This window comes from Salvia splendens, chromosome 12 (genome assembly GCF_004379255.2).
Source record: "Salvia splendens isolate huo1 chromosome 12, SspV2, whole genome shotgun sequence".
Taxonomy (NCBI): Eukaryota; Viridiplantae; Streptophyta; class Magnoliopsida; order Lamiales; family Lamiaceae; genus Salvia; species Salvia splendens.
This window is the reverse complement of record NC_056043.1, coordinates 10,296,000-10,367,475: the sequence shown is the minus strand read 5'-3', so window position 1 is coordinate 10,367,475 and position 71,476 is coordinate 10,296,000. Positions and strand designations below refer to the sequence as shown.

The 71,476-nt window shown below is 41.3% G+C and overlaps 4 protein-coding genes and 2 pseudogenes across 5 annotated transcripts; 3 read left to right on the top strand and 3 right to left on the bottom strand.

Annotated features, from left to right (window-relative positions):
• Positions 1–36,074: 36,074 nt before the first annotated feature.
• LOC121757516 (cytochrome P450 CYP749A22-like) lies at positions 36,075–43,615 on the bottom strand. The gene is made up of 5 exons (XM_042153044.1): positions 43,345–43,615; positions 43,169–43,216; positions 37,877–38,073; positions 37,722–37,805; positions 36,075–36,458 (listed from the first exon to the last, which is right to left on the bottom strand). The coding sequence occupies exons 1-5, from the start codon at positions 43,613–43,615 to the stop codon at positions 36,117–36,119; spliced, it is 942 nt and encodes a 313-aa protein (XP_042008978.1). The 3' UTR covers positions 36,075–36,116.
• Positions 43,616–45,826: 2,211 nt separating this feature from the next.
• Positions 45,827–48,168, bottom strand: LOC121759549 (cytochrome P450 CYP749A22-like). Of its 2 annotated transcripts, none has more exons than XM_042155180.1 (5): positions 47,768–48,168; positions 47,455–47,678; positions 47,137–47,369; positions 46,642–47,017; positions 45,827–46,557 (listed from the first exon to the last, which is right to left on the bottom strand). In XM_042155180.1, the coding sequence occupies exons 1-5, from the start codon at positions 48,033–48,035 to the stop codon at positions 46,129–46,131; spliced, it is 1,530 nt and encodes a 509-aa protein (XP_042011114.1). In that variant the 5' UTR covers positions 48,036–48,168; the 3' UTR covers positions 45,827–46,128. The 2 variants fall into 2 exon arrangements, with proteins under 2 accessions (XP_042011114.1, XP_042011113.1); XM_042155179.1 differs by having other exon boundaries at positions 46,642–47,020; positions 47,768–48,165.
• A 5,054-nt stretch (positions 48,169–53,222) lies between these two features.
• On the top strand, positions 53,223–61,052 carry LOC121758507 (annotated as a pseudogene).
• Positions 61,053–61,271: 219 nt separating this feature from the next.
• LOC121757372 (cytochrome P450 CYP749A22-like) lies at positions 61,272–63,342 on the top strand. Its single transcript, XM_042152926.1, has 5 exons — positions 61,272–61,638; positions 61,721–61,944; positions 62,015–62,247; positions 62,344–62,725; positions 62,803–63,342. The coding sequence occupies exons 1-5, from the start codon at positions 61,368–61,370 to the stop codon at positions 63,229–63,231; spliced, it is 1,539 nt and encodes a 512-aa protein (XP_042008860.1). The 5' UTR covers positions 61,272–61,367; the 3' UTR covers positions 63,232–63,342.
• A 595-nt stretch (positions 63,343–63,937) lies between these two features.
• On the top strand, positions 63,938–65,975 carry LOC121758156 (cytochrome P450 CYP749A22-like). The gene is made up of 5 exons (XM_042153591.1): positions 63,938–64,282; positions 64,371–64,594; positions 64,670–64,902; positions 64,978–65,338; positions 65,408–65,975. The coding sequence occupies exons 1-5, from the start codon at positions 63,997–63,999 to the stop codon at positions 65,834–65,836; spliced, it is 1,533 nt and encodes a 510-aa protein (XP_042009525.1). The 5' UTR covers positions 63,938–63,996; the 3' UTR covers positions 65,837–65,975.
• A 144-nt stretch (positions 65,976–66,119) lies between these two features.
• Positions 66,120–70,733, bottom strand: LOC121757515 (annotated as a pseudogene).
• Positions 70,734–71,476: the final 743 nt, after the last annotated feature.

The window sequence follows — 71,476 nt, the reverse complement described above, 5'->3', positions numbered from 1 at the left end:
TAAAGAGTGAAATATGAATGTAAAAGTAAATGAGATAAAAATATTATTATATCAAAACAAACTAACTAGGAGTATAATCATAATCAGAGTTACAAAATTAGTAGAGAGGTATTGATATTTTTGTATCATCTAAACAGTGTTTCTTTTAGATTTGATTTAATAGATTTGATCAAGGTTCTTATTTTTCGGGCGTAATTATGTATTCATATATTTCGTTCTGATTCTCCTAAAGCCTCCTGTATACATGTCGTAGGCTAGGATGACCTTTGTAAATTGGTTACTCGTAAAGAATATTCCTACTATTTGGTACTCCTTTCTGAGAAAATATTTAGTGATCTATCTATACCAAAGTGGATTAATATGTAGTGTGTCCAACTAATAAATATTTGACAAATGGAACCACATCCAACTAGACATGAAATTTAATGCAGTTATTTTTAGGAGATATTCATTAAACTAATTCTATGGAAATTGCATGATCATTAAATAGATATAATATTTATTTTCATATTAACTTACTAAGGGTATATAATCGTTTACATGCATGTGAAAAAAGAAGATAGAAAAATGAAATATTGGCGCTACGCTTTTTATTTTTGTAGATTTTTCATATATAAATTTATACGCATAAGTACATAAGAAAAAAAATTATAGCATTAAAATGTTAGTTGCCCCCTGTATACTATAATATACCGTATAATAATAATAATAATAATAATAATAATAATCTTTTTATTTGCCGCAAAAATTTTAACCATACACTTTGTTAGTATTGTTTAAAATTTTATGGCGATAATTATATATATATTTGAAAACTCTACACAATTAATCATATAATATAAAATAATTTGATACTAATTTTTAAAATCTATGGGGATAAGTACATACTCCATATAATTGAAAATTCTGCACAAATAAAAGCATGACAATAATTTCATCTTTTCATCTTCTTTATTGTTAAAGCATATAAACGATTATACATGTAGTCAGTAGCTTAATACTAAAATTTAATTTTTATTTAAAAGTATGTACATTGAAATAAGAGGTAAAAAAATATTGATTTTCCATATTTAAAGATTAAGTAGTTTTTATTGAAAATAGTCTATGAATATATTCTAAAAATAACTTTACAAGTGTGCATGTCTAGTGGAGGTGGACCCTATTATACTTCCATTTGTCAAAGATTCATTAGTTAGTAACACCACCTGATTTTGCCACTTTGGTATGGATGTATCACTGAATATGTTATCACTCCTTTCATTCCACACTAATAAACTCGTATTCTTTTTTGGGACGTTCTAACATAATAGAGTCATTACTATATTTGGCAAAAATAATACTTTATCCGTCCCTTAAATTTTTTCACATTTTTCTATTTCCACCCGTCCCATAAAATTTGTCACATTTCACTTTTTACCATTTTTGGTAGTGGACCCCATATTTTACCAACTCATTCCAACTCACATTTTATTATAAAACTAATGTATAAAAATAAGACCCACTCCACTAACTTTTTCAACTCACTTTCCATTATATTTTTAAAAACCCGTGCTCGGTCAAAGTGTGGCAAAATTTAAGGGATAGAGGGAGTACTTGGAATCATGATTGGTCAAAGGATTTTGACCAATAATAAATATGACGAGACATTTAATTTTGTGAAATTAAATGCAATAGCGTAGATCTACTTTTATTTTTTTTTATTTTTAATTGACGACGCATGACCTTTAACTAAAATGCGTGATTATCATGCATCTCTATTTTAAACAAAACGGGAGAACAAAGGCAGAAGCTCTCAGTCTGCGTGTAGAGAGAACAGAAGAAAGGGCAGCGCATACAAGAGGCGATTTCTTCCAATTTCCGGCAAGTTTTCTTCAATCTTCCAACATTCAGGTAAGTTTTCTTCAATCTGTCAACATTCCTCTCTTATTTCTTGTTTATTGCATAATATTAGGGTTTATAATAACATTGTTTCAAATTTACTAAATTAGGGTCTATAGAAAAACATTGTATCTAATTGTTGTTATTATTTTTTATGCCGGAATCATGCAAGTATTATGTGTGATGGGGGCTGCTGCACGATGGAGTTCCTATCAACTCCCCCACCCTCGAAAATTGCCTTGTCCTCAAGGCGGAGATTAGGAAAATGCTGTTGGAATGTATCCGCCGCTTTTACAGGCTTCACATGATTTACAACTGATAATGAGATATTGGTCGAGCTGTCGGATCCTTCCGTATGTTAAACTCTTTCAATAAATTCGAAATGCAATATTAGAGAATTATGGGCAGTTGTAGACTTGAAGCTGATCAAATGGGAGCTATTCACTTCCATCGGCTTATCGTCTCTATTGATTGTCTTAAAGATGGTAATCGAGAGAGGTATAGCAGAATTGGTAAGACATAGTTTATGTAGAGAGTAGAGAGAAAAAAGTTTATATTTCTTGTGTATATGAAATGCTCATCTCCCTAGTATTTATAGGGAGATTTGAGTCTCTTTGAGTACACCAATAAATGAGTATTGGAACTACACCACAACTAGGAACTCTACACTAATAAATAAGTTCTAGGAACTCCACTGTAATGAATGAGGGGCGGCTAATTTATGATTCCTTTTTCCAACACTCTCCCTCAAGTTGAGCAACGGTATCTTCGATACTCAACTTGCCCAGAAATTCTTTGAAGACTTTAGGACTCAATACCTTGGTTAGTATGTCTGCAAGTTGTTCCTCAGATCGGACGAATGGAAATTCGATGATGCCGCTTTCAAGTTTCTCTTTGATAAAGTGATGATCGACCTCAACATATTTGGTCCTGTCATGCCGTATGGGATTTTCTGAAATGTTAATTGCAGCTTTATTGTCACAGAAAAGCTGACTCTTCCGAGTGGGTGGAAAGCCAATTTCTGTTAACAATCTCTTAAGCCAAAGTATCTCCATCATGCCACTTCTAATTCCTCAAAATTCGGCTTCTGCACTTGATAGAGCTATAACTTTTTGCTTCTTGCTTCTCCAAGTGACAAGGTTGCCCCCAACAATGGTAAAATATCCTCCGGTAGATTTTCTATCCACCGGATTGCTTGTCCAATCAGCATCAGTGTATCCATCAATCTCCAAATCTTTCTTCTTTTCTAAGAATACCCCATAGCTGGCTGTTCCCTTTAAGTATCTCACAATTCTCATGACAACATCCATATGATCTTCCTGAGGCTGATGCATGAATTGACTGACAACTCCAACTGCATATGTGATGTCGGGCCTAGTATGAGAAAGATAGATAAGTTTACCTACTAACCGTTGATATCTTTCACGGTCTGTAGGCTTAGCTCCATCCACAATCTTCAATCCATGGTTGGGTACCATTGGCGTTTCAGCAGGCTTGCAGTCCAGTAAGCCCGTTTCTGCTAACATGGCAATAACATACTTCTTCTGCCTTAGGAGTATTCCGTGCTTGGATCTCAACACTTCAATTCCTAGGAAGTACTTTAAAGCTCCCAAGTCCTTCATTTCAAACTCCTTGAAAAGATCCTCCTTTAGATTTTGGATCTCTTCGGCATCATCTCATGTTATGATCATGTCGTCAACATAGATTATTAGACATGTCATTTTGCCGTTCCTCTTCTTTAGGAATAGTGTGTGATCTGAATGGCTCTGTTTGCTGCCATATTTGAACATTGCCTGGCAAAATCTTCCAAACCTCACTGTGGGGGATTGCTTTAACCCATAAAGAGTCTTCCTCAGTCTGCACACTTGTCCTTTTCCAAATTCTTCACAAAAACCTGGGGGATCTCCATGTAGACTTCTTTGTCTTTCTCAAGTTCTCCATGAAAGAAGGCATTTGTAACATCAAACTGGTATAATGGCCATTCCTTACATGCAGCTACAGATAGAAGTGCTCTTACTGTATTCAGTTTGGCCACAGGGGAAAAAGTTTCTTCGTAGTCTACTCCATACACCTGAGTATATCCCTTAGCAACCAATCTTTCCTTGTATCTCTCCATTGAACCATCTGCACGCCTTTTTATGGTGAAGATCCACTGACATCCTACTGGTTTCTTTCCCGGAGGTAGAGTACACTTGTCCCATGTTTCATTTTTTATCAAGGCATCAATTTCCTTCTTCATGGCTTCCCTTCAGTGCTTGTGTTTCATTGCCTCTTCGAAGGACTGTGGAATCTCTTCTTCTTCATAAAGTGCAGCTTCGAATGCCATAGCCATTTCGGTAAGGTGTCCCTAGGTGAGATTGGCAATACTGTATCAAGATTTCTGCCCTTTCGTAAATCTCCGAGGAGGAATGCCCCTTGTACTTCTTTGGGGCTATCTGCCGTGCCCTGTCTCTTGTTCCATCGGTGGCTCAATTGTATCACTTCTGTTTTCCCTGTCACTGTTAGTGGTTTTAGGTAGGGTACCAATATTGGGATCAGAAGTGTTTACCTCAAGAATCAAAGATTGGTCAGATAGCTCGGTGGGATCCTGAAGCGACACATCATGTTCTTGGGGATTTGACTGCCCGATGGTACTGCTAACTTCCTCCGTTGGACCAACTTCTTTGATAGGATTTTGGTCTGACTTATTTGTTTGGTTGTTCTCTCCTTCCCCCTGAATGGTTTCTCCCCAAAGAGGTAGCCAATTTAGTGCGTCACTACTCGAGTTTTCTAACTTACTCTTCCCCTGACCGTTAGATTGGCTATAGAAATATTCGCTTTCAACAAAGTCGCAGTTCATAGTTGTGTACATACGATCTGTCGAAGGGTCATAGCATCAGTAACCTTTTTTATTTTTCCCATAACCCAAGAAGACACATATGACTGCACACGGTGAGAATTTGTCACGGTCATGTTTGGGGATGTGGACAAACACGGTACAACCAAAAATTTTGGGGTCGAGATGGAGGGACGATGGTACCGAGTTTTGGGAAGAGAAGACCTCTAGAGGAGTTTTGAAGTTAAGGATCCCTGTGGGAAGACGATTTAAGAGACAGACAGAAGTTGCGATGGCTTCTGGCTAGAAGGATTTTGGGATGTTTGATTCAATGAGGAGGGCACGGGTGATTTCTAAGATATATCAATTTTTCCGCTCGGCTACCCCATTTTATTCTGGTGTATAGGCACATGAAGTTTGGTGGACAAGGCCATTTTCAGTGAAGAAAGATGTCATCTTAGAGTTCACGTATTCCCTCCCATTATCAGATCTAAGGATTTGAATTCTAGAGTTATATTGGGTTTGGACAAGACGATAGAACTCAGTAAATTTCTTGAAAACTTCTGATTTTGTTTTCAAAAAATAAATCCAAGTCATACGCGAAAAATCATCAATAAACAACAAAAAATATCGAAAACCTTGTCCTCCAATAACCGGAGCAGGGCCCCACACATCAGAGTGAACCAAAGCCAAAAGTTAATTTTTCTCTAGTGTTGTTTAATTTGAAGAAATGTCTGTGACTTTTTGCTAAAACACACGTTTCACAATTCAAAACATGCGTAGAAGAAACTAACTCAGGAAAGAGTAGGCGAAGATAACTTATGGATGGGTGCCCTAACCGGCGATGCAAGAGCCAAATCTGTCTATCAGTTAGTCCGTGAGTTAGCATCGCGGTACTCTGTTGGGCTATCTCATCCACATAGTACAATCCATGTCGCTCAGTGCCACACCCAACTATCGTCCACGTCTTGATATCTTGTACTATACAAAAATGAGGCTGCATTAGCAATTTGCAGTTGAGATCTCTTGTTACATGACTAACAGACAAAAGTTTGTAGGACAATGAAGGAACATAAAGACAGTTCGAGAGGCGAAGGGTTGGTGAGATAGTGACAGTTTCCGCCCCCATTACTTGTGCTAACTCCCCACTAGCTGTTTGGACAAAATTTTTTGTGGATTGGGAAATATCGAGGAAGTCAGATGCATCAAAAGACATGGTATCAGTTGCCCCACAGTCAAAAATCCAATGGTAGTCTTTAGGTCTTATGTTTGAGGAAGATGAGTACGCTAAAGCTTGGAATGTGTTTTTACAAGTAATGGAAGGCTGAAATTCAAAATGTCGGGGTGTATTTTCAGAAATTCGGACAAAAGAGGGTTTTTTGTGTAATTTTTCGGTCAACAGAGGTGGGTTTAGTAATATCAGAATTGACTGGGGGAAAATTTGGGAGGAATTTTTGTGGTGGGGTTCATTTTGGGATTTATCCAAACTTTATGGGCTTATTTGCAAAATGGTGGGGTTTATTTTAGAAAACCCCATTTTCGGCCAAATATCCTCAGCCGTCTCCCCCTTTGCAATTTCCTTCACTTCTTCCCCGTTTCCCATCGCAAAGCCGCCGCCGCCGTCGATGCTCTTTTCGAAGATATCCAATGGATAGGCGCTGTCCGTCGGTGCGTTGGCCCGATGCCTCCTCCGCTTCTTCCTCCTTCCCAACCACACAACCTCCGCTGCCGACGCTCCTTCATCCTCCGCCGGCGACGCTGAACATGTCTGCATCTGTTGGTTGCTTTCCGGCACCGCGAATTCCATGATTTCTACAATCTCCGGTACTTTAGCAATCGTGTTCCATCCGTCGACGGTTGGGCCACGGGAAGCGACGAATATAGGTTGTGCAGCGGCCAAAAGTCCATGACTTTCTACACTTCGATTATGGCTGTGTGTGGCTGACTCGGTGGCAGATTCGCCGCTGGAGTCGGTGGCAGATTCGTAATCGTCGCTGGTCTTCTTCGGAGCGGTGGCAGATTCGCCGATAGGAGAAGGGATTTGATTGAGATATGGGGATTTCTTAGGATGGCAAGGGCTCGTGGCTGATGCTGCAGTAGGATTGGACTCCACACCGAGGTTCTTCGGCTGGTAGCATTTTTGGTTTTGATTCGTGTTGGTTTTGTACAAATCAATTAGATTTGAGATTGTCTTGATCAATAGCTCGAGAGTATGTATTTGGTTGACCTCCATTTGAGGTTTTTTGTTGATTTCCTGCTCTGATACCATCTTAAAGATGGTAATCGAGAGAGGTATAGCAGGATTGGTAAGACATAGTTTATGTAGAGAGTAGAGAGAAAAAAGTTTATATTTCTTGTGTATATGAAATGCTCATCTCCCTAGTATTTATAGGGAGATTTGAGTCTCTTTGAGTACACCAATAAATGAGTATAGGAACTACACCACAACTAGGAACTCTACACTAATAAATATGTTCTAGGAACTCCACTGTAATGAATGAGGGGCGGCTAATTTATGATTCTCTTTTCCAACATATTGAACAACAGGTGTAGAGTTGCAGTTGTGGAGCTGAATCTGGTGAACAACAGGTGCATTTGCAACCAAATCTCCATTATTCCTACAAAATATGTCGCACCCACCAGAAGCAACGACATCTGAATCCACTGCACTAGCCTCGAACTTGGGAATATTTCCCACACGCTTAGGGTGTCCACTATAAGGCAGACACGCCCAATAGCCCCGCCCCAGTTTTTGTCCATAGCCCCAATTTTGTTGTCCATAGCCCCAAAATTCTATTTCCGCCACTATAGTGGACAACTCCAATAGCCCCCAAATTTTATAATCAATTTTCATTTTTAAATATTTTTTAGTTTCAATTAAGTGTAATTTAAATAATCGCAGTATAAATAACTAGAATACGAGGTAATTAGGCCCGAATATTCGTTGTATTGCAAACCGGTAAAATTATACAACGAATAATTAAAATAAAATACAACTACAAAACTCCGGCACCGTCTACTCGGTGTCGGAGTCAGCTTCCTCGTCTTCCTCTTCTTCTTCTTCTTCTTCTTCTTCTTCTTCTTCTCCTCCTCCTCCTCTCTCGCTGCTGCCGGCCTCGGTATCCCCAGGCGCATTATCAACCAACCCCAGTCGACTCTCAAGCCGATTGATGAGCCTCTTGTAGACGTTCCTGACGTACGGGTCAGTTTCACCTGCGTATGACCTGCATACGTCTTGCAGTTGTTGCATCAACGTTACGTCTATGCTATTGGCCAATACCTCGTGGGGTTGCACCGTGGGCTGTGGGATTGGGGCAGACTGGGGGATGCGCGATCCGGACGCGGCCGCCGTTTGGCGTGAGGCACTTCTACCCCCTCTGGCTTTGCGGATAGCGGCCTGTTGTCCCATGGGCCGTCGTCGCCTAATGTGAGTCGCGGCTGGCTCTTCGACTTGCTCATCGGACTGCTCGAACTCGTGCGAGCCGCTCCCACTGCTGTATTCCCGGGCAAGGTTGTGCCTTGTGCGCTTCGGGCCAGGAGCTGTTTCCACCTCGTTCGCCACGATCGACCTGAATTTCGGACAATCCGCGAGGACAAGATACTCCTCCCACAAGGTGAACTTCGGCTGGCCCGTCTTGTGGTATTGGCCCTCCGACAGGGTCTTAACATCTGCTACGCTTCGGCCACTCTCGGCGTGGCGAAGGTTGTTCTCGTATATGGACGCGAACAGCTTGGTAGCCCGCAGTATCCTACCGAACTTTTTTCGGATCTGTTCTGGGTCGCGCTTCTCGGCACCGTCGGGCTTCAATTCCTCGTATGCCAACATGACGTGCCTCCAAAAACTCCCCGACTCCTGATCGGTACCTACCACGGGGTCCGAAGTGATAGAATCCCACGCCTTCGCCACGGCAATGCTCTCGTCTTTGCTGTATGGCTTGCCGCGGCTGGACCGCTCGGGCTGATCACCGCTACCGCCGGCGCCACTGCCCTCGCTACTCGCAATGCCGGGGCAGCTGCCCGAGTGTCCACCGACGTTGCCGGTGCCACGACTGCCGCCTCCGCCCCTAGGGCCTCTGCCCCTACCGCCACCAGAGCCCCGACTGCCGCTACCTCCTCGGGTCGGAACGGGTGTTTCCACCCGCGCTTCCGGCGTATCTGGGATGCCGGAACTGAGCAGACCCAGCATAGTATCAAATGCGTATTGATCTGCTTCGGTGATCGGAGATTGGCTGGCTTGGAAAGGGGAACCCGGCCGCGGCAGGTGAAGCGCGTCTAGGTTGGGTCGGTAATCTCCAAAAGCGGAACGACTCAGATTCCGATGTAAAGCGGGCGGCGCTGGTGAGGATCTCCACGACTGAGATGGAGGAAGGAGTGGACTCGATGCCCACGGTGGTGGAGATTGATTCCAACTCCAAGGCTGTGACGGAGCCGCATATCCGCCAAATCCCGACGGCTGAGAAGCATATCCGCCAATACCCGATGGCGGCGAATGATGGGCAGACGGCTGAGATGGATTGCTGTCATATCCCGATTCCTCAGTGTCGGGTGATTCGTCGTCTCCTCGGTGCATTTTGTAGAGAGTGTTTTTGTAGAAAGTGGGTGTATGGATTTTGTGAAAATGAGAGTGGGGGAAGAGGGGGAGTGGTATTTATAGATGAAAAAACGAAATAAATAAAAAATTCAAAAAATGCGGCTATAGCCGCTGCGGATATCCGCCACTATAATAGCCGCGGCTATAGCCGCGCCTATACACCCACCGCCGCGTCCTCGCCCCACTCGCGGCGAAGCCTCGTCCGCCGCCACCCCCCACCAGCCGTGTCCACCCTCGCGGCGGACACCCCCTCCACTATAATAGCCGCGCCTACCGCCCCGCTTCCGCCCCGCTCGCGGCTATAGCCGCGTCCACCTTATAGTGGACGCTCTTAGATACCATTACCAAACACCGAGCAGCTGCCCCTGCCTCATCAAGCTCAAAGACAATCCAATGAAAAACACTCCCACTCGTGAATGAGGGAATCATAATGCACTTAATTATAGATTTTTTCATCTGCATCGGGCAAAATTACTCCAAGCTAAACACGCTTTCACCAGATTCAAAAACACCAAAAGTGACTTGGATGACCTCAACCCCATCGAAAGCTCCTGGGTCAAATATGCGATCTTCTTTGTCCGAACTGATTAAAGCAATTTCACGCTGCCATTCTTCCAACTTATTTGATATGGTCTGCCCCCCTTTTGTTTCTCATACATTCTCAAAATTCATATTTTAGCAATTCGAGTTGTCGTTTTCTCTTATCAACTACTGCGCTTTCCTTTCTATGCTTAATTATGTGAAACCTTTTATTATAACTCATCCCAAGGTCTGCAACTTCTTTGGATTCTGGAACATAAGCTTTCACATCTTGCATTGCCTCCATGGTCTTGGAATCTATCAAATCCAAGATATTGGTCAGCCTTTTCGCCTCAATATTTAGCCGAGGTGACGACGGAATCAACCATGTGTCAATCTGCTTCCCCAACTCATCGATAACTAATACCTTTTTAATTGTTTTCACGACTCTGTCCAACTAACGATAAGTAGTTGTTCATCAGTGTTGAACACAAATGCGTATTGGACAACCCTATCAACTTCAGCTTCGGAGACCAATGAAACGATGGAATGACAACAATGTGGAGACCAAAAGATGTGTAACATTATAATTGGTTGATCCCATATTCATGTTCATACTTCCATCACAGACAATTGACTTTGAACTACTCATAATAGCAAAAATATTGCTAGAATATGCATTCAAAGGGTGAGCACCAAATTGATTGACATCACTTACTTGTGTGACCTTCTCTTTTCGTTACAATAGCTGATGATCGGGCTCCCGATTCGCGACTGGGCACGCCATTGTGCAGTAGGGCTTCCGCTGGTCTCGGTCGGTCCATCCCGTCCCCATATATAGCCCAGGTGAGGTGGTCGCCGCGTAGGGTTCGTAAAATTTGGGATCGAACCGCTGCTCTACGGGTGCTAGTTCCTTTGTTTGTGCAGTAGTAGTAGTACAACAAGAAATCATTGCAACTCTTACCTTTGTTAGTTGCCTCCCAATATTCCCTCTAATCTGATGTTGGGTGATCGAATAATTATTTTGCAAGATAAAGACGATCATCTAGCGGTGTTTAGTGGTGGTTATAGTACTCTTGGATCTTATGAATCCAATATGGGGCATTCTCTCCTTCGAAACGTGGTGGCTTGAGGTGAAGGCGTGGTACGGTCCAGGGTTTGATACCCAGTGGTGCGTTTGTGACCGACAGCAGAAGAGACCAGCCACGCTGAGGTGTCACGACCGGCTGTTGGTCCGACGGCTCCTTCGGTCTCGCGACGGTAATGACAGCCATGAGCTTGGTAAAGGTTTCCTCGATGTTCTTGTGAATCTGGATGGAATATTCATCCAACGGTGGTGGGCTGTTGTTAGCTATTGTTTCCATGGCCATCGAACAAGTGGGGGCTGGGAAAAAACTTGAAGAAGAATTGGCGTGATTTCTCATGTCATTTGAATTTGTGTTTAGCTAATGTGGCAGCTGCTCATTTAGGGTTTCATGTTATGTTCTAGGTCCTTCTATGTGTTGTATATATAGTGATCTTCTTTGTAAAATGCAGTCAGTTCAACATATCATATCAATGAAAAATATTGTCTTCTTGCTATAAACAGCAATGACTAACAACCTTACTGCATATTTCATTTATTGCTGCCATTCTTTCATGGTATTAGAGCCTAGGCTCTGATCCTAGGCATCTTTCTTCTTGTTTCTTTTTTATCCTTTCTTTTTTTGTTATCATGTCTTACGATTCAAATGATGGCTCAAGTGAGCATGGAGATCAAAATTCTCAGTTTAGTTAGAAATTTTCAAACAACTTTCGTCAAAATACCCTAGAGTGTCCATTAAGATTTCTGAGTGTTGGACGATACCGAAGATCATGCCTATGATTTGTGATGATTTGTAACTGATTTATTGCATAAGACAGATTAGAATCCCGATAATCTAGGTTTACCATATAGATACAATCCTAAGCCTATAAAAGATGTATCAACCGTGTATTTCATCAATCAAGTAAATAAACAATAATCTTTTCTCCCAATATTCTTCATGGCATCAGAGCAGACGAAGATCTGGCTCAGAAAAGCTTCATCATAGCCGAAGCAACCCAATACCAATCCTGGTCAAGAGGTTGAGAACCAATCTCTACCAAAAAATCATACCCATCACGGCCAAAAGGCGGAAACAAGTCCCTGTACACAAACCATGTCCGAATCAGAATCAGAAAAAGACAACAAACCTAAAATCAAAACCTCAAAGATGAAAACCAGCAAGAATGTAACTGTTGAATTCAAATTGAATGGGAAAAACTATCCTTTATGGGCTAGACTGATGAAGGTCGCGATAGGCAGCCGAGGAGGATATTCCCACATCAAATATCTCCCGCCGCAACCAGAAAGCCCCGGATATGCCGAGTGGTAGGAAACCGATCTCGTGGTTTTTTCATGGATCATTGACAATATCAAAAACGATATAATCACCGATTTTGCTCACCACCAAACCGCGAAGGCTGTTTGGGATAATCTCGCCGTAACTTTTGAAGGCAAGAAACACCTGTATCTCATATACGATCTGGAGGATAAAGCCATTGCACTCCGACAAGGGAATCTGGACCTGGAAACATACTATCGGTGAATCCACGGGCTATGGATTAATGTAGATCGGTGCCGAAAACAACCGGTTGACTGCTTTGACAAGGAAGTCAGGCAGTTCTGAGAATTTTCCAACAACAAGGCTATTCAAGTTTCTCACCGGACTCAACCCATAATACGACACCATCCGAAGGGATATCCTCAAGGAAGAGCCTTATCCCTCAATCGAAGAGGCTTACGGAAGGGTCCAGAGGGATGCGGCTCGATTAAAAATCATGCCACTGGCATCCCCTAAAACCACCGAAGACTCCGGCGTTGGGAGCGCCGATGCATCATCTGGAGAAATCGGCTATGGGTTCGGAGCACAGAGAGACCGACCGACCAGCAGAGGACCACCGCGACTGCCACCGACCGGAATCAGCCACCAAGTTGGAGGAAAAATCGACAAAAGCAAGCTATGGTGTTCGCATTGCGGGAAGAACAAACACACGAGAGATACCTGCTTTCTCCGTGTGGGATTCTCAGATTGGTGGGATGAAAAATAGAAAGCATGGGCTCAGATTAAGCTCGCGGCCGTCCGAATCAGTGAGACGGGGTAAAGACAGGGGAAACCCCAAAATCAACACAGAGACGGACCGAATGGGGAGACAAACCAGGCTACCCACCCAGAGTACTCCAGCGATAACAACGGTGGCGGCGGAGGCGGCGGAGTCCGGGTCGGAAACATCGTGGAGCGAACGGGAGCAACCCAGACTGAATGGCTCAAGTGGAATAACGGCGGAGGTACCGGGTTTGATCAAGGATCAAACCCTACTTATTTACATTATTTGCAATATAGGCCTCAACTATTCCACAACCCTAAATGTGACCCCCCTGATATACATGTTTCTAAAAGGACCCCCATGAGTTCCCAAATACCCGAAATGCACCCCCCATGTTTGCATAATTCTAGAAAACACCCCAAACACTCCCAAATATCCAAAATGCACCCTCCTGTTAGCCATATCTCCACATATAACTGATTTGCAACTCTGATGAATATTTCCGCTGCTTTATCCGTGCAAAACATAGAGAATATTGATAGGAAGGGTTGGATTTTTGATTGTGGTGCCACAGACACTATGACCCCAGAAAGATCTGACTCTAGTAATTTTAAAGAGGTTACTAAAACTTACATTCGCACTGCCAATGGGGAATTAATTACGGTAGCCGGGGCGGGAACCATAGAAATTTCCCCTACTCTTCAACTGTTAAATTATTTGTTTGTCCCTAGCTTGTCTCAACGGCTAATGTCAGTGAGCCACGTGACACGAGAATCGAATTGTACACTCCTAATGCATCCAAATTTCTATATCTTACAGGATATTCGGACGAGGAGGATTGTTGGGCGTGGCACTGAGAACCAAGGACTCTACTACGTGGACGGGGTAGCTCAACATGGCAGTGCGATGCTGGCTCACGGGTCTACAAAAAAGGAGGCTTGGCTGTGGCACAGAAGACTAGGACATCCGTCCCATAGTTATTTTAAACTTTTGTTTCCAAATTTTTCTTTGCCTAGAGATTTTTCTTGTGAAACTTGTGTTTTGGCCAAGAGCCACAGACAATCTTTTAAACCTTCAGATACTCGTATGAAATTCATGTTTGGTTTGGTGCATGCCGATGTGTGGGGGCCTGCACCAGTTATTGGGAGAAACGGGTTTAGATATTTTGTGACATTCATTGATGATTGCACTAGAATGACCTGGATCTATTTTTTGAAACATAAATCAGAAGTTGTTGACAAATTCATCCTGTTTTTTCACATGATACAAACCCAGTTCCACACTACCATCAAAATCCTTCGTTCTGATAATGGGAGGGAATTTGTTAATAATACCATGTCAGATTTCTTCTAGAAAAAGGTCTCATTCACCAAACATCCTGTGTTTATACACCCGAACAAAATGGGGTTGCTGAGAGAAAAAACCAAACCATTCTGGAAATCACTCGTGCCCTTATGATTGAGTCCAACGTCCCAAAAACCCTTTGGCTGGAAGCCGTTGCAACCTCTGTCTACCTAATCAATAGACTACCAACCAAAATCCTACAAACCAAACCCCCTTTGTCATCTTTTCCCAGCAAGCCCAGATACCAGAGTCCCTTAGCATGTCACCGAAAGTCTTTGGGTGTACTGTCTATGTTCATATTCCCAAACATGAGGGAACCAAATTCTCCCCATGTGCAATCAAATGTGTCTTCGTGGGGTATGAGGTCAACCAAAAGGGGTATAGATGCTTCGATCCAAGTACTAGGAAAATCATCACCACCTTAAACTGTGATTTCCTAGAAACTGAGTTCTTCTATACTCACCACCTTAGCAGTCAGGGTGAGAAACCAAACCCTAAAAATAATCATGAGGACTGTCTAAGTTGGTTTGTGCCACCTCCAAGCCACTCGATTAAGGATCCACCAGAGACAGTTGTCACTGGCACCGAGCAGGCCTCTCCCGAGTCTCCTCAACCACGTCCATCTGACCCGCCTCAACAAATAACCGAGGTATGTCCGGAACCAGTTCTTGAAATAAATACTACAGATGATGCTAACAATGCAGAGATTGAGGAGAATACTCTAGATGGTAATACAGGGAGGTATGTGTTCCCTCCACTAAGCAATTGAGGTGCTCCTCCGAAGAGATATTCTCCTGAAAGGATCGGAAAGAAAAGCAGATATGGAGTGACAAATTTTGCACAAGGAAATCTGACGAAAATGGCCTGAGCATTTGAGGCCGCATTATATGAAGAACGGGAGATCCCACAGACGACCGAGCAAGCAATGGAGTGCAAACACTGGAGAGAAGCTATGCTTACCGAGATGAAAGCATTGATGAGAAATGATACTTGGGTAAAAGAAAAACTGCCAGAAGGAGTGAAGGCAGTGGGATGTAGATGGATGTTCACTATCAAAAGAAGGCTAGACGGTTCGATTGATCGATATAAGGCTCGATTAGTGGCAAATGGATATACCCAAACATTTGGAGTCGATTATGCCGAGACTTTCTCCCCAGTGGCAAAGATCAACACCGTGCGGGTACTATTCTCAGTTGCGGCAAACAGGGACTGGCCTCTCCATCAGTTTGATGTCACGAACGCATTCCTACACGGTGAACTGCCAAAGCCCGTGTTTATGGTTCCTCCTCCAGGGTTCACTGACGAGTTTAGGACTGGAGAAGTATGCAAGCTGAAAAGAACGTTATATGCGCTAAAATAGTCCCCGAGAGCATGGTTCGGCAGGTTCACTGAAGTGATGAAGAAATATGGGTACCAGGAGAGTAATTCAGATCATACATTATTTCTCAAAAGAAAGGGTGGAAAAATTAGGTGTCTTTCATCTATGTTGACGACATGATTATCACATGGGACGATGAAGACGAGATAGGTGAATTGAGAAAGAACTTGTTCACAGAGTTCGAGATGAAGGACCTAGGTCTTCTCAAGTACTTCTTGGGAATTTAAGTCTTAAGATCAAACCGAGGAATCTTCATAAACCAAAAAAAGTGTGTGCTCGATTTGCTCGCAGAAGTGGGAATGATAGACTGTAAACCTACCGACACCCCAATGGTACAGAACCATGGATTACAGATACATGAAGGAGGAAAGCTCAATGACAGGGGGAGATATCAGAGATTGGTAGGAAAACTTATCTACCTTTCACACACTCGTCCAGATATAGCATATGCGGTGGGTGTCGTCAACCAGTTTATGCACTCATCGCAGGATGATCATTGGGAAGCAGCTATAAGAATTGTTCGATACTTGAAAGGAACGGCAGACCATGGGGTGTTGTTTGAAAAACATGGCCACTTAAAAGTACATGGGTTCACGGATGCAGACTGGGCGGGGAACCCCAATGATAGAAAATTAACCACCGGGTACTTCACTTTTGTAGGAATGAACCTTGTCACTTGGAGAAGCAAGAAGCAGAAGGTGGTTGCTTTATCAAGTGCAGAAGCAGAATTTCGAGGCATAAAAAGTGGCCTTACTAAAATATTGTGGTTGAAAAGGCTCATGACTGAACTCGGTCTTTATTCATCACAACCTTGCAGGTTGTTTTGTGATAACAAAGCTGTGATTAGAATCTCAGAGAACCCGGTTCAGCAGGATAGAACTAAACATGTGGAGGTGGATCGACATTTTATAAAGGAGAACATTGAGGCCAAAGTTGTCGAGCTACCATTTGTCAAGTCCGAAGATCAGTTGGCTGACATATTGACTAAAGCAGTGAAATCGAAGTCGTTCAGAGAAGCACTAGACAAGTTAAGTGTTGGAAATCCCACCGCTTAACTTGAGAGGGAGTGTTGGAAGATACCGAAGATCATGCCGAAGATACCGAAGATCATTCCTATGATTTGTGATGATTTGTAAATGATTTATTGCCTAAGATAGATTAGAATCTCTATAATCTAGGTTTACCATATAGATACAATCCTAAGCCTATAAAGGATGTATCAGCCGTGTATTTCATCAATCAAGTAAATAAACAATAATCTTTTCTCCCAATATTCTTCACTGAGGACAACGTTCTTATTTGGAAGCAGCACGTTCTATCGGCTGTGAGAGGATATGGTCTTCAGGGTTACCTCACTGGATAGCAAGCAGCTCCACTCCATGCCATTACTTCCAAAAACACTACTCGACAGAGGCCAAATCCAGATTTCTTAAACTGGAATATGCAGGATCAGCGGCTGACCCATTGGATGCAGTCATATCTCTCATAAACTATCATGATTTTGGTAGTTGGTTTGAGCATTAGCCATAAAATATGGCAGGCTCTTGAAAAAAGTTTTGCACACCAGTCAAAAGCCAAGGTGATGCAGTACAAGATCCGGTTGCAAACTCTGAAGAAAGAGTCTCTCCACATGCGTGCTTTCTTGAGCTATGTCATGAGTTGTTGTGATCTTTTGGCAGCATCAAGATGCAAAATTAGTGAGGAGGATAAAATCATGCATATTTTATCTGGTCTGGGAACTGATTACAACCCAGTAATGGTAATTGTTACCTCGAAGACAGAAGGATGGACAATCCAAGATGTTTCTGCTATCCTCATTAGTTATGAGTCAAGGCTGGAAGAAATAAAGTCCAGCTCCATTAGTGATGATGCATCTTTGTCTTCTGCACACCTAGTTCAATCAAATCAAAGAAGCAATCTCAGCTCCAACAACAACAACTATAGGAATGATGAAGGCAGGGGTTCTAATTTCAGAGGAAATGGTGGCAGATATGGAGGCAGAGGTGGTAGATCTGGTGGAAAAATCATTTGCCAACTGTGTCAAAAACCATGCCATGGAGCTGATAAATGTTGGTACAGGTATGAGAAAAACTTTGTGCCAAATGCTCCTCAGATAAGAAATCAAAATCCAGCTAGCCATGGAAGCTATCAGATGAATCCTGCTGCAAATGTTGCTCAAATCAGAGGGCAAAACTACTTTCAAAATGCTTCACAAGCTCCTTCCCAACAAACTCCTTCTGAATATAGCATAGATGCTTCTTTTTCAACATCTTGGTATCTAGATTCAGGAGCAACGAATCATATATCACATGATTTTGAGAATCTCAATTCTGCCAGTGAGTATTGTGGAGGTAAACTCTTGTACCTTGGTGATGGTAATGTCATTAGCATAAAGCATGTTGGTAAATTTTGTTTTCAAATCATCTCCACACTTCTCATCCAGGTCTTTATTTCTTCCCAACATACTTCATGTGCCTCAAATATCTAGAAATCTTCTTAGTGTTTCCCAATTTGCTACGGATAATGATGTGTTTTTTGAGTTTCAACCGACCATCCCGTTTGTGAGAGACCAGGTAACCAAGGAAATCATCCGGGAACTCTTGATCATGGAATTTATCACTTTTTCTTGCACAAGTCCAATTCCAGCTCCAAATCTTCAAGTTCAGCCGTTTCAGCCTCTTTCAACAAGAACAAGAGCAGTGTTCCTGTCTCAAGTTCCAAGTCTTTAGTTTCCATTTCTCCTTTAGATTTAGCTTCTTCTAGTACAACTGCCATCACAAAGCCTAGAAGAGAACAGAAACTGCCGAAAAAGATATACTCAGCCGGGTGAATTTCCTATTCAATAATACCACCCTGCCGGGTGGTCTGCTAAAGCTTGGCTGAAAGAGCAGGTTTGTGCAGGTGTCGTTTCAAGCAAAGGGTGTATCCTACTGATCAGTATGGAAGTCCCTCCTAAACCTGAACCTGGTATCAATAATTCTTCAACCCTCTTCTACTGGGTAGTATAGTGAAGGTAGGGGTCGAATCCCAAAGAGATGAATGGGTTTTGGGAATTGTGGTGATATTCTGGAAAGGTTTGGTTAGCTACCACGCTTTGGGTTGAGACTTATCTAGACTGAAATTTAAGGTGGTACTCTACTGACTAGGAGGTGGGAAAGGTGTTGGACAGGCGGCTGTGTACGTGGAAAGTGGGGAACATGGTTTTCAGGAAGTATATGGAAAGTACTAGTTTACTATAAAAGGTTAAACAGAATATCTGAGGAAAAGAGGTAGTTAGGTGACTAGACTGACAGATCTGTAGGGTACCAGTTGAAAAGGTAGAAAAAGTAAAGGACAAAAGCAAAAGTAACTAAAAAGTAAAAGTGGTCACAAACTTGGATGTGGATGTTATCTTCTTCAACATGAATACACTCAGATCAACAATCTCAGATTTCATGAACGAGAAACACATATTAACAAACTTCACAGCTCAGATCTACAATTAAAACTTCGAATCAAAAGATCGAACACTGAAACTGCAATTATGCTTACTGGTCAACATGCAGGGTGGCAGAAATCACGTAAACTGGGTTTTCACACTTAACTAATTCAGATCTAAAATCTAACAGCTATCTAGACTTGCAAACTCAGAGAGATTAACTACAGAAGTTAAAACATGTGATTCCCCACTGGAAATTACCGTAACAGCTAGATCTAAGCTATCTAGGCAGAAAGAAGCGAAAACAAACATGAACCGATGCTGGAAAACAACTTCATAGCATTTAGAAAACGTTTGGATCACAACCAAGACTTCAAAATAAGCAAAATACTGGAAATGCGAAAGATCCAATGTAGAGAAAACAAACAAGATTAACTAGAAAGCAAATAAAGATTGTTTTTGCCACTCCGGGCGATGGAACTGCTAACTACTATCGTGCTGACTGGAACGAGAGAATGGAACTCCGTCGAACTGATGATCTTCAAGTGACCATGGCTGTGGCGAGGAACGACACTCTGGGCTGGGCTGAAGGACTGAACTACCGAGAGAATTCTACCTAAGAGTGATGATGATGAATGAGTGCCCCCTCTCTCTCTCCAAGTGGCTTCCTTTTATAGGGAGGCTTACCCTTGATTTTAGGGTAAAACCTCGTGGCGAGATGACTTCTTTGCCCTTAATTGTGGTTGATCAGTCCCAGCTATCATTCTTCTCCATCTCGAGCCATTTTTGCATGCATACTGGTCAGTATGTAATCGTTCTGACGCCCTTTTCACCTGAAGTATCTGAAGCTTTGCCTACTGGCTAGAACACTCAACCTGCACACTTTGAGCAACTGTTTTGCAGATATAATAAATTATGCACATCATACTGACCAGTAACCAAGACCTAGAATACGACTTATCAAACTGCTCACACTTAGCACATGCTTGTCCTCAAGCGTGAAGAAAAAACAAAAAGAAGTAAGTCGAATTCTAGCCTGGTTACTCCCCTGACCGACTCTATCCTACCCTAGACTCTAACTATGACGCAAAGAAAAACACATAACAAAGACAAACACATAAAAGAAAACTAAAACACTTAGACACATTAACACAGTAATTGGGCTATATTTTCAACCATCCCTCCCCTCGGGATCAGGTGCAATCCGGCCTTAGACAGCCTTGAACTTCCGCCGCCCCCCTTTTCTCTCCCAGTCAGTATATCCGCTCGTCAAGATCGCCCAAACTCTCGGCCAAACACTAGGTTCACTCAGTCACTCATACCTTCACCGGGAATGTTAGGACTGCATTCTCTCATATTGCTCGACCACAATTGCATCGGACTTAGATTTCACGTGCAGCTACTGAAGGGCTTAAAGGCTTGAAACGGGGCTATTGGTTTATAGTGTTTTGGGTGGATGTTCCTAAGGCTCTAAGGTTCAAAAACTTCTATTTAATTTGATGTGGGGGAACTGTGTGCATTTGGGCTCTTGGTTGTTGCTTCTCTTGGCTGGCGCTTCTGGCTTTGATCTCCAACTAGTCAGTAGCTTCTTCTGGCTTCGCCACTCTTATTTCTTCTCTTTCTTTTTTGTGGTCAAGTTTTTCTGACCATTTTTCTTCATATTCTTTTTTTTTCTTTGTGGCTTCGCCACCCTTATTCTTTCTTTTTTTGAGACCTGGGATGACTCCCTGGTCGATTTTCTTCCTTGAGCCTTCAATCACTCTTGCCCAGTTGGATTCTGCTTTCTTGTACACCTTCTGGCCAGTTTCCTTCTTGCCTTATGCCTTGCACACACAATTCCAGGGGCTAGGGGTTATATCTGGGTATGTGTATGGCTAGAAAGTGGGGTTCTAAGGGTTGGAAAATAAATTTTTTTTGGGGGGGGAGGGTTTCCTACTGCCTTCAGTGTTGCTACACGCAGTCACTTCACCCTAGGCACCTTGTGGCAGCCACTCTTTTCTTTTCTGAATTAGTGGAAAGTGGTTCCACTTTATGCTTTTAACTCACATTTAAAGAGGACTTTTGTGTTTTGGCTCTAAGTGTGGGCTTTTCTCTCATACTCGCATCATCCATACTGACTAGGAAATACTAAGGGGGGTGGTTTCCATTTTCCAGCATGTCTTATCTCCCTCAATTCCCCTCACCGTCAGCTCAAGACAGTTGAGTTTTAAGCCCAATCAAATAAAAACTAGACCTAGACACTACGCAAACACTTAAACACAGATAACACATATGTACATATGTCATACTGGCCAGTGCATTCCCCCTCCCACTTCACAATGTCTGTCCTCAGATGGGGCTGTGAAGTGGAAAAAGGTAATGACCAGTATGGTTTACGCACAGAAATACCAAAACTCAATAAAACATACTTATACTAAAAGCTTCTCACACTTAGACTATATAATAGGCTAAGTGGGAGAGTTTAAAAATCTAAACAGAAACCAACAAAACGAAACATGTATATGCAACAAACTCCTCACACTTAGACTATAAATAGGCTAAGTGTGAGTTGACCTGCATACAAGAAAGGAAAACAGAAAAAAAAAACACAAACACATGCGCCAAAAATAGCAAACCCTTTACTTCTCACACTTAGACTTTTGCGTAGGCTAAGTGTTATGAAAGGGGATTGCGCACGTACTACACAGATTATACTACCTAAAACAACAAAACACAATTAAAATACGAAAAACTAAAAACTGAAAATAAAAAGAAAACTAACTGGTCAGGTGGGGTGGTGGTCACTTGTTCCTCCTGCTCCTTCGCGGGGCAGGTTGTGGTGCAGGTGGTTCTTCCGGTTGCTCCTCCTCATTCTCGGACTGCTTGTTCCCAGATTCTGCCGACTCTTCGGCGTCTCCTTCCTCTTGTTCCACCTCTTCTTTCTGCTCTGCTTCTTTCGTCTTGGTTAATACCTCCTCTGATACTCGTGGTTCATTAGTTCGGCCTCCATGGCCACTCGGTCCAGATTCACGGACCAACTTCCCGGTTCCCAACTCTTTCAAGATTCCTTCCATCACAGTTGCCAAAGGGCTTAACTCCGCTCTTGCTTTTCGATTCTCTTCCGCCAACTCTTCCACTGCCTTCTCTAGCCTTTCCTGTCTCTGCTCCTGATCTTGTGTTCCCGGATGTGCTGCAGATCTCCCAGTCGGTATAGCTTCTTCTCCCATTGGGTAGAAACGTGGTACGCCCTGCCTCATGTAAACGGTGTTCGTTCGTTCGGACGAACAAAGGTGTATCAAAGATGCCAGGAGGATCCACCATGATCTAGTCGGATAAGTCTTCGGCCTCCGTGATGATGATGTTGTTTCTGACGAACACTCCCAAGATATGGCAGAGAGTGAGGTTTCTCGCTGGGTGGGTGGCAATTAGATGGCATTGGTAGGCGGTCCAAAAACCCAGATGTAACATCCTTCCGTGCTTGGCGCACCAGAGAAGGTATAACTCCGTCATCGATGTCCTAACAGCGGAGTTCAACTGCCCCAACAAATTGAAGTCCAAGTGAAGCTGGACTAGGCGTAGGATTGGGTTATTGAAATGGGTTGAGCGAGAGAGAGTGGATGCAAATTCTCCAGAGGCTGGGTGAGTTAACTCCTCCCATGCCGCCTGGGGCTCAAATTCCACATGTCTGCGGGGAATTCCCCGCTCCTTACTTCTCCACTCAGGCCCTATGGCCTCCTCCAAACTGCACATTCCCAGACGCACGGTCCACTCAATCAGATTCATCCGTATCTCTCCGCCAAACAGCCTAAAACTGATACATTCCTCATTTAGATCAGTGGTGACCTTAAACCTAAAGGTCGTGAAAAACTCATTCGCTAATCTAATCGGGACACTCGGATCTCCATTCTCCAACAACCATTCGAATCCTAACGCCTGCAAATAAGAGAGAAACTGCTCGCGGGCACCCAACTCATCTAAAGAAGGACTATGAAGTACCTTTCCGCTCTTCACTTGCTTACTCCCTTTATCCTTGCTATCGAAAACTTTTTGTAGCTCCTTCGAGTCGAAAAGCTTCATCTCCTCCGCTATCTCGTCAGTGAAGTCCACTGTCCACCTCCGATACCTTAATCTCTCTACCGGTGGGTGGACTAACTCCCGATGATCATCCAGAAGCTGTTGTTCGGCGTACTCCTCATCCTCCAAAGAGATATCGCTGTCGGAGGCTGATTCCTCGCTGGCAGCGTATTCGCTATCACTTTGTTCCCTCCGGTGTTCTTGGACTCGCTGAACTGACTCAGTAATGACTATGCCAGTGTTCACTGTACGTGGCTTCTTATTGCTGGGCTTCTTTTTCATAGGGGCCTTCCCCTTTCGTTTTCTCTCTTTACGGTATCTAACTTCCTCTCCGTCATCCTTGTCTTTCTCTTCTTCGGGTTCCTTCTCAGCTTGTGTCGAAAGTGGATCCTGGGTAGTAGGACTGGTCTCCTTGTAGCCTACTGACCTGGATGCGAGGTCCAGACCCTCAGCCATCCCGTCAGCCTCTTCACCTTGGCCACTCAGTGTTGGAAAGACCACTTCGGTTTCCATTGCAGTAACCTCTAGGTCAGTAACAGGTAAAGACTCCTCCCCAGGTTTTGTGGGAGTGGTCCTCTCTTCTTCACTCAAGATCTCCACGGGATCTGCCTCCGTGTTCGGCTTCGCCTTACTAGCTGCCCACTTTCCTAAGCATCGTTGAGATACCCTTTGCGGCTTTGGCCGACTAGCCTTAGGTTCGCCCTTCAACACCAACTTCCTCTTGACGGCCGCCTTCGGTTTAGTCACCGGAGGTGCTACTGGTTTTGGTATCTCTGGAGTTGCTTCTGTTTCTTCCGCCTCTTTATACTCACCACTCTCCCCTACTGCCCGTGATGCGAGGTCTAGCCCCTCAGCCACCACGGCAGTGTCATCTTCCATCCGATTGACATCATCTAAAATAGCCTGAAATTCCTCATCGGTCATTAGGCCCTGCTTCTTGGCTGATTCGTTCATATCTATCTCCTCCCTCGCCACTTTTCGGGGAACGACTCCCGCCGTCAGCATTTTCTCTGACTCAACTACTCCATGTAGGCTCCCCTGTTCCTGACCTTTCCTCGTTTTACGTTCTTTCGAGTCAGAATCGTAATGAGCTGAAATGGGGTCAATCTCCATTGAATCACGGTGTTGTGGAGTTTCTGAGGGTTCCGAGGACTTAGGTGGTGGGGTAGTCGATGGAGCTTCTCTTTCTGGTGGAATTCCGGAAGAAGCCGCAATCGGGGTGGGGAGTGTTGCTGTAGATGGCACAATCGGTTCCGAAGGATTTTCTCCGATTACTCTCAATTGTCCCCCGATTTGACCCAAACCGGTCAGCGCCGCCAACCAATCCCTATTGGGGTCCTGCTGTCGAAGAAACGCCGCCATTGCATCCAAGGAGACCATTGTTGGCGCTTGAGGAGTCGGCTCCGATGGTTGCGGTTGCGGTTATGGGCTCGGTGGCCGTTCTTCCCGCGGCGGTGGTGATTCTGTTTTTTCTTCCCTGCAGGTTGAAGTGGGTTTGAATTTTGTTGCGAATGCTTTCCTTCCCATGGCTTAGATCTGTGAAATTCTGGGTATGAAGTGGGGGTTGGTGTTTGTGGGGTGATGGTGGAAATTTTGCAGAGAGAAAAGTTGCAGAGTGAAATTGTGAAGTGAAAATGGGGGAGACGGCTGGTTATGGGTTGGAATAGGGCAGTTGTGGGTTTGCAACCGGTTATAGGCGGTTCCAAACCGCTTCGTTTCGAGGGAGAGGCGGTTGAGAATACTGACTTCTGATTGGTCTGCGTGTCCACTCTCTCTGCTCACGCGCCCCTTCCAGCTGCTGCCACCCTGCAAAAGCTGCAAAAAGTCCACAAATTCAAATTCGTCCCTTAATGATTTCCCCCTATATTTCCTAGATTAGAAATAAAGTAAAAAGGACACTTAAATAAATAGGAGTTTCACCAAAATGGTATTATGATGGTCAGTACGTACTCCCAATTAATATTTGAGGTCCGAAAAATATTTTTGGTTTTTCTTAAAACTAACTAGCATGCAAAGGTTCAAATTAATTAACTACCAAATATGTACCATATTTACATCTTCCTTAGGAAAATTGGAATTCTACTTAGCCAGCATATGCAAGTTACGCTGAAAAGAGCTAGCCCAGTGGAATTCCAATCCCTATCCTACCGGTCAGTATGAACCCTGAGTGTGTGGTCGCAGTGGAATCTCATCCACCACAGCCACATCACTGTTGTCCCTAAATACTTTTAGCCTATGCCTATTCACAATAAAAGGTTCAGAGTTAGGAAGACTCCCTGAAATTTCTACTGCTCCATTGGAACGGAGTGAGGTGATGACATAGGGCCCTGTCCATTTCGATTTGAGTTTCCCAGGCATGACCTTCAGTCTCGACTGGAAGAGTAGTACTTTCTGCCCAACAAGGAGATCCTTGGTCCTCAGATTCCTGTCGTGCCATAGTTTGGTTCGCTCCTTGTACCATATGGCCTAGTCAAACGACTCCAATCTAAGTTCCTCAAGCTCCTGCAACTGCAGCTTCCTTTCCTCTTCACAGGCTGTAGCATCCATATTCACTTGTTGTACTGCCCAGTATGCCCAGTGTTCAATTCCCACCGGTAAGTGGCACATCTTTCCAAAAACAATCCGGTACGGGGACATCCATATGGGGGTCTTGTAGGCTGTCCGATATGCCCATAGAGCATCTTCTAACCTTACACTTCAGTCCTTCCTAGAAGGATTGACAGTCTTCTCCAAAATCTTCTTTATCTCGCGGTTAGAAATCTCCGCTTGACCGTTTGCTTGTGGATGGTAGGGGCTTGATAGTCTGTGGTGCACACCGTATTTTTTCATTAAGGCTTCGATTGTGCGATTACAGAAGTGTGTACCTTGATCCGATATGATCGCCCTTGGCACTCCGAATCGGCTGAAAATGTGACTCTTTAGAAACTTGGCCACCTCCCTTGCTTCACACGTGCTTGTGGACTTGGATTCTACCCACTTGGAGACGTAATCCACTGCAACCAGGATATACAAATTGCCATAGGACGAAGGAAACAGACCCATGAAGTCCATTCCCCAAATGTCGAACAATTCACATACAATTGCCGGAACTTGGGGCATCTCGTCTTTCGCAGATATCCCACCGGTCAGTTGACAGCGCTCACAACTTCTGCAGAACTCGTACGCATCCTTGTTGAGGGTTGGCCAATAAAAGCCGCTATCCAGAATCTTCCTTGCCGTCTTCTTGGATCCGAAATGTCCTCCACATGCTAACGAGTGGCAATGGATCAGAACGTCCCTTTGCTCCCAGTCAGGAACGCACCTCCTTATCACTTGATCGGATATCAGCTTTTCCTTGAGAAGGTTGAAAGCGGCCTTGCAGTGCTCATCAAAGACGAACTCCACTTCATTCTGAAGAAGTCGGGTAAGGGGTTGGGCGATCTTGGAGAAATCCTTGATAAATCTTCGATAAAACCCGGCGTGCCCTAGAAAACCCCTTATCCCCTTCTGATTAGTAGGGAACGGTAATTTGGATATAACATCCAACTTGGCTCGATCCACCTGGATTCCTCTCTCTGAACCACGTGTCCTAGAACAATCCCCTCAGTGACCATAAAATGACACTTCTCAAAATTCAAAACCAGACTTTTTGTTTGACACCTTTCTAGAACTATGTACAAATGATGAAGGCAAGAGTCGAAAGAATCTCCGTAGACCGTAAAGTCATCCATAAATATCTCTATACAATCCTCAATTAGATCGGAGAATATGCTCATCATACATCTTTGAAACGTACCTGGAGCGTTGCATAGGCCGAAAGGCATGCGTCTGTATGCATAGGTTCCGAATGGGCAAGTGAATGTAGTCTTATCCTGGTCCTCAGGATCCACGTAAACTTGGAAATATCCGTTGTATCCATCCAAAAAGCAAAAGTACTTCTTACCAGCTAGTCTCTCCAACATTTGGTCGATGAAAGGTAAAGGGAAATGGTCCTTCCTCGTTGCTGTCACGACCGCCCTTTTGGGTTAATAAATACTGGTGATCATGATTAAAAGAACTTAATAAACAGACGAAGGAAACTAGGATTTCAATAAAGAGTTTAACCAATAATTAATATTAAAAAAATGGCCAAGAGGTTGACATTATCCAAATAATTAGGTTCAAAGCTAAAAGATTGATGAGAAAAAAATAATGTCTCGGCGGAAGCGTTCAAGAGAAAGAGTGACGTCATGTATGGAGACACAACGACACTCGTAGTTTACGACTAACCAAAACATTCTTCAATTTTAAATTGCTCAACACCACCAATTGCTCGTCGCCGCTCAATCTGCACATAGGGAAAACACATGCAGGGCTGAGTACTTAATATACTCAGTGGCTTATGCCGAAAACATTTGATGAAAGTTATGTCATCCATACCATAGTGAACTCGAGTTTTACATTTAGAAAATAAATATCATCGAGTATCACAAAACAATTTCATAGACTGGCCAGTCAAAACAATCTCCCCACTTTCTCAATAATCATTCAATCACATCCTCTTTCCATAGTGCGACGAAAGTGTGGCCACACTATTCGCCCACGAGACCGGCCGACTAGCAAGGACGGCTCACGATCCCACCTGTGTACACTAGCCTGATAGGGTTTGCGGCCCTACTTAGACCTGAATTCGTTTAACATAGCCCTATAGCCTAATGGAGCGCACTCACAAACTAGGCATCATGCACATTCTCAACATAGCCCTATAGCCTAATGGAGCGAACTCACAAACTAGGCATCAGGCGATAATCTCATCATCAAAACAAACATGGCATGACATAACAATTTAAACCACCCTTATTCCACCATAATCATACTTTTGAAAGCGTAAAAGAGTTTAGTAAAAGAAAGCCCACCTCGACTGCTTAAATTCTCAAGTACTCTTTTTTCCTTTGGTATCACGATTCACTTGCGGTGATTCACCTTTAACATTTAGATAATATATATATCAACACATTTTTCAAATACATAAATAAAAATGCATGCCTCTTAATTAAAGTTATTTATCTCATTTTTCTCGATTTTCGATTATTCGGTGGTCGCCCAAAATTCCTCCGTTGGCTCCTCGTATTTCCCTCCACGATATCAAATTAAAATCCCAAAATTATTTAAGAGCGGAAATTAATCATCGAAATTATTTCCCCTCCAAAAATATATTTATTTCGGACTTGGGATAAATCATTCATCCTTCTAATTATTCCTGAAATTAATGATATAGTTTCCCACAATTAAATTATCGTCCCAATGATTTATTAAAAGGCCCAAGCCTTAATCATTTCCCCACCTTATATCTCCCATATAATTTATTAGTGGGCCCAAAAGAATTATCTCTCAAATTAATTAAGAGCATAAAAGAGAGTGACCCAAACAAAAAAAATGAGAGGCCCAAGAAGAAAAGAACCAACAACTGCTCCATTCCAGTACCATTCGGTCTCTCTCTCTCAAACATTCCCTTCACTTCCAAATTCTCCATCAAATTGAGAACAACCCCAAATTAGAGAATTTATTTCCCAAATTAAAGTTTCCCAAATTCCCGTCGCATCTCTCAAATTCTGATCACTGGCGTAACTCATGTCGTCTCACCTCCTCCGGACACCACCGTTGCTGCCCTTCGGGAGAAATAGGCGTATAATTGCTGATGCCGTCGCCGTTTGCTGCCCTCGGTTCAAACACCGCACCGCCGCCGCCGGTCACCGCAGTCTGCTGTCTCCGACAAGACTTGCTGCAGCACCGCCCTTGGTCAGACATCACCGCCGGTTCGCGCAGCTGTCAGAACTCGCCCCGAACAGCTCCGAAACAACCCCGATTCACCCCGAAAGATAAGTTTTTTTTTTTACAATTATGCTCTTTCGTTTCAGTTTTCAATTCGCAGCAAGGGGGTTTCAATTCATGATGTTCGATTGGTTTTGATTGTGTTATTGTTCGAGTTATGTTTGATTGTTGATCGAGTTATGTCTGGGAGTGATGTATGATGGTATGCTATGATCAAAATGGTATAAGCTCATGACTTGTAATTGGGAAAGGAGGTCTATACCTTCCTCCGAAAGTTGAGTTGTGATGATACTAGAGTTGGGGGAACAAAGAGGTCCATCCGGATGGTGATTTCTGTCAACAGAAATTACTGATGTTGATTTCAAATAGTAGTGAGAAATTTTCAATTGAATTGCTGAAAAGGATTACCTTGAATTGAAGTTGAGAAGAATGCGTCTTAGTTTTCTTGCTGCTGGGAACGACTAGAAGAGAGACTAATTGTGGAGTGCATAATATAGAGGGAGGGTGGTTAAAAGATATGGGAGAGATTTAGGGATTGGGGAGGGAACGGTTTCAACATGGGGAAGGAGTGGAAATTTGAATACCTCTTTTTTTTATTTTTTTATGTAATTTTGGATTAATTTGGATTTGTTTGGTAGTTTATTTGCAGAGATCACGGAGGAGGAAAATCTCTGCGGAAATCTTTATTTAAAATTTGAACTAAAGAATAATCGGTGATCAAGTCAACGAGGAAAAGATTTAATTAGATTAGTTTGGTTCACGGTCCTCTGTATTTTATTTAAATTGTGCAGCCCACAATTTATTTATCACCGAACTGGATTTTTGTATTATTCATTTAATTTATCGGATCCAACACGGAATTGAGTCCAATAAATATTCCTCACGGAAAGGAATTATTTTAATTCGCATTGTGATTTACTTCACAATTTCTAGCTCTCATAACAAATTATCAATTATTCAAAAACATTTAATTTCACCCCACATTAACTATTCAAAGCAGCCACATCACATTTTCAACAAAGTTGGCCCAGTCAAAATTTCCAACTCAAAATTAGGTCACGAAAAGTATCCAACAACAATTCCACTCGACAAATAAATTCACGAACTTCGCAATAAATATTTCATTAATTGCAAGTACTTTAGGGTTCAAAAAAATTAGGTTTAGAAAGATGGGGCGTTACAGTTGCATTGTTCAACTTTCGGTAATCGATGCATATTCGCCAACCCGTGACTAGCCTCGTTGGGATCAGCTCATTCCTCTCATTTTGAACGACTTGGATTCCCGACTTCCAAACATATTGGGGTTTACCTTTCTTTGGGCATCTCGATGTGCCTTTGCTCCCTCTTCCAGCCTAATGTGGTGCATGCAGACATCGGGGCTTATTCCCACTAAATCTGTAAGGCTCCATCCAATCGCTTTCTTGTTCTTGCTCAGCACAGTCAGTAGCCTCGCCTCTTGTTCCTTTGTAAGGCTGCTGCTGATGATCACTGGATATGAGTTCTCCTCTCCGAGGAAAGCATACTTCAGATTCGATGGCAGTTTCTTCAGCTCGACTTGGGGTGGAAGTGTGTCTTCGGGTAGATGGTTTCTTTCAGCTTCTCCTTCTTTTTCTAATTCTCCCCCTGGGGGTTTCTCTATACTAGCTGGTAGTTGAGCCCCTGCGGCTCCAATGAACTCTGATTTCTGGCAAAATTCCTTGATCGCTCCTTCTATTTCTTCATCAGTCAACCCTTGGCTACTGATCAGATCGTACCATGCAGCAGCCTCTACGTCAGCCTGCTCATACACATCTAAAGCTTGAAGTTTCTCCTGCAATAGTTCGGTCTCAAGAAAATCTTGGACTAAGGGGTCAATCACATCAACATAGCATAAATTTTCAGAGTCGATAGGCTTCTTCATGGCCTCATTAATATCAAAAGTAAATTTCTCCCCATGGAAATCAATGCAAATTGTCCCCTCAGCCATGTCTACTATTGTCTTGGTCGTTCTAAAAAATGGTCTCCCTAACAATATGCCACTAGATTCCCTAGCATCGGACTCACTCATTTTAATCACATAAAAGTCAGCAGGGTAGGTAAAATCATGCACTCTAACCAACACATTCTCTAAAACACCCTCAGGACTTATGCATGACCTATCAGCAAGTTGGATCAACACCCTAGTACTCGACAATCTAACTCCCTTCAATCGGTTATAGATTAACAATGGCATAACATTTATAGATGCTCTCAGGTCACACATTGCATGCTCGAATTTTACATCTCCTACAGTTATGGGTAGAGTGAACATACATGGGTCGGCTCTCTTGGGTGGTAGTTTTTCCTGCACAATCGCCGACGCTATCTCTTCCACCATGATCTTCCCATCCTCTTGGGCTTTCCCGGCTATGAACTCCTTAATGAATTTCCCAAGAGGGGGTAGCTTCACGGCTTGGAGGAATGGTATGGTGACATCCAATTTCCCAAAAATCGACAAGTAATCCACCGGGTTCTCCTTCTTTCTTTTTGTAACAAAGAGGAAAGGGAATGGTTTCTCCCCCTTTCTCTCATCTACCGGTCCCTCAGCAACCTCTTTGGAATCTTCCTTGGGCAAATTCTGGAACTGAGCCTCCGTTCTGGATTCTACCTCTTGATGGGGTTCTTTCCTGACCAGTACGTTCTCGGGTTCACCTCCTCCACATGGCGTCTCCCCAAGAAAAATGGGTCCTGCATCCGAGGTATGGATCTATTAAGCTCTTCCACTGAGATGGTGTCGCCCCTATCTTCGTTCCACTCGGCTCTCCACTTGGTTGTTTCGGTCGAGGTCTATCATAAGTAGTTCCTGACCTCAATGTAACCTTACTCACATTCGCATTTTCGGGTATTTGGACTGTAGACGGGAGTTTCCCTGCATTTCCTCTTATTTCACCCATCGAACTGGCCAGTTGGGCCAACTGCCTATTCATCATATCCATGTTCGCTTTATGTTCCTTCTGCGCATTTTGCATCCCCTGCACTACTTCGTTGTGGGATTGCAACTCGCCCTTGATACCTTGCTGCGACGCGAGCAATTCTCCCATCATGTCCTCCATGGACCTCCTCCACCTGTTAGGGTATTGTGACTGATTTGGGCCTTGGTGCTGGTTATACTGGGAATTTTGGTTGGGCTGGAAATTTTGGAAGTTTTGCTGGTTCTGGTTAGGTGGGAATTGGTTATACTGGCCAGGAGGGTTATACTGGTCTTGGTGATATTGATTCTGATTTTGGTTTTGGAACTGATTTTGGTTCTGATGGTGTTGGGGTGCTTGATTCAGCTGATTTTGGTAATTTTGGAAGTTTCTCTAGTGGGGTGGTACATAAACAGGGTTTTGGTTCTGGTTTTGTGGATGTTGGTTTTGGGATTGTTGGTTCCTTCCTGACCAGTTGAATTGGTGGTCCGGGTTTGCTGGTCCACGGTTGGGGTTTTGGTTTGGGTGGGGGTTATATTGGTTCTGACCTTGACCTTGGTTTTGATTTTGGTTCTCATCTCCCCATCGAAAATTTGGGTGATCCCTCCATGGTGCGTCCCATTGTCTCCCCTGGATCCAATTCCCATTTGAGTTAAAATACCCGGCAGCATTAGCCTGCTCCATACTGACCACGTCGTTTGGTTGATCATGGCTCGGTCCTTGGTTTCCCTGTTCTGCACCCTTGTAGTTCCCAACTGGGGAAGTCGGCGGTGTATTCTTCTCGATTGCGCTCAGGAGTGACTTCTTCAGCTCATCTATCTTCAAATCCATCTTCTGTTCAAGCTTCTGCTCCTGGTCAGTAGACGAGGCACTTGCAACCCTTTCTCGGTTGTATCCATCCCTTGAATGGTCATACTCCTTCTTCGCACTCAGTAGCTTCCTTAGGACCCTCTTTGCTTCGCTGACCCGTAACTGCGTGAAGCTTCCTCCCGACGACGAATTGGTCAGGTCCTTGGTTGTTATGTTCATCCCCTCATAGAAGGTATGATGTATCTCAATGCCCGCCATGCGATGAATGGGACATGCATCTAAAAGGCCCATATACCTCGCCCAATAATCGCTCAAGGGTTCATCGTACCCTTGCTTCACACTAGTTATTTCCCTCTTCAGCGCGCTTGTCTTGGATGACGGGAAAAACTCGCCTAGGAATACTGACTTGAAATCGGCCCAACTCTCAATGGAGTCGGGGGGCAGGCGCATGAACCAGGTGTTTGCCTCCCCTTTCAAAACGAACGGCAAAGCCTTCAATCTGTAATCATCCTCGGTCGCCCCTGCTGGCCTCCTCTGCGCCCTACAAATCTTACAAAACTCATGAAGGAACTCGTAAGGCCCTTCGTAACTCTTCCCGCAGTATGTAGGCAGAATTGCGATCACATGAGGCTTCACATCACAGGCAGTTTGCCCTGGGGTCACAACTATGGCTTGAGGTGGTTCTCCCTCGGTATGTGCGTTTAGCGTCCTGATCTCAGGATCTTCTTCTCCTTGAGCGGCCATCCTTCTCAGGTTTCCCTCTATCCTTGGTATCTCTTCCGGTATTGGTCCTTCTATGGCGTATTGCTCCTCGTCACTACTCGAACCTAAGTCAGACAAATTCGTCGACAAGCCGGATCGAGTGGTTACGAGTATAGATCCTCGCTGAAGTATCTTCGGCCTCCACTGGTCAGGAGCCGAGTTGCTTCTCATAAACTGAAATAAAAAGAAAGAGAAAAAGTTATCCACAATATATACGTCAAAGTATCACGCACAATAGCTACTAATAACGCCATCCATCCCCGGCAACGGCGCCATTTGAAAGAGCAGGTTTGTGCAGGTGTCGTTTCAAGCAAAGGGTGTATCCTACTGATCAGTATGGAAGTCCCTGCTAAACCTGAACCTGGTATCAACCCTCTTCTACTGGGTAGTATAGTGAAGGTAGAGGTCGAATCCCACAGAGATGAATGCGTTTTGGGAATTGTGGTGATATTCTGGAAAGGTTTGGTTAGCTACCACGCTTTGGGTTGAGACTTATCTAGACTGGAATTAAGGTGGTACTCTACTGACTAGGAGGTGGGAAAGGTGTTGGACAGGCGGCTGTGTACGTGGAAAGTGGGGAACATGGTTTTCAGGAAGTATATGGAAAGTACTAGTTTACTATAAAAGGTTAAACAGAATATCAGAGGAAAAGAGGTAGTTAGGTGACTAGACTGACAGATCTGTAGGGTACCAGCTGAAAAGGTAGAAAAAGTAAAGGACAAAAGCAAAAGTAACTAAAAAGTAAAAGTGGTCCCAAACTTGGATGTGGATGTTATCTTCTTCAACATGAATAAACTCAGATCAACAATCTCAGATTTCATGAACGAGAAACACAGATTAACAAACTTCACAGCTCAGATCTACAATTAAAACTTCGAATCAAAAGATCGAACACTGAAACTGCAATTATGCTTACTGGTCAACATGCAGGGTGGCAGAAATTACGTAAACTGGGTTTTCACACTTAACTAATTCAGATCTAAAATCTAACAGCTATCTAGACTTGCAAACTCAGAGAGATTAACTACAGAAGTTAAAACATGTGATTCCACACTGGAAATTACCGTAACAGCTAGATCTAAGCTATCTAGGCAGAAAGAAGTGAAAACAAACATGAACCGATGCTGGAAAACAACTTCATAGCATTTAGAAAACGTTTGGATCACAACCAAGACTTCAAAATAAGCAAAATACTGGAAATGCGAAAGATCCAACGTAGAGAAAACAAACAAGATTAACTAGAAAGCAAATAAAGATTGTTTTTGCCACTTCGGGCGAAGGAACTGCTAACTACGATCGTGCTGACTGGAACGAGAGAATGGAACTCCGTCGAACTGATGATCTTCAAGTGACGATGGCTGTGGCGAGGAACGACACTCTGGACTGGGTTGAAGGACTGAACTATCGAGAGAATTCTACCTAAGAGTGATGATGATGAATGAGTGCCCCCTCTCTCTCTCCAAGTGGCTTCCTTTTATAGGGAGGCTTACCCTTGATTTTAGGGTAAAACCTTGTGGCGAGATGACTTATTTGCCCTTAATTGTGGTTGATCAGTCCCAGATATCCTTGTTCTCCATCTCGAGCCATTTTTGCATGCATAATGGTCAGTATGTAATCGTTCTGACACCCTTTTCACCTAAAGAATCTGAAGCTTTGCCTACTGGCTAGAACACTCAACCTGCACACTTTGAGCAACTGTTTTGCAGATATAATCAATTATGCACATCATACTGACCAGTAACCAAGGCCTAGAATACGACTTATCAGTGGCGTGTTCCAGAAACATATACCCGGCTGTGTGAATTTCCAGTTGATTAATTCCACCCGGCCAGGTCCGTCACTTTGGCGTTTTTCTAAGTGCAAACGCGATTTTTAGAAGAGAGGAATAAGAAGGAAGATTTAAGTTAACTCTTGGCATTCTACACCAGCTGCCAAACTCTCTCTCTCTCTCTCTTGCTCTGAAGAACTCATTCAAGCTTCAATTCCTCCGCCAATTGTAATAATTCGTATCATGATTTTCACTGTTTTTCCTAGTTTTGATTTGTTTTCTATCTGAACATGAGTAGCAAAACTTTTCATGTTGAATTCTTGGTGAAGATGCATTGATTCATAGTTTATGTCCAATTGACTTCGTTTTTATCTTGCTCTTGCAATTGTTTGAATTATTCTTGTGCTTTTTCCTATCAATTGCTTGATCACCAATTGAGAGTGTTAGGGTTTCTTAGAGTAATCGGGAGATGAAATATTTAATCTTGAAAGTAGAATAATTCACACCTTAATTCAATAAAACTCGGGAGAGTTGAGATTCTGAGTGGGATCTTTAATCTAATCAAACTGTTGGGAGTTAGGTCTAAGAATTAGAAGGGGACTTCAATTATTACACCTAATCTACGGATTTTTCACCTCGGGAAGGGGGTTTAATCTACAATTGTGATTGATTCAATAATTTTGGAGACTTTAAATGGTAAATGGGTTTCAATTGGGTTAGGATATGAGTTGTGCATTGGTTCCTTGAATTCTGCATATTTTTCTATCATCGTCTACAACTTGCTCAAGTGCGTTCTTGTTTTAGTGCTATATTTTAATCTCTGAATTTATATGCTTTTAGTAGTTGTTAGTTTCAAACCCAAAATTCTTGATCGTCTGGATAGTAGTTGAAATTTGTTCGTGGTACTTAGGTTTACACTTAATTATCTTTGTGGGACACGATATACTCTTTCTTGCTATTTGCTACAATAACCCCGTACACTTGTGGGTATTATTTGGGTAAAATAAAGTTGAGTCATGAGGCCAACACATGTCCGTGGTCCATACCCGAATCCCAGGAAGGCCGTGGGGTTGCCATTGGTCGCCTTAGCCACCCCTTGAGAAAATCTTTCCAGTTTGAAAAGGTGAGCGTCTCTACCCCATATGTCAGGATTCCGGTGGATGGCTAGAGGAGGGATTTCCACCTTCACATTTGCAGGAAACTCGTATTTTCCCAACTTGACTCTGCTGTCTATTCTCCTTAGAATACTAGTGACAGGGCGGTATAGCCTCAGCGTTTCATATAATATCATGTTAACCTGCATATCAACAAGCATATAGTACTACTGAAAAGTGGCGGACCTACCAAGGGACATGGGGGACCCTTGGAACTCCCACCCATTTTAGAATTTAGTATATATATATATATATATATATATATATATAGGGTTGCGTTAAAGATAGAATCATTCTTAAGTGTAGAACCTAGAACTCTACATATTTTATTCATTGGATGAGGAAAAAATGACGGTCAAGATTAAAAATCATACATATTAGACTATGTTTTCACGACATTCCGGACTCAACATGTGAAAAAACTCACATGTTGATGGAAGAATGAATGAAACGAAGAAGAGTCCATGCATGCTTTATTTTTTCACTTATCTGCATTCACCCATTAATAATAGTTTTGGTTGTAATGAGAAGTTGTTGTGCAAATAAACACCATTGGATTAAAAGATCTAACGACCTCCGTTTGGCATTTGTTCTACGTTTAAGAATGGTTCTACGTTTAAGAATGGTTCTATCTTGATCACAATCCTATATATATATATATATATATATATATATATATATATATATATATAGTATACATTAAACAATTGTTGTATCCTTTCATAGCCCAGTTGGTCGAGCGGTAGGCCTGGAATTTCGGACGTTACCGGTTTGATTCCAGTTGGTAACAAATTTTTGCTGATTTTTGTATTTTCTCTCAAAAGCTATTCAGCTAAATGGAATCATTTATCCATTAATTTATTTAGGAATTTTTATTTTCTATAGCTATTTTATTTTATATAGCTAGATTGATTCATTTGTCTAGTAATTAATTCATTTGTTCGATTCTCATAATTAATTCATTAGCTAATAATTGATTAATTCATGTTTTTTTACACTAGTAATTTATACTAATTTTGTTTATTTTTTATTTATGTAAATATTGTTAATGTAATATCAAAAACTAGTTATTTTTATAATTTAAGAATAAAATTTATTATTTAGTTATACTATATGCATATATATTATATTAGTCAATTTAATTATAATGTTATGCTTTTTATTTTAAAATATATTCTTTATTTATTTCGACTGTCTATGCACTTTAATTTATATTGCTCATTCTCAAATTATTTATCTCGCATTATGTGTGCGGTTCATATCATGATTGTTTCTGGCGTTATTGATACTGAAAATACGGAATAATTGTTAACGTTAGTTTGGACCCCCCAGTATCAAAATCCTGCGTTCGCCACTGCTACTAAATTACATGTACATTTGTCAGAAAAATATCAATTTCTTCTTACAGTCTTTAATCTGGCAAGCCCATCTGAGTTTGGGTTTCGTTGATCGAAAAGCCTCAACACTTCGTCTCTGGCCCTCTCTTGCCACTCTAAGTGCCATCCCAGTGAAGAAAATTATCTCTTCTTGAATAAAAATGATTAATCTGTATATTTAATACCCTGAAGCAGTCTCCATGGAAAGCATGATTGGACAATTTCCTAAGCTTAGACCATTTTTCACCTTCTGCCTCAACAAGTCCATCTCCTAACAATTTCTTGATGTAGCCTTTTGATGTGGTTTTTGGATATGTACCTTCTTTATTGCTTAGGATTTCTTTGATCAACTCGGGCTCAGTAACAATGTTCGTATTTTGAGCTGATCAAGACTCATCTTTGGAGTGTTTCCAAAATATAGCCGTTGGAATGAGTGGAGACTTAAAGTTGGAAATGACTGTTGGTAGTTATAACTGAATTTGGGATCCGAGCTAGCGGTTGAGTTGGTTGGATTGGGTCTAACTTCTTTTAAGTAGCAGCGATTCTTCTGCACATTCAAGAAGAGAAAACTCAAGAGAGATCAAGTGAGAAGAAAGGTTTCAGTTGTGCATTTGTGCTCTCGAAGCAGGTCAACTTCGATCGAGTTGAGAGTGTTCATCACTTTGTAAATCTCCGAGAGAATTGAGTGATCTTGTAAACCCCTTCTTTGAGTGATCAATAAACACATACACTAGTTTCTGCCTGTGGATGTAGGCCTAAAGCCGAACCACGTAATTGGTGTGTTCCTTTCTTTCTTGTTGCTGTTTCTTCAAACCAAGTAATCGATCTTCACAACGTGGCGCCATCTGTGGAAGGCATTAAGTAGTCGTGGAGGCATAAGGAGTTCTCTGGAGTCTTTTCTTGTTTTTTATTCTCTGTTCTTTAAGGAAGGCACTCCACCTGTTTGAGGAATGACTACAACAAGGTTTGATATAGAAAAGTTCACTTGTCGAAATGATTTCGGCTTGTGGAGGCTCAAAATGAAAGCAATCCTGATGCAGCAGGGCTTATGGGAAATCATGAATGATGGAGGCAGCAGTGAGGAGAAGAAGCCTGAGCTGGATGAGAAGGAAAAAGGCAAGGGCTCAACATATGCAATACAAGGCATATAACACCTTGATCCTTAACCTCACTGATAGAGTCCTTAGAGAGGTTTCAAAAGAAGATACATCGGCTGGAGTTTGGTCCAAATTGGAGTCATTGTATATAGTAAAGTCACTGGCCAACCGGCTACATTTGAAGCAGAAACTATTGACATTCAAGATTGCTGATGGGAAGAGTGTGTTGGAGCAGCTTGAGGAATTTGGAAAATGTGTTAATGATCTTGAGAATATTGATGAGGAGATCAAGGATGAGGATAAGGCTCTAATGTTGTTAAACTCTTTGCCACCGAGTTATGAACACTTTAAGGATGCTATGCTTCTTGGTGGAGAGTCCAAGATCAGTTATGAAGAGGTCTATTCTGCCTTGAAGCTCAAGGAGGTCCAGAAATCCAACTCCAAATCTGTTGATGTAATATCTGAAAGTCTGAACGTTGCTGATTTCAAGAAGAATGGAAAGAAGAAGTCACAAAAGAAGCCTTGGAAGAGTAAAGGAGCTGATGGGAAGGAGACTAGATCATGCCACTATTGCAAGAAGTCTGGCCACTTAAAGAAGAATTGTTGGTCTTGGAAGAAGAAACAGGTCGAGGAGGAAGGTAGGAAAAATACTGCTGATCTTGCAGAGGAGTTAGAGGTCCCAAAGGCCCTGTGTATGTCTGAGGATGTAGAAGAACTTCCTTGGATCATGGACTCCGGTTGTAGTTTTCACATGTGTCCAACTAGAAGTTGTTTTGATGAAATGAAAGATGCAACTGGATCAGTTTTGTTAGGAAATAATCAGATATGCAGAATCAGAGGAATAGGGGACATCAGATTCAAACTTCATGATGGATCTGTAAGGTTGCTCACTGGTGTGAGATTCATCCCAGAAATTAAAAGAAACTTAATCTCCGTTGGAGTTTTGGATGCTGCAGGGTATGCTTGCATATTATCTGATGGAGTCATAAATATTGTCAAGAATGGGGAGGTTGTCATGATTGCTGAGAGAAGAAGGAGTTGTACTATCTAAAGGCTAATGTGGTTTCTGGATCAGTGAATCTAGTGCAGGCATTGGATCTGAGAACTTGGCATCTCAGGCTTGGGCATCTAAGGGAGGCAGGAGTCAGAGAGTTGGCTAAGAAAGGTATGTTCAAGCTAGGAAATCCCAGTGTGTAGCTGGGGTTATGTGAGCAATGTGTGCTCGGGAACAGTAAGAAATTGCCTTTTGCAAGGGGCATTCACAGTTCAGGAGCACCACTAGACTATGCCCACAGTGATTTGTGGTGGCCAACTACACCAACCACATTGGGTGGAGGTAAATATTTTCTATCCACCATTGATGATTTCTCTAGGAAGTTATGGGTATTCATCTTGAAAGAGAAGTCAGAAACCTTTGTGAGATTTAAGGTGTGGTGCAGAGAAGTTGAGGTAGAAAAGGGTTGTTCACTAAAGTGCTTGAGAACTGACAATGGGTTAGGATTTCTGAGCAGTGAGTTTGATTCTTTTTGCAAGGAGAGGGGAATGAGAAGGCACAGGACAGTTCCATGCAATCCCCAACAAAATGGGGTTGCTGAGAGCATGAACAGAACCATCTTAGAACCGGTTAGGTGTATGTTGTTTGGCTCTGGAATGTCTAAGAGGTTCTGGGGTGAGGCTGTAAGTATGGCTGCAGTGCTTATTAATAGAAGTCCATCTTCAGCAATAGCCTTTGATACTCCTGATCAAAGATGGTATGGAAGGGCTGTGGACTACTCAAATATGAGAGTTTTTGGTTGTATGTCTTATGCTCACATCAGGCAAAGCAAGTTAGAACCAAGAGCTTTGAGGTGTGTGATGATTGGATACCAGAGGGGAGTAAAGGGCTACAGGCTATAGTGTATAGAACCATGAAATCAGAAGATTGTTATATCTAGAGATGTGCAGTTTGAAGAAAATAGAATGCCATTTCTGGAAAAGGCCCAGGACAGTGGGAGGCCGTCTCATCTTAGTTAGGAGCCAGAGCATGAAAAGATGATGAAGATGGAGATTTTGGAACCTGAGGAATCAGCTGATAGAGTTGCTGAGGCTGAACATCAATCAGAAGCTCATGATGATGAAGAACCGAGCACTGGTGCTCTGGACCCTGGGGAGGATCAGCAAAATCTGAGTGACTATGTCCTATCTAGAGATAGAACCAGAAGAGTTCCTAAGCCATCAACCAGATACAGTGAGGCATAATACTTGCTCTATGCACTTTACATTGCAGAGAATATTGAATATGCAGAACCTGCAAACTTCAAGGAGGCTATGAAATCAAAGGAGAGCAAGCAATGGATGGAAGCTATGATAGAAGAAATACAGTCTTTGCTCAAGAATAAGACCTGGGTACTTGTGAAGAGGTCACCCACACAAAGGCCAGTAAGCTGCAAATGGGTATACAAGAAAAAGGTGGAGGCTGGGAATAAAATCAGGTTTAAAGCAAGACTTGTAGCTAGGGGCTTTACACAAGAAGAGGGAATAGACTATAATGAGGTGTTTTCTCCAGTGGTAAAGCATGCCTCAATCAGAATTTTACTAGCCATAGTTGCACAAAGAAACTGGCATTTGGATCAGCTTGATGTGAAGACAGCTTTTCTTCATGGAGATCTTGAAGAGACTATATATATGGATCAGCCAGAGGGGTTTGTAATACATGGCAGTGAGGATAGAGTATGTCTGCTGAAGAAGAGCCTTTACGGTTTGAAACAAGCAAGCAGGCAATGGCATATCAAATTTGATGAGCATATGCAGAAAATGGGATTTGTAAATTCCAAATATGATAGTTGTGTCTACATCAAATTTGAATCTGAAGGACCAACAGTGTATTTACTGTTGTATGTAGACGACATATTGCTTTCTGGACCAAATAGGCAAGAGTTAGATAGAGTAAAACGCTTGCTAAATGAAGGCTTTGAAGTCAAGGATCTGGGAAGTGCTAAGAAGATACTGGGTATGGACATATTCAGAGATAGAGATAAGGGAATTTTGTGGTTATCTCAGGAAGATTACATCAAAAAGGTCATACAAAAGTATCAGATAGAAAGGAGCAAGGCAGCAACAGTTCCAATATCTCAGCAGACAAGACTATCTAAAGAGCAGTGCCCCAGAAGCCAGCAAGAAGAGAAGGAGATGAGCCGAATACCTTACTCCAACATAGTGGGCAGTGTAATGTATATGATGATATGCACGAGGCCTAACATTTCTCACGCAATAAGTGTAGTTAGCAGATACATGTCCTGTCCGGGGAAGGAGGATTGGTTAGCTTTGAAGGGAATTCTCAAGTATCTCAAAGGAAACACTGATATGGGAATTATGTTCAAAGTAGAGAAAGAGGATAATGAAGATGCTCTTATCAGTTTTTGCGACTCAGAATACGCAGCTAACCTCGACAATAGGCACTCACAATCCGGATACATATTTACCTTGTTTGGCTCTGCTGTGAGCTGGAAATCTAATCTTCAATCTGTAGTAGCTTTGTCAACAACGGAAGCCGAGTATATAGCACTAACAGAGGCCGTGAAGGAGATTTTCTGGCTCAAAGGAATGGTGGGTGATTTTGGAGTAAGGCAAGAAAGTGTTGCTATCAAGTGCGACAGTCATAGCGCAATTTGCCTCGCAAAGTATCAGACATTTCATGAGCGCAGCAAACACATCGACGTGAGATTACATTTCATTCGAGATGAGGTTGACAAAGGTGTGGTCAAAATTGAGAAGGTGAGCACCGAACACAATGCATCTGATGTTCTTACAAAGGCCTTACCAAAATCTAAGTTTAGACATTGCTTGGATTTGGTTAGAGTGGTTCAAAATTTGTAAGTGTAAGGAGGAAGGTGGAGCTAGATGTGTGAGACTCTTGGATCGCTCAAGGTGGAGGATTTGTTAGTATTTTGAGCTGATCAAGACTCATCTTTGGAGTGTTTCCAAAATATAGCCGTTGGAATGAGTGGAGACTCAAAGTCGAAATGACTGTTGGTAGTTATAACTGAATTTGGGATCCGAGCTAGCGGTTGAGTTGGTTGGATCGGGTCTAACTTCTTTTAAGCAGCAGCGATTCTTCTGTACATTCAAGAAGAGAAAACTCAAGAGAGATCAAGTGAGAAGAAAGGTTTCAGCTGTGCATTTGTGCTCTCGAAGCAGGTCGACTTCGAGCGAGTTGAGAGTGTTCATCACTTTGTAAATCTCCGAGAGGATTGAGTGATCTTGTAAACCCCTTCTTTGAGTGATCAATAAATACATACACTAGTTTCTGCCCGTGGACGTAGGTCTAGAGCCGAACCACGTAATTGTTGTGTTCCTTTCTTTCTTTTTGCCGTTTCTTCAAACCAAGTAATCGATCTTCACAAACAACAATTTCAGGTTCAGTGCCTTCCCAGTGAAGAAAATTATTTCCTGTTTCAATCAATTTAGACTGACACAAGTGAATTAATAGTTTACTACAAAACAGAATATATCCTCAACTTGAACTGAATATAATATAACAAAATAAACAGTTACTGAAAAAATAATAGTAGTATTACCATATAATTTAATCCAAGAATACAAGTGAGGCTGAATTATTGGAAATATATCATGAGATATGTCCTTGGTAGCTGCATCTCTTGTTTGGTGCTTCATCTTGATGATCTCGTTGGTGGTGCCATGGAGGAATCTGTAAGGAGGGCCTCTGATTCCTTGAGACTCCATCAATCGTTGAAGATGAAGAGGAATCCAACATAATTTGTACAAGATGATTGAAGGAATTATAATCAACACAAAAAGGGATACAGCCATAGCTAAAAGGGGAATCATGGCTTAAATTAATCAAGAGTTTAGGGTAGGATGGAGTATTTGAGAGGCTTTCACCGCAACAGATAGGTAAGCCCAACCATGTTGACAAGACAATAACACATTTTTCACAATTCTTCTACTACTATAATCTTGTTTATTCAATTTATCTCTTTCAATGGATCTCCCGAATCATATCAACAATAACTCGAGAATTATATTAGGAGTTGATGACACAATTTCTATTCGCGTAATCCATTATATGCTCCATCTTCCCACTCAGGAAGAGCCCCGACAAAACCAGGATTTGCTTGATAGACATATTCATAATCATGAAAGAAATTATTAGAAGACGATTAACAGAATCTAGAGATATACACAATTGCAAAAAATTTATTAGAAGATGATAATATAAGTTAGAGGTACATGCAGTCGCAACATAAGCAGTAGAGTTAATAAACAAATGGATTCAGGAATAGATTATTTTAAATCAAAGATTATACTTTTAATTTAAATGTACAAATATAGTACGCATTCCTTCCTGCCATAAGTGAGACACTTTTTCGGGTACGAGATTTTGAGGTAGAGTCAAATAGATAACATTGAGAAGCTCAAAATGTCTTCCTTTAAATTTTTAAAAAGATAGTATTAAAATAGACAATCCATTAAATTTTGAAAATGATAAATATGCCTCAATTTTATAAATACGTTAAAATTTATCACTACTCATATTAATATTATTTAGAGTTGACTATTTGTTTAATTACTTATTGGTTATTGTTGGTAAGGAGTCATAGACGGCCACCCATCATTCATTGCAGTGGTGTTCCTAGATATATTTATTAGTGTATAGTAGTTCCTAAGTTGTGTAGAGAGCCAAAGAAAAGTTGGTTGTGGAGCGGTTGTTCGAGATTTTGAAGGGACGGTGGTAGCGGCGATGTGTGGACAAATGGGAAGGGTGGCTGACCCATCTATAGTCGAGCTCCTTAGCTTGAGAGAGGTGCTGAGTTGGGTCAAAAGAAAGAAATGGAAGGAGATAGAGTTTGAAATGGATGCCCAAACAGTAGTACTCGCGGTGACAAGTTTATAGAATGATGAATCTATCTTTGGGGCAGTGGTAGAAGATTGTCGTCAGTTTTTGAAAGAGGTCTCTGGATCCTCTATGAGGTTCGTAAGGCGATCAGCGAATTAAGTTGCCTACACGCTTGCTCAGGCATCAGGTTCTATAGCTGAGAGCAAGATTTGGTTGAATTGCATTCCAATTTTTATTCGTGATATAATTGTTATTGATTTGTTTGAATAATATATCACATTTGGTGTAAAAAAAAGTTGTGTAGAGTTCCAATCCTCTTTGATTTGTGTACTAAACGAGATCAAATATCTCTATAAATACTAGGGTAGTGAGCATATCAAATACACAAGAAACATACACTAGGAATATTTTCCCTTTCTACTCTCTACTTTCAATATGCCTTACAAATCTTTTTATACCTCTCTCGATTATCATCTTTAAGAGTTAGTAATTTATAATTGAATCGATTATTGGTTATCAGCTGCCGATTATGGGATCATGTATGCTCAGTTCTCCATGAGAATAGAGAACCATTCAATCTAGCCGAGGTATTGAAATAAAGCACGAGTTCCTACTAGCTCAAGTAGTAATCAATAGCCAAGTCAATCCAAGAAATCTGTATTTCTACACTCCAGCGAGCACCTCTTGATCTACTGAGTGCTCAGAACGAGCGCCCGGCGTTTCCTTAACAATTCTCTGCCTTTATTTTTTGTCATGCAATTCACCTTTCTTCTTGAGCTCTCTCAATTGTATTTTTCTTATCAATTCATAAATCACAATCACTTCCCACTTTCTTGATGCGCTTATACTCCTCGTCGTGGAAATTCTTCACGAATCTCTTGCGATTCATCTATGAGCACTCAGCTAATCAATTCTCATACTTAAACAATTCTCAACCTAAATTACATAAAATATAAAGGGAAGGCCCTTAACTCGCCAGCTTTCCCTCCTCATGCTCTATTTTTTATTGTTTGGGTCAAGTAGATATGAAAATAGATTTTTTAGATTTTTGAAAATTATCTATATAGTTACTATTACAACACAACAGTTTCAAGATCATAGATTATAAGATCTTATAAAATTCTATGAGTAAGTCTGTGGTACGGGAGTCGGATGATCGGAACGGCGACCGAGAGTGTACTAATGCGTAATGCACTACGAGATGAGGAAGGGGAAGAGATATTTTGCATTAATTCAATAACATGCATTACATAATGAAGAAGCAGCTTATATACACGCTGCAACAAGCTCACAACCAACTAACTAACTATATTCCCTCACGCTCCGCGCACATGGCTAATTTGATCCACTGTTTCTTGGTATTGCATGCATCCATGCACCACGTTATTTATCTTCCATCTCCTCGCGCTTATTCGCGTCACACTTCACGTATCAGTCTGTAAATCAAGCAAAACAACATATTTTCATGCAAAAGTAGTACAACACAACTCTGTTTAGTCTTGTTTTAAAGCGGCTGAAGCAAGATCCCAACTCCGTGCTGCGGGTGAGCAGTGAGGACTATCAAAGGCGAGTGAACATACTCCGGTGAGAGTGTGAACTTGTAGCGTTGGAGGATCATCGAGAGCGCTATCTTTGCCTCACTGATCGCCAAATTGAGGCCCACACAAGTTCGTGGCCCATATCCAAATCCTAGAAAGGCTGTGGGGTTGCCATTCATCGCCTTAGCCATCCCTTCAGAAAATCTTTCCGGTTTGAAAAGGTGAGCGTCTTGACCCCATATGTCAGGATTCCGGTGGATGGCTAGAGGCGGAATAGAAACTCTCATATTTGCAGGAAACTCGTATTTTCCCAACTTCACTCTGCTGTCTATTCTCCTTAGAATACTAGTGACAGGGCTGTATAGCCTCAGTGTTTCATATAATATCATGTTAACCTGCACATCAACAAACATGTATCAAAATTCTACATGTCACACTTCTTAAGAGTATTTGGGGACAAAAATATCAATTTTTCGTACGGTTTTTAATCTGGAAAGGCCATCAGAGTTGGGATTTTGTTGACCGAAAAGTTGTAACACTGCTTCCCTGGCTCTCTCTTGCCAGTCTGTGTGGATTGCAAGGAGAAATGTGGTCCATGACAGTAAACTGAAAGTTGTTTCTTGTCCAGCAAAATAGAAGGTTTTACATTCATCGATGATCTCAGCTGCTGATATCTGGCTCTTCGGATCTGTATCGTGGTGACCTTTTAGGAGCGATCCTAGAAAATCACTACCGAAACTGTCTGCTTTGCCACTTTGAACCTCAAACTGTCTCTTCTTTACTATTTCCATGATAGAATCATGAAGCAACAGCTCGGTTTTGTCTGCTTCGATGTCATCCCGTGTTCTTATAAATCTTCTGCCATGCCAAAAAAGTTACCACTTAGATCAGATTAGATTCTGAATTAAATCAAACACAATGCCCACACAACAAATATGTTAAGACTAGCATCTTAACATAAACATATAACATACCCAAAACCAAAAAGTCTGATCTTGAACACATTTCTGGAAATCAAGACACCAAGCTTGGACAACATATCAAATATCTTTCTCCCTTCCAAATAGCTACTTCCAAAAGCTGTTCTAGAAATCACATCTGAGCTAAGAAGCCTGAATTCGCTGCATACCTCGATTTCTTTACCATGGTAACTCCTCCATTTCTCAAGCATGGTCTCGACACAAGAAACCATGGCAGGTACCATCTCCTATTAACCAACATAAACAGACAAGGTATTATATTAGATATCTCTTCTTGAATAAAAATGATAATCTTGTACTATACTTTATTACCTTGAGGCAGTCTCCATGGAAAGCATGATTAGACAATTTCCTAAGCTTAGACCATTTTTCACCATCTGTCACAACAAGTCCATCTCCTAACAATTGCTTGAAGTAGCCTCTTACTATGGTTTTTGGATATGTACCTTCTTTGTTGGTGAGGATTTCCTTGATCAACTCTGGCTCAGTAACAACAATTTCAGGTTCAGTACCAATCCAGTGAAGAAAATTATTTCCTGTTTTAATCAATTTAGACAGGCACAAGTGAATTAATAAAATGAATTTAACATAATAAACAGTTACTGAAAAAATAATATATTAGTACCATATAATTTAATCCAAGAATACAAGTGAGGCTGAATTATTGGAAATATATCATGAGATATGTCCTTGGTAGCTGCATCTTTTGTTTGGTGATTCATCTTGATGATCTCGTTGGTGGTGCCATGGAGGAATCTGTAAGGAGGGCCTCTGATTCCTTGAGACTCCATCAAACGTTGAAGACGAAGAGGAATCCAACATAATTTGTACAAGATGATTGAAGGAATTATCAACACAAAAAGGGATACAGCCATAGCTAAAAGGGGAATCATGGCTTAAATTAATCAAGACTTCAAACTCTAAACCGTCTGAATATATACTCACACTGGGGTTGATTAATAGTACTGTGGGAAAGTCGGTGTGCAGACAAAGATTAGTATAACGATGAGTTTCTTTTTATCTACTATATCATTTTACTAGAATAATCTACAAATCTGAATTTTCTAATAATTTTATACTAAAGAATATTTTAAACTTTAAATAGACTCCAAAAATATCATCTTTCTTATATTTGAGAGGCTTTGAAGTTAAATATAATCCCAAAATATTATCTCTCTTATACTTGAGAGGCTGTAAAGTATGGTTGTCAAATTGTGCGGGTTGGATCATTATCATGTCAACCAATTATCGACCCAACCCAATAAGGTCAAAATCCAATCCAAACCGAAATCATCGGGTTCTTATCGTATCACAATCCAACAGGTTCGTGTCGGATTCGTGCGTGTTATCATGTACCCAAAAAAAGTCAATCATCTGTTAATGATAGTCAGTTAGTTTAATACGACACGATAACGACTAAAACATGATGTTGTTATACGTTTTAAACATGATATTACACGATAAAATAAAAAATTACCAAATTAAAATAATTATTTTAATCAAAATAATAAAATTAAAGTATAGTAATATTAAATCTAAATAATAAAATTAAATAATTAAAAAATAATTTTTAATAAAACTAAAGCATATTATTTCTTAAAATTCATAAAAAAATTAATTAATATATTTCTAATTAATAAAATTAAAATATAATATTTATTAATTAATTAAAATTAAAGTATAATATATTTTTAATTAACTAAAATTAAAGTATAATATTTTTAATCAACAAAAATAACTAAAATTAAAGTTTAATAATTTTTTAATTAATAAAAAGTAATTATTTTATTTCTTAACGTATAACACTAACCCGACCTAAACCCGACCCAACCCAACCCAACCCTTTTATCTCCGGGTTCTTATTGGGTCGATCATATAAGGACTCAAATCCTAAACATGCGTGTTCGTGTCGTTTTAACTTCGTGCGAGTCCATGTCGGATTATCGTATCGTATCACAAATTGCCAGTCGTAGCCGTAAAGCTTAAATAGAGTTCCAAAATATCATCTCTCACACGTTGCTTCTACGTCTTTGCCTAAGCACGTTGAGAAGACAATAACACGTTTTTTGAACTTGCAACATATTTTCAAACTTGCAACACATTTTTTCCAATAAATCCACTTCACGCGCCGTCAGCTACACTACCACAATTTGTCAATAATCTTCTGTATTCCTCTTTCAACGAATCATATCAATTATCAACAATAACTCCACAATTATATCCGGAGTCTCGGAGTTGATCCACATGGGCTCAATTTCGATTCACATAATCCATCATTTGTTCCATCTTAGATAAATGTAAAACCATGGCCCCCCCATCTCATAAGGTGGCATCGCAGTCGATCCAACTCCTCTTAAATAGAGAGAAGAAGGCTCTTAAAATTGAAGCCTACGTGACATTTTCGTTATAGGGTACTAAAAGGATTTTCGATCTTATTGAAAAGGATAAAGCTATACAGCCATAATATGGCCGGCCATAAAAGGATATTTTCGTAAATATGTATAAAAGTAACATTAATAATTTAATCGTTTCATTCAATGCTTAAATGTTTTTACTCTATTACCCCTAACCATTTATTTAGTAATATTATGTTTTTGGTTTTCACGGTATTAAGTCGTATAATCAATCAAGAACCACACACCCGTTTCTCTTTCACTAATTATTTTGATTTGTTTTTTATTTGACTAACTGTTCACTTTCACACTTTATCATGTATCTTAATTGAATTTGAAATTAATATAATGATTGAGAGTTTCAATTGACATTTTCGTTATAGGGTACTAAAAGGATTTTCGATATTATTGAAAAGGATAAAGCTATGCAGCCATAATGTGGCCGGCCATAAAGGATATTTTCATAAATATGTATAAAAGTAACATTAATAATTTAATCGTGTCATTCAATGCTTAAATGTTTTTACTCTATTACCCCTAACCATTTATTTAGTAATATTATGTTTTTGGTTTTCACGGTATTAAGTCGTATAATCAATCAAGAACCACACACTCGTTTCTCTTTCACTAATTATTTTGATTTGTTTTTTATTTGACTAACTGTTCACTTTCACACTTTATCGTGTATCTTAATTGAATTTGAAATTAATATAATGATTGAGAGTTTCAATTGGTCATCATTTCAATTGACATTTTCGTTATAGGGTACTAAAAGGATTTTCGATATTATTGAAAAGGATAAAGCTATGCAGCCATAATGTGGCCGGCCATAAAGGATATTTTCATAAATATGTATAAAAGTAACATTAATAATTTAATCGTGTCATTCAATGCTTAAATATTTTTACTCTATTACCCCTAACCATTTATTTAGTAATATTATGTTTTTGGTTTTCACGGTATTAAGTCGTATAATCAATCAAGAACCACACACTCGTTTCACTAATTATTTTGATTTGTTTTTTATTTGACTAATTGTTCACTTTCACACTTTATCATGTATCTTAATTGAATTTGAAATTAATATAATGATTGAGAGTTTCAATTGGTCATCATTTCAATTGACATTTTCGTTATAGGGTACTAAAAGGATTTTCGATATTATTGAAAAGGATAAAGCTATGCAGCCATAATGTGGCCGGCCATAAAGGATATTTTCATAAATATGTATAAAAGTAACATTAATAATTTAATCGTGTCATTCAATGCTTAAATGTTTTTACTCTAGTACCCCTAACCATTTATTTTAGTGATATTATGTTTTTGGTTTTCACATTATTAAGTCTTATAATTAATCAAGAATCACACGCCCGTTTCTCTTTCACTAATTATTCTGATTTGTTTTTATTTGACTAATGGTTCACTTTCACACTTTATTATGTATCTTAATTGAATTTGAAATTAATATAATGATTGAGAGTTTCAATTGGTCATCATTTCAATTGAAATTTGGAGATTTCACTTGGATTTATTTTTATTTGGAAATAAAATTATCTCTATTCAAAATTTGCTATCATGAATCTTAATTGATATTAAATTATATTAGGGGATTCATTGAACAACAAGAGGTTCTAATTGATTTTAGATTAAATTAAATAATTATAATTCTCAGTTGAACCTAGAATTACATAGAGATTCAATTTGACATTCTATTGATTAGATTTTTTTTGGTTTTAGTTGAACACCTGTGGTTACAATTGATCTTAAAATGAAAATCACAATCAAGTACTGTATTACATATGAGAATAATAATTAGATTTAATTTACTAATTTTTTCTTTTTTGTAATATTATTTTCATATGGACCATTTAATGAATAAAGATTTTTTTGGTATAAAAAGCGCGGGTATATAAAATCTGATTATCAACATATACGAAAATTGAAATAAAAATTATAAAATTTCATCATCCGATCATCGTCAGAACATATGCAATTGATGTCTCGTTAGAATCCTTATGAAATTGCCTATAATTGATATATTTTTTACGGTTTTTTTAAATCAAGAGACTTATGTAAATTTAAAATTTTAAGATGATTTTGAGGAGAGAGAAAGTGGTGAATTTTACCTACCAAGATAAGAATTGACATTAATACCTTTAAGTTTATTTAAGTAATTTTTTAATTTAAAATATAATCATTTGGCATGGTTTCAACCACTAGATCTCTTAATTTAATGACTAGGATTTGGTCTTAGTTTGTAATTGGTAATTGGTTAGCTATTGATTATTACCCAGTAAAACTAAACACAAATTATTATTAACAACATGAATCAAATATCATAAAATATATTGATACATTATTTTAAAAAAATAATTGTACATATTAAATAATTTAATAAATAATACGTAAAAATAAAAATAGAAATAAAGGAAATGAAAAGGCCCTATAAATCAAAATGCCATTATAAATCCAGTGTCGCAATTTATTATTATTATCAAATTAATAATGAATAATTAAATACTCCCTCCGTCCCAGAAGAATAAACATTTTAGGTTCGACATGAGTTTTAATGCAAAATTAGTAAAGTAAAAAATAGGTAGAGAGAAAAGGTAATTAAAATTTTGTTAGTGGAACATGAGTCTCGCCTCATTAAAGAGAAAATAGTTTTAAAAATTAGAAAATGCATATTTTTGTTGGACGGACTAAAAAGAAAAGAGTGCATATTCTTATGAGACGGAGGAAGTAAAAAAGCAATTCAATCTCTAAATGATGGTATTTTAGGTAATTTTAAATCATCAATAGATATTAGGAATTTAGAATATATGTATAGCTCTATATCGTAATAATTATTATCAAATTATGCCACGATTCAATAGTATGAGGTATAATATGCTATCATAGTTTTTAAGTCATCACTGCGTTCAACTATAATATGTGTAATATAAATAAATAATAAACAAAGTACAAAGTACAAAAAAAATTACTAACTCTGAAGAAAACCACACTTTCCACTTACTAATATAACCGATGTTTTTTTTAAAATATCTTCAGTTATTTTATGGAGTATAAAAAAACTGATTTAATAATAAAGGGTAAAATTGACCGATAAGATTTGCATGATTTTAAAGAGAATTAATTACATTGAATCAGTCTTAAATAAATCAAAATTTTATTAATATTTTAATTTTATGGCTGGCCACTCGATTGAAAATCCAACTGTATGCAACTGCAAAAAAGCTTTAAGGTTGTAGTACAAAGTTTCCGATATGTATAATGAGGCATATGTTGATGACGCAGTTGAACATATCAATCGCATCCACTTTGAGAGAGGATCAAACCACCACAAATATCGAAGTTTTGAGGCAAGATGGAGAATCAGGTAGAGCCATATAGATATATGGTAAGAAGCCCAAAACATCTTCCTCCAAATTAAAAAGTAGTAAAATTTTAGAAGATATTAAAATAGATAAATGTTTAAATTTAAAATATTTGAAAATGATAAATGTTCTCCGTTGAGAAACTCATAGTCCCAACTGAAGTACTGAAATAGATCACGATTTCCGACTATATATCAATGTAATAACCGAGTACGTACATCTTATTGAATTAAACCAGATAGTACTAGTAAAATAGTATCCCCTTGCTATCACCACCAAAACAAATTCAATCGACAAGCACAAACTAAAAATGTCTAAATTTGAACTACTCTTACTCTTTTCCTCTGTTTTTTTGTACTTCTATTGCCTCAGATTCTTCCACAAACTATGGATGGCCCCGATTCGACTGCAAGCTAAAATGAGGTTGCTGGGAATGAGAGGTCCATCATACAAATTTACATGAGAAGCCAATGGCTATTTCACATCATGAACATCCTCTGTTTCCTAGGCTTCATCCTCATGTCTATGCTTGGACCAAGGTTTATGGTAAGAGTTAAAACCCAACAAAAAAATCCAATCTTTTTTGTTTGAATCACTTCTATGATATGATATAATAACAGGGAGAAACTTCATTTGCTGGGATGGTTCAAAGTGCTAACTGTTTGTGACGGAACCTGAGCTGAGCAAGGAGATACTGATGAACACAGATGGCGCTTTTCCCAAAATGGACATGGAAGGCTGTCTGAAGAAGCTCGTTGGGGAAGCACTCACCACAAATGAGGGTGTAAAATGGGCCAATGTCAGAAAACTGGCTGATCGCAGTTTCCACGCTGAGAGTCTCAAGGTAAGTCATCATTTTATATGCTTCATTTTTTAGCAGTTTTAAAAGTTGCCAGTTTTGGCAAGCAGAGCATGGTTCCAGAAATGAGTTCCAGCGTGGCGATGATGTTGGAAAAATGGGGAAACTATCAAGGAAGAGAGATTGATGTGTTCGAAGAGTTTAGGATTCTGACGATTGAAGTGATTTCTCGGACAGCCTTCGGTAGTAGTTACATGGATGGAAAGCATATCTTTGAGATGAAAGAGGAATTGCCAAAAATCTCTATAAAACTCAGATTTCCAGGCATTAGGTGCATGGATTTGAGGTTTTGTTGTTGTTGTTGTTGTTTATAGTCTAATTTGATGTATTATTCAGTTTGATAGTAAGAAGTGATGATGAGGTTGAGGCAGGGAGGCTTGAGCTAAGAATCAATGATTTGGTTATGGAGAAAGTGGGGGAGAGGGAGAGAGATGGAGAGTTGGGATGTGATTATCTGGGACAACTCATCAGAATCAGCCATGAATCCGATGTCGAGAAGAGGATCACAATGCAGCAGCAGTTGATTGACGAGGTTAAGGCAATCTACGGTGCAGGGAATCGCACCACCACGAGTTTGCTCCTAGCTACACACCCACAGTGGCAGGACAGGGCGAGGGAGGAGGTGAAGGAGACATTCGGAGGGAACACACCGGATGCCAGTGGCATTGTGTTAAGAGTAATCCTCTCAACGGGAGATCGGACGCTGGATTGTAGAAGTCCCGGGAGGCGAAATCCCGTCGACCGCTAGGGTTTGCAAAGAAAACGTAAAAGAAACAGAAGTAGGCGAAATCTCGATAATCTTATTCATGATTTCAGCGCCTATTTATAATTCTATGGACCCTAGGGTTGGTTCGACTTACAGCCCGGGAAAGAACCAACTAAGAAAACCCGGAACGGAGCTTATAAATTGCTCGACCCAATTGTTCAAAAAAATAAAAGGAAACAAAACAATAAATCCCAAAAATACAATTAAATCATCTATTCTACGTGCCGCTTTATTTGGAGACGAAGTCACCAAATCTGGCCGGTGGCCCCGCCTTCCTTCTTGGCCTCACACGCTTGTTCGTCTCTCTTGGTGACGCTCTACCTCGTTCCACCGTCTCACAAGTCAACTCCGGAGCCATTATTCCCTCCGGTTCTTCGTCCTCGATGGGAGAAAGCTGATGTCCAACCTGAGCTGCCGACGTACCCGTATCAACTCCCCCCGGGATAGAAACATCCTTGCCCACAAGGATCAGATCAGGAAAACGCCGGCGCACCAACGACAATGGCTCCCATGAGGGGCTCTCACCTCCATCATCTTCCCACTGAATCAAAGCTTCATCAACTGGCGCCCGCCACACCGTACGGTTGGCGACCCACTTCAACGGCCTTGACACCGGGCGACCCCGCGCGAACAGCGGAGGTAACTCCAAGGCCTCCGGCGACACCCCCTGCACAAATGATCGTAGCAAACTAACATGAAAGACATTATGCACCCGACTACCTTCCGGCAAACGAAGGCGATAAGCCACTTGACCGATACGTTCCAACACTTCAAAAGGACCGAAAAACCTCCGCGTCAGTTTTGAGGACAGCGGCTTGGCGACAGAATATTGCCGGTACTGCTGCAACTTTAGCAAAACCATATCCCCCACCTGAAACTCGACATGACGACGATGTTTATCCGCGGAAGCTCGCATTCGCTGTTGCGCCCTCTCCAAATTTGTCCTCAGCGCCACAATTAATTCTCCCCTCTGTCTGATCAAAGTCGCCACATCCGGAGGCGTGAAACGTGACGGCTCAGCTGCGACGAGCGGAGGGGGGTCACGCCCATATAAGGCCTTGAAGGGAGAAGTCCCCAAACTCTCGTTAAAGAAACAATTTAAAGATAATTCAGCCCATGGTAAAAAATTCACCCATTTGTTGGGTTTATCCGCGACAAAAGCTCGTAGATACTGCTCCAACCCACGGTTCCTCACCTCCGTTTGCCCATCCGACTGTGGGTGGTACGCGGTTGTGAAGTGCAGCTTAGTGCCGCTTAAACGTAACATCTCCTCCCAAACATCATTCAAGAAGACCGAATCTCGGTCAGACACCAAGGTCTTTGGAAACCCATGATGTTTCACCACGGACTCAATAAAAAGATTTGCCACCCGCAGAGCATTAAAGGATGGTGGCAATGGAGCAAAGTGCGCGTACTTGGACAATCGATCGACGACCACCATAATTGTCGTGAAACCTCTAGACTGTGGGAGACTCGTCACAAAGTCCATAGATACATCCTCCCAAACCTGAGAAGGAATAGGCAAAGGTTGCAACAACCCGGCAGGTTTTTGCGTCGAGTATTTTGTCGTCTGACACTCCATACAAGCTTCAACAAATTTTTGCACATCTCGCCTCATATTCTTCCAATAGAATTGCGCCGCAACCCGACGAAAAGTCCGTTCCACACCCGGGTGGCCAGCCAATGGAGTCGAGTGATGTTCCTGAAGTAAAGGCTTCTTCACGGCCGACTGCTCGCCCACATAGAGGCGTCGATCCCAATAGATCAAGCCATCGACGTACAACAAATGGCCACCCGCCTTGCCATCTCCAATCAGCTTCCTGATGTGTAACAGTTCCTCCAACTCCTCGTTCTCTGCGTGCAATGTCTCTAACAGATCTGGCACCGGATGCGCCACCATCGCCCGCAGCATCGACGCGGATCGCAGCTGATCCTCAGAGTCGACTTCCGGTTCCATATCCCGACGAGACAAAGCGTCTGCCACCCTGTTAGATGCTCCGGTCTTGTACTCTATACGGAACTTATACCCCATTAATTTTCTGGCATAAAATTGTTGGTCGGGGGTCTGTATGACTTGCTGCAATAATTCCTTCAAACTTTTCTGATCGCTCCGAATAACAAATTCTCGACCCAACAAATATTGCCGCCACTTCTGAACAGCCTCAACGATCGCATACAACTCTTTATGATAAGTGGAAGCCACACGACGACGCGGACCCAATTTTTTACTGAAATAAGCCAAGGGATGGCCATCATGTAGGAGTACCGCGCCCACCCCAAAATCTGACGCATCCGTTTCCAAGTAAAATACTTTGGTAAAATCCGGCAAACGCAACACCGGGGCTGACGTCATAGCTGCCTTTAGAGCCACAAAGCTCTCCTCCGCGGCCGGTGTCCAAGCAAAAGCGTCTTTCTTCAACAGCTCTGTTAACGGGCCGGCAATGGAAGCATAATTCGCGACGAAGCGCCGGTAATAACCCGTAAGTCCCAAGAAACCCCGCAACTGTTTGATAGACGAGGGAACTTGCCATGCGACCATCGCCGCAATCTTCTCAGGGTCGGCTTTCAACAGGCCGTTCGAGATTAAATGACCCAAGTAATCGACTGATAAGCTGCAGAAGACACACTTGGACAACTTAACAAAAAACATATTATTTTTCAAAATTGTAAGTACCTCGTGTAAGTGCCGAACGTGAGACTCCAAAGTCGGGCTGTAGACCAGAATGTCGTCAAAAAAGACGATGACGAAGAGGCGCAGTAAGGGCCTAAAAATGGTGTTCATAGCTGCTTGGAAGGTAGACGGAGCATTAGTAAGACCAAACGGCATGACAAGGAATTCGAAGTGGCCATCGTGCGTCCTGAAGGCGGTTTTGAAAACATCATCCGCGTGCATTCGGATCTGATGGTACCCCGATCGCAGATCTAGCTTGGTGAAAAAGCGCGCCGCCCCCAGTTCATCAAACAGTTCCTCGGAGGTGGGTATCGGAAAATGATCAGGGACCGTAGCAGTGTTTAAAGCTCTGTAGTCAATGCAGAACCTAAAGGAGCCATCCTTTTTTCGAATGAGCAGAACTGGTGAAGAAAACGGACTCTGGCTAGGCCTGATCACCCCGGAGGTCAACATCTCCTTTACTTGTCTCTCTATTTCCGTCTTCTGGAAATAAGGGTAACGGTAGGGGCGAACATTGACTGGATGGGAGTTCGGAAGCAAGTGAATTCTGTGATCAAAGGGGCGAGAAGGAGGCACACCCGTTGGAGCGCGAAACACCGTCTCGTGGGACCGCAGAACTGCTAACACCATGGGGTCTAGATCATCGGGAAATTGTGACAACTCAGCCCCGTCGTCTTGGTTCTCCATTCTGGGGACCGATACCAGTTCAAACACCTCAGCCGCCCCTTGTAGCGACAGTAATGTCGCGACAGTCCTAAGGGAGGAGTGCTGCGCGACGGGGGAAGACACCTTCAAACAAATCGGGGCTCCGTTACGCACAAACTCCAATGTCCCGTCAATAAAATCACTCGTTACCCACCGTAAGGACTTCAGCCACGCCAACCCGAGGATCACGTCCGGACCGTGAATAGGCAGGATATGTAAATCAATCAAGAAAACCTGTGATTGGATCACCACCCGGGTCCGCAGGCTAGCGTGCGAGCACACCAATGATGCACCGTTACCCACATAAACTCGAAACGGCTTCACCGCCGTTAAAGGCAAGGACAACCTTTGCGCCACTCTAGGATGCAAAAAATCGTGGGAACTGCCCGTGTCGACCAGAATCACCACCGGGTCAGCTCCAATGGTCCCCTTAAATTCCATTGCTTCCGGCCTCTGGCGACCTTCCAAAGCATAAATGTGAGAGAGATCCGCCGTGATCACGTCCGGTTCCTGAGACTCAGCAGGCGACTCTAACTCCTCCACTTCGTCTGACTCGTCGCCGCCCATATATGCCAAAAAGGGCCTTTTGCAGGCATGATTCTGCACCCATTTTTCCTGGCAATATACGCACAAACCCCAGCGAGTACGATCAGCGCGTTCCGCAGCCGTCAAGCGAATGACCGGCAACTTCGAATATTCAGGGCCCCGAGCATACACAGGTCTGGTCGCAGTTGGGGTCTGCTGTTGTTGCTGGTTTGTAGCCGACGGCTGGCCCTTTAGGTCTCTCGGCGCCCAATTGCGACGTTGGGGGCCGGTTGAAGCGCCCAGACTGTCGGTACTGCCATCAAACTCAATAGCCAAAGCCATAGCTGCCGCCACCGACCGTGGGTGTTGGTGTTTGACTTGACTCCGAACTGGTTGCTGAAGACCTGCGATGTAAATTGGCAGAAAAGTAGACTCGGGAATATTCGGGATCCGATTGCGCATAGATTCAAAAGTGGCATTGTATTCTGTCAGAGATCCTGTCTGTACCAGTTTAGCAATTAGGCCCAGATAATCCTCAAAACTCTGAGGATCGAAACGACGTCGCACATCATCCAAAAAATCCTTCCATAATACCACCGGGTTACTAGTGCGGTAATTAAACACCCATTCTGCCGCCTGATTTTCAAAGAGCATCACCATGTAATGGAGGCGAAAGGCTTCGGGCATCATTAGGTGATCGAAATAATATTGCACCCTCGCGATCCAATTCACCGCGTCAGTCCCATTGAAGCGCGGAGGTTTCATCTTGACATCGCGGGGTTGTTCCCATGATCTGTGACCTCCATTATTGTGCCAAGCTGGATTATCCCAAGAGGTGGATTGACGAGTCGACGACTGAGCCCTCCCCGGCGGCTCCCACGACGTTAAGGGGCCCGAGCCCAACTGGGGTCCAGCCGCGAATCCACCAAACTGGCCCGCCATAGAGAGCGGCGGCGGGGCAAAACCCAAAGTGCCGTCCCCTCTGCTCGTTCCCGCAGTCGACCACGGCTGCTCCCACGTGCGACGTGGCTGCTGCTGGAAACTGGTAACCACCGATTGGGTGGGAACCGGGATCGGTATCGATTGTGGTAGAGACTCCGTGAACCAATGCGACGGTAGACCAAAACTCGGAGTTGTTTCTGCCCGTGGTGGTACCAAACGCCGATCAAAATCATCCATACGCGTCTCGAATCGCGCCAAAGAGGCTAAGATATGCTCAAACATCGGTGTAACTGGATTTGAGCCTTGATTGGTTGAATCCGAAGGCCTCCCGCCGCTGCTCGACGGAGGGGCAAGCCCGATCACCGGCATCCCAGATGAACGTCCAACCTCCGAAACAATGGCATCCATGAGTTCAGTGAAAGCACCAATTTGTTAAGAGTAATCCTCTCAATGGGAGATCGGACGCTGGATTGTAGAAGTCCCGGGAGGCGAAATCCCGTCGACCGCTAGGGTTTGCAAAGAAAACGTAAAAGAAACAGAAGTAGGCGAAATCTCGATAATCTTATTCATGATTTCAGCGCCTATTTATAATTCTATGGACCCTAGGGTTGGTTCGACTTACGGCCCGGGAAAGAACCAACTAAGAAAACCCGGAACGGAGCTTATAAATTGCTCGACCCAATTGTTCAAAAAAATAAAAGGAAACAAAACAATAAATCCCAAAAATACAATTAAATCATCTATTCTACGTGCCGCTTTATTTGGAGACGAAGTCACCAAATCTGGCTGGTGGCCCCGCCTTCCTTCTTGGCCTCACACGCTTGTTCGTCTCTCTTGGTGACGCTCTACCTCGTTCCACCGTCTCACAAGTCAACTCCGGAGCCATTATTCCCTCCGGTTCTTCGTCCTCGATGGGAGAAAGCTGCTGTCCAACCTGAGCTGCCGACGTACCCGTATCACATTGCAAGGCTCAAAATAGTACTAATAAGCTGTCTTGGTTTCATATTTTTTTATACTCCTATGTCAAATGTTTTCTGATGCATAATATGCTTTGCAGATGAACATGATAATTAATGAGTGTCTGAGGCTATACCCTCCAGCTCTTTCACTGACTCGGAAAGTTGCAAAGGAAACCAAAATAGGCCAACTCTGCCTATTTCCCAACACCAACATTTTCATTTCTGTGCTGGCTCTACACCACAATCCTCAAATCTGGGGAGACGACGTGCTTCTCTTTAAACCGGAGAGATTTGCACATGGGGTTATTAAAGCAACGAACAATAACACTGCTGCATTTGTACCGTTTGGGATGGGGGCTCGAACTTGTGTAGGTTTCGAGTTCACCACCACCAAAGCCAATATTGCCCTTGCAATGATTCTACACAACTACAAGTTCTTCCTCTCACTTAACTACGTCCACCGCCCCATTGAGGACATCATTCTTGTCCCAAGAAATGGAATTCAAGTCATCCTCGAAAAAATCTGGGACCAAAATGTTCATCCAGTTCATGACTGTGTACTATAGTGTTGTTGTGTGTCTGTTTGTCTATAGGAATAAAATTATACTACTATGTAAAATGGATTGTTCAAGTCTGAAACACAGTTTTTGTGATCTTGATCTTGATCTTAGCATAGTTTGTTTCCTTGTTATGAAAACAACTCTTTCACTTCATTTTGGTGGTATTAATTATTAGCATTATTGCTGTTTTTTTTGTCTTTTTGGGAAGAATAGTATAAGGGACCACAAAGGTTGTTTGCAGGTCACCATTAAGAGTGATTATAGCCAAATATATTTGACTATGGCAATTAAGAAAAACAGTATGTCAAGAATAAGATACAAAAATCGATATATCACATCTACTATGAAGATAAAATGGAATAAGATAATTGCCAAAGATTGAGAAAGATAACAAAAGGTTCCATTCCCCTTTCCATTACCGAAAAAAATTCATTGACAAACATAAGTCATAGGGAAAAATCAGTGCTAATGAGAATGTTAGTAGTGATGGTACTTCTTTCAGCAATTTTGTGCTTCTACTTGCTCAGATTCTTGCACAAAATATTTTGGACTCCGATTCGGCTGCAAGCTAAAATGCGGTCGCAGGGAATCCGAGGTCCAGCTTACAAATTCCCTCATGGAGACACCAAAGATATCTCTCACATGAGAAGCCAATTCATGGATAAACCAATGATGGATATTTCACATGACTTATTTCCAAGAATTCAACCTCATGTCTATGCATGGACCAAGGCCTATGGTAAGAGACACAGGTTCATTTATATTTCTTGATTTTTTTTCTACGATGAGACAAGAGTTGATAGACTTATATTTGGTGACAGGGAAGAATTTCATTTGCTGGCATGGTTCCCAATGCCAATTGTTTGTTACTGAACCAGAGCTGATAAAGGATCTAATGACGAACAGAGAAGGTGTTTTCCCGAAAATGGAGGTCGAGGGTGCTGCAAAGAAGTTGCTGGGAGAAGCACTCATCACAAATGAGGGTGAAAAATGGGCCAAAGTGAGAAAACTGGCTAATCACACTTTCCATGCAGACAGCCTCAAGGTAAGTCCTTTCCGCCATTTTCTGGTGAAAGAGATTTTGTTTTTTAGCAGCATTGGATTTTCATTTGCAGAGAATGGTTCCAGAGATGAGTGCAAGTGTCGCCATGATGTTGATGAAGTGGGAGAGCTATGGAGGAAAGGAGATCGACGTGTTCAAAGAATTCGGGAAGCTGACGACTGAAGTGATTTCAAGAACTGCCTTTGGGAGTAGTCACATTGATGGGGAGCATATATTTGAGATGGTAGCAAAATTGACAGAAGTTACAGTTAGAAATGTGTATAAAGTCAGAGTTCCAATAATCAGGTATATACATATAGTGCTATCACATTACACCTTGATAGTTAAGTTTAAAAAGTTGTGATGTTATTTGTTACGCTATGATGTGTCTGTCCCATTCAGTTCCCTAGTAAGAAACAATGATGAGGTTGAGGCGAATAATCTCGAGCAAAGAATCAAGAGTGCTATACTGGAGAAAGTGCGAAAGAGGGAGATAGACGCGAAGAAAAATGGGAATCTTGATGACTTCGGGTGTGATTACCTGGGGCAACTTGTCGGAAGCAGCCATCAATCTGATGTCAAGAAGAGGATCACGACAGAACAGATGATTGATGAGATCAAGGCCATCTACGGTGCAGGCCATCTGACGACCACAAGCTTGCTCGGGTGGTGTGCTGTGCTCCTAGCGACACACACGGAGTGGCAAGACAGAGCTAGGGAGGAAGTGATGGAAACATTTGGAGGGAGCAGCCCGGATTCTGATGGCATTGCGAGGCTCAGAATAGTAATAAAGCTCATTACCAATAGTCTTGCTTTTGCATATATAGTCATATTGAATGAGATTGTTAAATGTGAATGCAGATGAACATGATCATCAACGAGTGTTTGAGGCTATACCCTCCAGTTCTTACAATGACGAGGAAAGTTGCCAAGGAAACTAAACTAGGACAGCTCTGTGTATTTCCCAACACCAACATTTTCATTTCAGTTCTAGCTTTGCACCACAACCCTGAAATCTGGGGCAACGACGTGCTTCTCTTCAAACCAGAGAGATTCGCACAAGGTGTTGCTAAAGCTACCAATAACAACGGTGCTGCATTTCTGCCTTTTGGAATGGGGACTCGGACTTGTGTAGGTCTCAACTTCACCACCAATGAAGCCAAGATTGCACTATCCATGATCCTGCAAAAGTACAAGTTTGCCCTCTCGCCTAACTACGTACACAACCCTGCTGATGTCTTCATACTTACTCCCAAAAATGGAGTTCAAGTCATCCTCAAAAAAGTGTAAATGCACTGCATGAATGTCTTTTTGTGCATATGTTTGCAATTATGTGTGATGGAAATAAGTTCATGTGTGAAACAAGTGTTTAAGTTGGAAGAAGTGATATTTCCTATGTTTAAGTCGATCAGATCGCTGGATGGAATACATATCGATGAGACAATGATATGATCGGTATCATAACTTATCTTCATCAAAGACAATAAACTATGCTAATGTCCAGATTGAAGTCACATAAGAAACATACAATGTTTAAGGACCACAAAACTATAATATAATGTAAGGACCACAAAAGATTGTTCTTATGTCACTATTGTGATTCTCTTAATAAGAAACTAGAAACACAATCTTATTATTGAATGCAATAATGCAACACAATCTTATTATTGAATGCAATAATGCATACATCAGATAACATTAAAAATGATAATGAGTTGAATCAGATATACTTTATCACTTATATCACTCTCAACTCCCAATCATCCCTTAAACAAGAATTCATGTCATACCATCATCTCAAGGACCACCAACATTTTCTATTAGTTTGATTTTCTGAGACTCTGAGGTGTTGATGTCAACCAATGCTTAATACTACCAAATAGAGTAGTTTAAATAGTACAATAATTGCTTATTTTAATGTCATCAGAATCGACAATGACAGAGTAATTTAACAACAAATTAACATCCACACTTCCACAAGGTAATGACAAACATTGCTAGTTGGTGACTGCTGATATAATACTATGTCTTTATTCCATTATCAGTTGAAAGAAGATGGAAACTCTTGTATTAGTAACAATCTTTCTTGCTGTATGTCTGTTGGTTTATGTCTTGCGAAATATAGTTCGATTGATTAAGAAAATATGGTTGAATCCAATACGCGTAAGCCACCTCATGTCGTCCCAAGGCATCAACGGCCCTCCACCCAGATGGCTGTATGGAAACACGAAGGAGATTATGGAGATGAGAAGGGAGGCGACCGGACATGCAATGGAAGACGTCTCACACAATATATACGCGAGAATTCTACCTCATGTACATTCATGGACACAACAGTATGGTAACTATCCTCAAACATAAAAAGCCATTCCGTGTTAGTCTCTGTTTTAGTCTTGCACATTTAGTTTTAATATTCTCTCTTGTGACAGGTGAAAACTACCTCAACTGGTACGGTTTTCAACCACAGTTGGTAGTTACCGAAACAGAACTTGTTAAGGAGATACTAAACAACAAAGGAGGTGACTACCCAAAAATAGATCTTGATGGTTTTGCACAGAAATTGCTGGGAGACGGCGTGTCATCATCTAAAGGACAGAAGTGGAAAAGGATGCGAAAGCTTGCCAATAATGCTTTCCATGCGGAGAGCTTGAAAGTGAGTCTGCAACTACACAAGCATACTTAAAATGTAAGAATGTTTCACTCGTGTCATGGCTTTGTGAAACTGTAGAATATGATTCCTGCAATGGTCACAAGTGTGGAGGCGATGCTAGACAAGTGGAAGAGCTACGAGGGCAAAGAGATTGAGGTGTTCGAAGAGTTCAAGGTATTGACATCACAGGTTATTTCAAAGACAGCCTTTGGCAGCAACTACTTGGAAGGGCAGAACATATTTGATATGTTGACGAAGTTAGCGTCGCTTCTTTCAAGAAACACTCTCAAGGTTAAGTTTCCTGGCACGAGGTAAATACCTTACTATACTAACTAGAGTTGTTACACAAATGTTTCAATGTGTTTTCATCTTGAATTCTTTGGCAGCCTGTTCTTGACAGACAAAGACGAGGTTGAATCAGAGAAACTAGAGAAAGGGATCCGCGACTGCATCATACAGATAATAAACAAACGAGAAAAGCAAGGAAATTCACGAAAAGATTTTCTTGGAATGCTCTTAGAAGCTAATCTGGACAAGGATCAAAACATTAGGATCTCGACAGAAGACATAGTTGATGAGTGCAAGACATTCTACTTCGCTGGGCACGAAACAACGACAGCGTTGCTAGCATGGACTGTTCTTCTTCTTGCCAAGAACCAAGAATGGCAAGACAAAGCAAGGGACGAGGTTACTGATGCGTTTGGGCAGCTGAATCCTAGTGCAGACGGCATTTCAAGACTAAAAACAGTAAGAAACCCTCTCAAAATATTGTTTTGCTTTCACAAGTAATTAACATTCTTGAATGGTTGTGCTTAGATGAACATGATCATAGAAGAATCACTGAGACTATACCCTCCGGTGCCATTAATTAAGAGAAAAGTGGATAAGCGAGTTAAGCTTGGGAAGCTAACTCTACCACCTCAAATGGAGCTATATATTTTGCCATTGGCAATGCATCATGATCCTAATATATGGGGAGAAGATGTTCATCTTTTCAGACCAGAGAGATTTGCACAAGGGACTGTTAAGGCGACTAACAATAATCCTATTGCGTTCTTGCCATTTGGGTTCGGACCAAGAACTTGTCTTGGTCTGAATTTTGCCACTGTGGAAGCAAAAATAGCACTTTCAATGATTCTGCAACGTTACCGATTGATCCTTTCACCTACGTACATTCACTCTCCAGTTCAGGTGTTTATGATCATTCCGAAACATGGAGTTCATGTTATTCTCCAGAAAATTTGACACAACATTTCTCAATCAATAAGTATGTGTGAACTTGTGGTTATTCCTTCTAATACAGTTTTAATTGTAACTAATAAATAAATGTATGAGTGATTGGTAAACTGATTTTTGGTCAAGAATTTAGAACTACATTGCATCATTTTTGTTCGGTATATAGATAAGTGCTAAATGGCTTTACTTATCAATTTTATTCTCTGTACACCTAATTCACTAAACATCATTTTCTTAAATTTCCAATTAATTTACTAAATATAATTTTCTTAAATCTTACGCCAAAAAGAAATGTCTCATGGGGCGATGAGAGTATTTGTATTTCGAAACAAATTAAGTTCTAATGTGAATATAGTTAGAGAGGGGGCATTCATGGTACAAGCATAAACTACAACATCGATCCAAATCGAAGTAAATCAAAAACTTAATCCATCGATCCAACATCGAGTACCACGTTTTCGAACCAAAAAGGAAAATTACCGGAACAGAGGTCATCATCATCGCCTTCGCTTCTTATTTTTACCCAACTGGCCAGACTTAAATGCATGCTCCTGTTCTTGAAGGAAAGCTCTGTATTTCCCATACATCTCAGTTTTCTCTTCCTGCATTCGCGCCTTTTCCCGTTTCTTCACCTCAAACAAGAAGTGGTTATCTTTCCTTAGTTCACGCACAGCGCCTCTCGCCTCCTGCTGCAGTTGTTTCTTCAACTTCTTTCTCTCCACTCGCTCCCGATCTGGATCATAATCTATTCCCTTCACAAAGCTGCCACATTTCCACAATCCCATCATCAATTTTGTCTCTACCACTTACAAAACATAATCTACTTATAATGGGAAAATGACTTACTTGTCCTCAAACTTTGGAATTGCTGTTTAGATAACCTTCTGCTTTCGGATTCTCAGTGGCAGTCGCAGCAACTGGAACTCCTCAGATTTGGTCTTGATAAGCTGTGCTACATCTTTGATCTCAACCTTCAATGCATCGGGTATCAGATCTTCTTCTGCCAGTCCGTCTAATATTTCTGCGCTTGGCAAAAATATCTCCGGGAATGACTTGAATCCCTCGCTAATATCTACAAATCCTTTAAGGCTCCTAATAACTGCATAAAGTATGCTTGCCCTGTGCATATACGTACAAACAATTGTTATCCTGAATGATAACGACAATCAACATGGACTTCTGATATGAGTCTATTAAATAACTCATACAATCTGCCTCTATATCAAGCTTGTGAAACGAAAATATGAATATTGCCAGAAATCCTAACCTGAAGTTGTCGGAGGTGAAATAAGGAGAATCATCTGGCAAGTCCATTAATGTTAGAAAGTCCAAAGAATGAATATCTTCAACGCGTCCTTGCATATGGAGTAACGGCCTTAGTGCTTTTAATTCCATAAAATGGCACTACTGTTTCAATAACAACATCATTAAGTCGTTGTTTATGCAAAAGTAAGTGCACCTTCACTATAAACCAACTCGATAAAGCTGGCCTTAGATTTAATGCAAAGCCACATGTAAGTGCAGTGAGTTAAGAAAAAAAAAACCTGAGAAGTTTCATATCTTTGTCTGTTAGTTAGAGCTGCCATTAATATAGTCTGCAAATATGTAATAGCCTCGGGGCAGAACTTTTGGGATTGTCGACTGACCTGCAACAGTTAGCCAGTGTAAGTCCAGTGAGAGAGAGATTGAACTTCAAACCTCGTATACATAATGCACATAAATTATTCGACTTTAACAGAAAGGCAATCCTGATGAAATAAAAAAATTGCGAAAAAAGGTTATCAGGGAAAAATGCTGATATTTGATGATATATATGTTCACGATTTCTCATCCAACACATACTCTACATTGCCATCTAATTTCAACCTCTATAATGCATACGTAATGGTGATTTTTTATGCTATTAATAGGAAGAAAATAAATCACAGTTAGTATTTAACCACCTAATTGGAGCTGGAAAGAGAAGTAGAAAATTGAAAATCAAGGTAATCTATTCATGTCTTACAAAAGAAAATCCAGACAAGCAATGCAATTAAAGACAGGTTACGGATGTCGTGGTGGGCACAAGGTAGAGAAGGGGAAGGAGCAGTGGCCTAAAAGAATTCTAGAGCAGGTTAGGTTCGCCCAATTAAACTATCAGTCCCCAAAACACTTCATTTAGGAACTCGAAATGCTTTCATTTCTGGAAATGGATAGTGATGTACTGGAAGATTTAAAGAAACATCCAAAGTCAAGCAAAAAAACAAAAAGTCCAACAGATGATACTCACAGATAGCAACATAGAGCACAAGAAGGAGCCAATAGCAATATCTCGGCCAGAAGTTATCGGACACCGCATAAGGTATTCAGACATCAACAGGATAGCAGGAGTCATAACTGCATGGCGGAAATCAGAGCATGGGAAAATCATAATAGACCAAAGCCTCATGAAGAAAAGTGTCTTGAGAGACGGCCAACAATTTTTTCCTGTCAAGGAAAAAGAGTTCAGAAGTAACAACTGAATATATAAAACTTCACTCCACACATCAGCAAATGATCCCCAGAGAAATAAAAGTTCAAAAGGTTAAAGAAAAACAATGCATTTTGAAGGATAATGCAGCCAACCTGTTTTGCTAATATCTTGGCAGAATAGGGTACGGGTACGAAGCAACCTCTGACGAGCACAAATGGCTGCAAAGTATGGGGTCTCTGTACTCATTTCCATTAGTGGCTTGACGAGCATATTAAGTAACTTGAAATTTAGTGGCTTTGTGCTTGCTAAAACAGCAAAATATTGCAACAATACCCCATAGAACACCTGGATCCAATTCAGTCCATATTATAACAAAAAAATACAGCATATTGTCAACAATAATAATAACACAGGAAACCAAAATATTATCATACTTGCATCTTTTTCCGATTTTCTGCAGCAACAGCAATCACATTATATGTTCGAATCCGCCTGATAGCTTCCACAACTTGATCATCAGAATAATTTTCCAATAGGGCACTAAATTCTTCAAAAGATTTTGGAGCTTTGATTGTATATGGAAGCTCCCCTTTCTTATGCACATCCTCTTTAACAATTGGTTTTACTCTGAAAGCACCTGAATCATTATTTTGATTGCCCTTGGTTCTTAATATCTTCTTCTGGTTTTCCATGATAACTTTTTTACCAGTAGCATCATCACTGTCATCGTCCTCTTCTTCGTCTTCCAAATCAATTTGCTCTTCATCACTCTGTTCCCAGTCCTTCAGAGTCTGAGCCTTTTCATCTTCATCACTGCTCTCTTCAGATCCTTCTTCCTCCTCATCATCGACCCCATCATCATCATCTTCCTCGTTACCATCTTCTTCTTCTCCAGAAGTTGGAGCATCTTCTGCATCAGAATCAGTAACACTTTTTTTGTTGAGTAAGTCATCAATCCAGACAGCTTTAGTCTTTGGAATGGCATCAGAAAATGAGTCGCCGAGATCATCCCCCGATATATGACTAATCTGTTTGGTAGCTTCACCAACATCGTCTTCAGAATCATCAGCATCTCATTGCTGGAATCATCACCATCACCATCACCAGCAGCCATCCTCTTCCTACGATCTTCCTGAACAATGTTCAATACTCACGTGAAATTTACAGGTATTGTTATATTTGCATCCACTTGAAATCTGCTTCTCATAAGTTCAATTGTGTTACGCAATAATCGTAAGGATGCAAATACAGTTCCTCCATTCAAGATCAATCATTGCCACACAAAATAGAAGAAAGACGCATTTAGCAGCCAAGTACCAGAAGCAAGATATATTTCACAGACCACCAAGCATAGTTCACAAGGAGGCATGGAAATACTTAGGAACGAAAAACAACCCAAAGAAGGGGAACGGGCATCTGATTACGGTATACGGATTTGTAGTTATCATGAAAATTAGGTTCATACTCCATATGCATAGCTAATGTACAACTTTCTCCAAATATGTTGACTTTTTGCCCTTTAGATATGTGCAAGAAGTACTCAAGAGTGTACCTCCAACTGCTCTAGACACTCTTTCTCCTCTTGTGCCAACTCTTCAGGTGCTTTTGTCCTGTCCGATGGCCGAGCCCTCATATCAAGTGCCATTTCACCCACCAGTCTGTATATGATCATATAACAGTAAAACGTGTAACCTTTTAATTTGGATCCCATAACAAATATGCGGTAATAGGTCAGTTTCAATTATCATTTTTCCCCAAAAATTCCTTGCCCCAGTTTTATTTATAAGAAGCTAGTATTTCCTAATTCATCTAACTGGAGCATCACTCAGAAATACTACATTTTTCAATAACTACTAAGCAGAGTGAACAAAGTAAGAGCTGCTTTGAGAAGCCACACCTGCCGTTCACGCTGAGACCTCAAAATTGCCTTATCAAACTCCTCAAGTCCTTCATTTTGCTCTCCAATTCGCTTATCCACAAAAGTAGAAGACTTTGTGCTTTGTTCATATTCTTTCAGCAGCGTCTTCTGCCTCTGCATTTCCGCTCAAACACCACAAAAATAACACTCAACGCATAGCTAGCTTCTCAACACGTAAACAGAGGGAGAGGCTAAAATTGACCTTCTGAATGGCGAGAGAGCGCGAGAGCCCAATGCGGCGCCGTTCATCATCCTTGCGTTTCTTTCCCAATATATTGAATTTCCGCCGCGACCATATGCTCTCAAATGGATTCTCTTTGGGCCACTTGATTTTCTTTGAATCTGAATTTAAAGAGCTCAGCTTTTTGTTTATCTTGCCTTTACTTTTCTTCTTCTTCGCGCTCCCTGTGCTCGAACTCTTAGCCATCTTCAGATTCTTCAACCTTTTTGTGATGTTGCTGAGATGAAATGAGAAGAAACGGCGAGCGCAAGGCCACGGCGGCAGCAAAGGTGAAGAATAGGGGGCTTACGCTTGAAATTTTAAGAAAGAATAAGTAATTTGAGAGAATTAATGGGCCGGAATTAAATTTCAGTAATATTGTTGGGCTTTTTGTTGATTTGCAGGAAAGCAGCCAAGATTTAGTGATTTACTTCTATTAATGCACAATTATGTTGGAGACGCAATAACGTTTGCAACCTTGGTATTGGTGTGTAGGGATGTCAATGTAACCCGAACCCGCGGGCCGGCCCGAATAACCCGATAAAAATACAGGGTTAGGGTTGTAATTCGCAGCCCGAATTTAAAATCGGGCCATTCGGGCTGACCCATTCGGGTTGTCGGGTTATGCGGGCTGACCCGATAGGGTTACAGGTCAGCCCGTCGGGTTGAAGGCTTCTGCACCTGAGCAGTTTTTGTAACGGTCATAACTTTCTCTACAAAGCTCCGATTGAGGTGTGCAATATATCCACGCGAAGCTCTTTCGAAGACGAAGAGAATGATATGTATTAGAGGTTTATCAGACTTCAAAATTGCGAGAAACATTGACTCAAACAAGTCTGCTGCACATCCACATATTTTGTGTACATTTTCTAATCCATTTTCTATCATTTCTCAACAAACATGTAAACATACCAAAATATAGAAATATAATCAAAATCATCCAAGACAACCCTTTAAAACCATGCAAAATCCAAATACGTCAACCGACTATAAAAGATCACGAAAAAAATCACTATGTGGTTCATGGATTCATAAATACTCGTATATAAAAGCTTTCTT

Excerpts from the sequence above, each read along its gene's own strand:
- LOC121757516 (XM_042153044.1), bottom strand. The coding sequence starts at position 43,615 with ATGATTCCCCTTTTAGCTATGGCTGTATCCCTTTTTGTGTTGATTATA. Across the intron at positions 38,074-43,168 it reads TGAACCTGAAATTGTTGTTT|CTCAAAATACGAACATTGTT; the intron begins GTGAAGATCGAT and ends AGTCTTGATCAG. Across the intron at positions 37,806-37,876 it reads TCCATGGAGACTGCTTCAGG|TGGCAAGAGAGGGCCAGAGA; the intron begins GTATTAAATATA and ends TGGCACTTAGAG.
- LOC121759549 (XM_042155179.1), bottom strand. The coding sequence starts at position 48,035 with ATGATTCCCCTTTTAGCTATGGCTGTATCCCTTTTTGTGTTGATAATT. Across the intron at positions 47,679-47,767 it reads TTCTTGGATTAAATTATATG|GAAATAATTTTCTTCACTGG; the intron begins GTACTAATATAT and ends TGATTAAAACAG. Across the intron at positions 47,021-47,136 it reads ATCAGACTTTTTGGTTTTGG|AAGATTTATAAGAACACGGG; the intron begins GTATGTTATATG and ends TTGGCATGGCAG.
- LOC121757372 (XM_042152926.1), top strand. The coding sequence starts at position 61,368 with ATGAGAATGTTAGTAGTGATGGTACTTCTTTCAGCAATTTTGTGCTTC. Across the intron at positions 61,639-61,720 it reads TGCATGGACCAAGGCCTATG|GGAAGAATTTCATTTGCTGG; the intron begins GTAAGAGACACA and ends ATTTGGTGACAG. Across the intron at positions 62,248-62,343 it reads GTCAGAGTTCCAATAATCAG|TTCCCTAGTAAGAAACAATG; the intron begins GTATATACATAT and ends TGTCCCATTCAG.
- LOC121758156 (XM_042153591.1), top strand. The coding sequence starts at position 63,997 with ATGGAAACTCTTGTATTAGTAACAATCTTTCTTGCTGTATGTCTGTTG. Across the intron at positions 64,283-64,370 it reads TTCATGGACACAACAGTATG|GTGAAAACTACCTCAACTGG; the intron begins GTAACTATCCTC and ends CTCTTGTGACAG. Across the intron at positions 65,339-65,407 it reads GCATTTCAAGACTAAAAACA|ATGAACATGATCATAGAAGA; the intron begins GTAAGAAACCCT and ends GGTTGTGCTTAG.